Here is a 67,376-nt window from a genome sequence, read left to right on the forward strand (position 1 = left end):
GACGATGATACATTGCAGCTTACTATAACCAGCAGTACAGCAGCAATTCAGAGTTCATTTGTCAAAAGGAACCAATTACTGAACCTTGTATAACTGGGGTAGCCAACTCGGGTCCTCGGGAGCTACCAACAGTTAATGTTTTCCAGATCTCCTCACAGAATCACAAGTGAAGTAATTAGCTCCACCTGTGGATCATTTAAAATGTGTTAGTGAGTAATGAGTGCACCTGTGCAGCAGCTAGGTTGTCTGGAAAATGTGAACTGTTGGTAGCTCTCGAGGACTGGAGTTGGCTACCGCTGCTGTATAACATGAAGGTCTGAGGATGTTGCTTTTTCTCATACAGGTGTCTGAATACCAGCTGTGCCTGACTGAAATTACAGAGCTTTAGGTGGGAACCTCATGTGCTGGAGTGTGAACCAACTGTACATCCTTAATATTTGCATAGGATGGGTGTTCCTAACAGACATCTTGTAGGACTCTTGAAGAATATTTGGGCAGGCCAACCAAGGACTCTAAGTTCTATATCGGAAAATGAGGTGCCTGGGATTGCCAAAAGCTGATTATCTGCCAATTTGGCAATATTTTGTGCAATATAAACTAAAAGTTGGACAATATTAGACCTCTGTCAAAATTGCTGCCACAAATTTATGTGATGAATCTCTTCTGTTCCTGATGTTATACATATTTGCTTTTAATGTGTGTGATAGTGATGAATGAAAGAAAAAGAGCTTAGTTTGCGCTAGATAGGACAGCAACAGCTCTATAGTACCTCCCTATTAGTGAATGGGAAGAATATTGCAATTCAGTGTGTATATCTCCAGTATCTGCGTACCATTAACTCAGGCACTGGAGGTATACACACTGAATTGCAATATTCTGGTTTTTCTTCCAATATTTGAGATTGCATAGCATTTACATTTTACTAATTCTGCTGGATTTAATCATATTTCCATAAATTTGAAACAAACCAATTAAAAGGGACCTACTAAACAGCCAAAAATCCAAAACCCAATAATTGATCGTTTGGAGTCTATGCCCCTGATGAAGTCTTTATGACGAAATGCGTTGGGTTTTCTAGTTTCTATCTATCATGAATTGACAGAATAATGGATGTGGTGATGTTTTATTTTAGGTTTTAATACATTTTTTAACTGTAAAAATTGTCCCACTGAGAAATTGTTTGTATGATATTGCTGGAGTTAAGTCTAGAGCACGCGCTCTAACTTTCCATAGCTTAATAAATGTATTAACTTATAACTTTATCATTTCCTTATTGGTCAATTTTGTTTCCCCTTTAACAAAGCTTAGGTTTATAATAAAATCTTGATAAATCGCATACAGGCACTGTTCAAAAGAGAGCAGAAACTTTACATGCAAGGTGTAGCTAGACTATTAGAGTTTGGGCTTCATACACTTACAATATCTCTACATGTTTGATCTTCTGAATTTCCTGTGTAGTAGGATTACTACCACTGCTGCTTCTTCTCTTCCTATTGCTGTGATCTTTCTCCTGATGACGGCTACTGCTGCTGCCTCTTGGACTCCGGGCATCATCATCATCATCATCTCTCCTGTGATGCCTGTGCCTCTCCTGAGATTTCTCTGGTCTCTCTCTACGAGACATCCCTGTATCTTCTAAGATACTGCTCACATCACTGTGACAGAGTAAACAAGATTAGGACAATTTTGTAACAATCATTGTTTTGCTGACCGGTTCCCCTTCCACCTTCTAATACCCCTTTTACACTGAGGCAAAAAACCCAGTGTAAAAGGTGTAGCTAAAAAACCCAGGCCCCCCCACGAATCATACCCTGGTCCTGACCTTGGTGAAACACAGGGAGGATCCGGGTGGAGACAGTGTATATGGGTATGCCGGGTCATCGGACCGGCTCCCATTTACAGCAATGGGGAAGCCCAACCTCTGGACCACATCGCCCTGGAGGTTGCGCGGGGGACAGACAGCAGAGTAAGCAGGTGAATGGATGCCTGTGTGTGGCATCCATTCACCTCATGAACGGGGGCTAGGGGGTGAACGGAGGCTAGGGGTAGCCCAGCAGCTTACCTTGTTGCTGGGCTTGCCCCCAGCATGGCGTCCCTTAGTCTCCAAGCGCCACCCTCGTTTACACTATGGGTCGGCACCGCAGTGTAAACTAAGCAAATCCTGGATCCGACTTGGCTTGGAACTATGTTCCAAATACCAGGTCAAATCCGTGAGTTTGGTGTAAAAGAGGTATAACTTATACCGTCCATGACAACCCCATGTAAACAGACCCTCACTGCTCAAGTCGTGCTGTTATGAATGTATGTTAACAATAAACATTCTTAACATAAACTTTTGGAATAGGTTTCATTTTATGAATACAATAAAAAGACTTCTGAGGCATAAAAGTAGAAAAACATTTCTATGACTTGGAGGAGGTTTCATCATTAAATTCTAAATTATGTATACACTTGGAAAGTATATTTATATGCATTTCAGATACATATAATGTTTTTATTATTTAAGTGTAATAGTGGTATTGATGTTGCAATATTAGGGAGCTTACTTTGCAATAGGGATGTGTCTACCATTTGGCATAAAGTTTAAAATTATATGAAAAAAAATCTATAAAGTATCAAAATGGTGTCCACGTAGCTGCTATTTATAGTTTCCTTGGACATTCTGGCAGATTAATCCATTATTTGCACGTTTGTTTTGTTTTTTTAGTAAAACATTTCGGTATCATAAATGACAATTTCAGTGGGTCCATTGTGAAACGTATGGCTTTCATTTGGGGGTGCAGCTTCTAACTAATGGGTGGAAGTTTTGTGAGGGGAGGTCCGCTAGGCAATATGTAGCAATAACTGTAGAGTGCATCTTGGTTAATATACTGTATAAGCTGGTTTTGTATTTATTGCTATTGTGCTTTAAAGCCAACTGTCAAAATTGATAGTCAACATCTCTGAAAATTCGCATTTGTACTAAATACAGGTGCAGCCACATAAATCTATAAACAAATTGTGCCATTTAGCGCAAGACAGACTATGGGCCAGATGCACTAAGCTTCAAAAGTGATAAAATGGAGAGTGATAAACAGCCAGCCAATCAGCTCCTACCTGCCATGTCACAGGCTGTGTTTGCAAAATGTCAGACAGGAGCTGATTGGTTGGTTGTTTATCACTCTCCATTTGATCACTTTTGAAGCTTAGTGCATCTGGCCCTATGCGACTTAAAAGTGCCATCACACTAATCCTAAATACCTAAAGCAGTGGTTCCCAAATTGTTTGCAGTGGCTCCCTAGGGTGCCTCGGGAAACTTGCAGGGGTGCTACGGGATGGTGGTCCAGGAAAAATTCAAATTATTTATGATCAATTATTGATGGACAAAACCAGTGCTGGTGGCTGCCAGTCATAAAATATGTGTACAATAAGAAGCAAATCCTGCCCTTTAACACATAACTGAACCTAAGAAGCACATATAAACACAATCGGTACTTGTTTAGTTTCACGGCGGCAGCACGTGCCGCTCTAGCTATGAATCTTTGTCAGCTTGTCAAACTGCCTTACTTCTCTAAGCTACATTATCAGCGTAGCGCCTGTTTGAAACCTGGCAGCTCGCCAGCTGCCTTACATCTGTAATCTATGTTATCAGCGTCCTACACTGATTACGCAGTAGCCCAGCCCTGCAACTACTAAACTCCTGTCAAGCCTAGTGAGCGCCGCTGGCACCTGCATGATATCCTCTCTTCTGTGGAGAGGGGATCATGCGGGCGCCGGCAGAGAGGTGCTCCATCTGTGTGATACGTAGGAGTGTCTCAGACGCTCCAGCAATGAGATACTGCCTCTGACCTCTGAGTAGCTATTGCTCAGATGTATGATATGGCAGGTGTGAATGTGTTCCTGAAACACCCCCAGTATCCACGGCAGCGAGAAGCGTGGCGAGCGGATGCGTTAAACGTCCTCCAGACCATTTCATACCCCCACCATCCACGTCGGCGTGGAGTTGAATTTATATAGTGTGGCGAGCGTAGCGAGCCACCGAGCCCAAAGCGTGGAGCGGACGCGGATAACTTCACATGTATTCCGCGTCCGCTCGCCACACTATATAAAATCAACTCCAAGCCGACGTGGATGGTGGTGCTCCATGTTACAAACTGGCAAATGCCTCCATTTGATACCCCCACTATCAACGCCATCCCGAAGCGTGGCGAGCACACGTGGTACGCGTCCTCCTGACCTTTTCATACCCCCACCAACCACGTTGGTGTGGAGTTTATTTTATATAGTGTGGCGAGTGCAGCAAGCAGATGTGGAATACATGTGAAATTATCTGCGTCCGCTCACTGCGCTCGCCACACTATATAAAATCAACACCACTCCAACGTGGATGGTGGGGGTATGAAAAGATCGGGAGGACGCGTAACGTGTCCACTCGCCACGCTTCCGGCTGCCGTGGATAGTGGGGGTGTTTCAGGAACACATTCACACCTGCCGCCGTGAAACTAAACATGTATCACAAAAATTAACTTAATTATAAATATTTTTTTGGGGGGGGGGCCTAGGGGTGCCGTGGAAAAATTTTGATACTCTAGGGTGCCGTGATTCAAAAAAGATTGGGAACCCCTGACCTAGAGGGAGCTGTATAAGTGGTTGTAAATGACAAATGCATTTGCATGCCTTTCCTGGGCGCACCCACGAAAATGCTGGGTGCACCAATGGAAATGATGGGCAACCTCGTGTTAGCATGTGGGGCACTTCACTTCCGGGGATGGGCGGCTGTCCTAACTGGACACCAGGTGCCCGTCCAGTTTTCGGAGCAGGATGCTGCAAGTCTAAAGCTGTGTACACACGGGGGCGATATTAGCACATATCACTGGCAATATGGTCGCTGAGCGTCCATATTGCCAGTGATTTCATGTGCTGTGGGAGATAAATTGCTAGGAGCGCGCTCCCGCTGCCAGCCCTTCATGGTCGCAAGAGCCTGCTCCTCCGATTATGACTAAAAATTGCTGGTCGCTGGTGCACAATGCAATGTGCACCAGTGACCAGCAATTTCTAGTCAAAATGAGGTAGAGATAGAATGAGACAGAATAGCTTGCAATTTTCAGCCAAAATTGCTGGTCGCTGATGAAAACAGTACACTGAGCAATATATTGCTTAGAGATATTGCAAGTATACTGAGCAATATATTGCTGAGCTATTTTAAGTCAAAATCGTCCAGCGACCATAACGCACCGTGTGTACACAGCTTTAGACAGCAGAGCCTGACATAGATTTGCGAATGATTTTGGGCCCACATACTGGGCTGTGAATGGATATATATGCAAATCATCCGTTCGCAGTGCTGCGCATATATTTGCTAAGCAGCAGGGGGCGTGCATTCGTTCGCCCAGCGGGCAGAGTTACAAAGCTCACTAAGTGGCGAACTCTCGCTGTTTAGCAAACCAACCAGAATGACCTCCTAAGAGACAACGCATTAGTAATAGGCTGATTTGCTGTAGGTTTTAGAGGGGATTGTCGCAAGAGGGAGTTTTTACTCCAGCATAGATGTTAACGTATCTTGTCAGTGAGTGATCATGGGCCTTATTCAGATTGCATCGGTACTGCGCGCATTCGCACGCAGTACCGATGTTGTGCGTCTGCGCATGCGCAGGCGTGTTTCTGCGCATGTGCAGGCGCATGGTGCTCTGCACACACGGCGACCTTTCGGGTCGCCGGGTGCACGCACCCATGGCAGCGAGGGGGGGGCGGAGATGGGCGGGGAGCGCCGGGCTGCCCCATTACCATATGGGAACGACCAGCGTTCCATGGGCGTTTCCATGAGAACGCTGGGCGTTCTCATGGTAATGAGGCAGTGACGCGGGTGTGTGGGCCGAGTAGCTGACATCACCGGATGTCAGCTGCCCGCCCAGATCACGCCAGCGTGCACGCATATATACGCAACTGAAAAGTCACTTATATATGCGTGCACGCTAAACATCATTCGATGGTCGGTGACCATCGAATGATGTGGGCGGACACCCCAGCAAAGAGAATGGATGTTTATGCAAAATATCCATTCGCTGCTGTGCGGTTGAAGCCGCACTTTGCTGGGGCGGCGGGGGGGGCGTGCGTTCGCCGGGCGGGGTTTGGTGGACTCGCAAGGCTGCGAATTCGCAGCCTTGCGAATCAACCTGAATAACCCCCCATGTCACTATAACACATCTCTCAAGTTAAATATTATAGAGTAAGACTACTCTCGGTCAGGTGCAACATTAGACTCGTTGGGGCAGATTTATTAAGCCTTAACAAGAGATAAATGCAAGGGTGATAAAGAGAGATAAACGTCCAGCCAATCACCTGCTAACTACCATGTTACAGGCTGTGTTTGAAAAAAGTCAGTAAGGAGCTGATTGGCTGGATGTTTATCTCTCTTTATCACCCTTGCATTTATCTCTTGTTCAGGCTGAATACATGTGCCCCACTGATAGTTGCAGTTTTACTGTTATAGATACATAATGGGAAAAAATATTTTTATGAAAGCTTCATAATTTGTTTTAAAACATTGATTTTTTTATTTATTTACTGGTTAATATAATTGCAGTCAACATCACATTTTATTAGAATCAGCTAGAATAGTAGGAAAATTTCTGTAATTAAACTTCCAGAGTCAACAGTACGAATAGTGAACACTAGCCCCTGAATATTAAGAACTGTAATTGGAAACATAAAAACATTCATTCCAAAATAATAATAAAAAAACATTTTGCAATGACCTCAACGCTGACTAGGTACGTGAGAGCTCCATCCACGTCCCATCACATCAGTGAACCATGGGCATGCACTACAGCTACCAGGACGTCTTCATGTAGGCGGCTGTAATGCTTAGTGGCCGCACACCATCACCGCTCACTACACACACCTCTCTGTGCGGATGTTGTGATCTCCAACAATACACGTCCCCAATACAGTTTCATGAACAAGGAACCAAATAGAACTCTACGGCCACTACAGATGTGTCCCTTAGCCTACTAAAGCATAACTATTGTAGCGGCCATTTTCTCGAAGCCAATAAAGCAATATGACCTCTGGAATTTGGCGACATTAAAATGGCTGCAGTCATTTAGACAAGTCGGAAACTCGCTCTCGTAGAACCAGAGCGAGACCCAAAGTGCGAGGGTGATACAGAAGGACGGAAGTCATACATCCGCGCACTGAGCACATACAGCGCCCTCACCTGGTTGGAAAGTAAATGCGTACTTGGCTGCAATGTAATCATTTTGCAGAGCACTCCTCCTGTCCAGCTTTATTGTACATCGCGTCCCCTCCCCAAATGCTGAGAGATGCTCAATAACCTAGTGCCAGAGGCGTTTATAGCAAAAGGAAAATTAGTAGAAAAATTAACCATCAGTGACAGAATTAACACTGCATACCTCCCAACATGACCCTCTCCAGGAGGGACACAATGCTCTGTTCCTGGACTTCCCCCTGAATATATGATTGCCATCACCTGTGTTGAACCTGGTTAATTGATAAGAAAGGTGTTTCACCACAGGTGATGGCAATCATACTTTCAAGGGAAGTTCAGAAACAAAGCATTCTGTCCCTCCTGGAGAGGGTAATGTTGGGAGGTATGACACTGAGGTTGACGGGTTGGGATCATTTGGTCTACAGCAGGCATTCCCAACCACGGTCCTCAAGGCACAACAACAATGCAGGTTTTGTAGATATCCAGGCTTGAGCACAGGTGACTTAATTAGTATCTGAGGGATTCTGATTAAACCATCTGTGCTGAAGCCTGGATATCACTAAAACCTGCACTGTTGGTGTGCCTTGAGGACCGTGGTTGGGAATGCCTGGTTTACAGCATGATGGACGACAGTCATTAGGTCGACATGGGAAAAGGTCGACAGGTGTCTAGGTCGACATGGGGAAAGGTTGACATGGTTCTAGGTCGAAAGGTCATTAGTTCGACAGGTCATTAGTTCGACAATGTCTAGGTCGACAGTCAAAAGGTCGACATGGGGTTTTTCACTGTATTTTTACCTGCAAGTCAACACAGTCGAGATGGACACAGTTTTAAATGCACCGCATCCCCTCGCTGCTCTCGCTATGAGTCGGGCACACTATTTTATTCTCCCACCACGCCCTAGTGGATGGTAGGGCATGAAATACCGCCTGTCGGCACATGTCGACCTAGACACTGTCGAACTAACGACCCGTCGAACTAATGACCTTTCGACCTAGAACCCTGTCAACCTTTTCCCATGTCGACCTAATGACTGTTGACCATCAAGCTGTAGACCAAATGACCGCATCCCAAGGTTGACAATGTAGGCTTTTACTTTTTTTAGCCACTAATCAACTACACCTTATAAAGGGGTATGACCTGGATCGAAGTGCGGTGTGAAAGGGCCTTTTAAATTACCCAGGTCCAGCAACCAAGCATTCCGACCTGGATTAAAAGAAGGGCTAATCCTGGGTCAAACCTGGGTTGCTGTACAGTGTGAACAGGTAACCCGAGTCTAGCGTCCCACGTCCTGTTCACACTATAGCAGGGTTACCTACCTGACCCTCTCCTTCAGTGAGAAAATGCTCTGTTCCTGGGCTTCCCTGGTAATGTATGATTGCCATCACCTTTCTTATCAATCACCTAGCTCCCCACAGGTGCTGGTAATCATAGATTACCAGCGAAGAGAGGGTCAGGTAGGCAACTAAGCACTATAGCAGGGCTGGGCAACACCGGCCCTCCAGATGTTGATGAACTACACATCCCAGCATGCCTTGCATCAGTTTCAGCATGGCCACATAGCAAAGCTAATGTAAAGCATCATGGGATGTGTAGTTTATCAACATCTGGAGGGCCGGTGTTGCCCAGCCCTGCACTATAGTCATAGTTGCCTACCCTCCTGCATTCTGCAGGAGACTCCCTGAAATAGCAGCAATCTACCTTATTTCACCTAGCCCACATTACACTCAAGGGCATAAGTACCATCGGTGTGAGGGGTGCAGCTGCTATGGGGCCCAGAGCTGCAGGGGTCCCATCTTTGGTGTTTAAGTCGCTTCTTGGCCTTTTGGCTAAGATCAAGAGTAGTATCTGTTCTTATCAGTGGGTATGGACTGGCCTCTGGCAGAGAATAGAGAAAGGCTGGACTGAGTAGCTGCTCTGATGGGCGGAGGGTGTGGGACCCCTCTTTTTTGCCTGGGAGTGGTGAAAAGTCTGGCTGAGTACCTTCACCTCTGCCTTTGGTAGGAGGTGTTGTTTCCGTAAATCCACTGGTAAGAGGGGGGGAGAAACACTGGGCCTAGTAGTTTGACTCTCTTGACGGGGTTTGTAGCCCCCGAAGGATGAGTCAGCGAAAGGCTCAGTCTAGTATCCATTCCCAGGGAGCGGAGAAAAACTGAGACCGAGTAGATTGGCCCAGGTTGGCTAAGCCACCAGCCTGGGCACAGCGAAAAGCTCAGCCTAGTATCTTAACCCTGGGAGCGGAGAAACACTGGAACTGAGTAGATTGCTGAAAGTAGAAAGCCCAGTGGAGTACCCATTCCCATGCCAGGGGCTGGAAAGTGCCTGCTGTTGAGACGGAGAAACACTTGGTCGGACGCTGACTGGCTGGCTGCTTGGAGTCCGAGGCTGCACTGTGCCCCCGGGGAAACTCGGGGGTGCCGAACATGCACGGGTGATCCCAAAATCACCATGCACTAGTAAGCACTAGCACTGCGCACTTCCCTCTAGGTTAGCGCTGCACGTCCTTACCTCGTCCTTTTGGATGGGGTAGGACAATTTTTCACACCCCCACCCTGGCCTTCTGGCTAGGGTCCTTTATTATTTATTTCTCTTCCCCTCTCACGTTCGTCACTTTTCACGTTCCTTGTTTTTTATAGTTTTGTCACGTTTTTTTGGGTAGTGTGGTCGACCCTTTCGGGCCATCCATTTCCCCAATGTGCCGAAGCTCTCGCCTTTTGGGGAGAGCTTCGTGCCCCCCGAGGACGACCCCAAGCCGCAAGGCGGAGGGAAGTCTACTGAGGGTCTCTCCAAACCTTCGGGTGCGGAGGACCCACCGTCCTAACCCTTCCGGGGGTTGAGGAATGAGGGTCTCTCTAAGCTTCAGCGAAGAGGACCCACCGTTCCCTATTTTCCCCTCTTCGGCCTTATGGTTGAGAGGGGTTAGGGGAAAAACGGGGCCCTGTCTCCTAGGAGACGGACCCATTCGATCGCACGGCCCCCTTTGCACGTGTTTAGGCACAGCACTGGTGGTGGGGAGCACACCTCGGGCTCCTGAGTTTTTTCAAACTCATCTTTGGTGTTTAAGTAATATGTTTCACATATAGTTATCACCATCAATTGCTAAATAGGGGGCCATTACAAATGTTTGCTATAGAGCCTATGAATATCTAGTTACACCTCTGATTACACTGTTACATTGTTGGGGGGAAAAGGAATGAGAGATAGATACATTTACATTGAATCATCTGCACCATTTCCTAGCACTTTAGCAAGTATAGTAGCTTTTACTAACTGCTTTGGGGCTCATCTACATTTGGATATAAGTCATTTAAAAAGATTCCTCTCAGATGTAGTGCACCCACGCTTCTAGATGCCACATTCACAATCTCTCCATATATGGAACTAGACATGCCCATATAAGGAACTAGACACACCCTTTTGGTGTAGCATGTCACACACCCTCAATGGGGCGCTGTGCAAAATTCTACTACCGAAGAAACTATGGGGGTTATTCTAGTTCACTCTTTCTGACAAAATCTTCTTAGATGGACAAAACCATGTGCACTGCAGGTGGGGCAGATGTTACTTGTGCAGAGAGAATTCGATTTGGGTGGGGTTTTACTTCAAAGTGAGATCTATATTGCAGTGTAAAAATAAAGCAGCCAGTATTTACCCTGCACAGAAACAAAATAACTAACCCAAATCAAATTATCTCTGCACATTTTACATCTCCCCCCCCCCCCTTGCAGTGCACATTGTTTTGTCCATCTAAGAAGGAATTTGTCAGAAAGAGTGAACTAGAAAAAAACCCTATGTATTGTGCCAGCGCTGGCTGAAATAAGTTTGCAAGACGGTTATAAAATAAATATAAGTTTTAATAACTACACATGACAAAAAAACATTTATAGCAGAAAGTGAATGACCCCTTCTTTCAGGGGGAGGTAATTTATAGTTTATTTAAAATATTATATATTTATTAATTACCTCCCCCTGAAAGAAGGGGTCATTCACTTTCTGCTCCTGAAGAAGCCGGAGTACATCCGGGGAAACGCGTTGAGCCAAAATTACCCCCAACTGGCACCACCACCCACTGTTTTATTGCTACATTGAGCCACAACTCCGACTGGACATTTTCATTTTGGGACATGGCATCTGTTCCTAATCCAGCCTGCAGAGTTACCAAGGTATGAAAACCCAGAAATTCCTGGCAATTGTCTGAAAGACATTTATGAGGACATTAAGGAGTCGCTGTTTCTAAAAAAACGCAAGATTGCACATCTTTCTCCTTCAAATCCTCCAAGGCTCTACACACCCAGCATCTACCTCAATACAGTGTGGATTGGTAATATATAATATATCCAGTGGGAACTTGAATGTACTTGCTTTATGCCTGACAAAGTCATCAGTCAGCTTCTAAATTGCAATATTTTATGCACACCATAGTACTTTTTAAATAAATGTTTTTTGTCATGTGTAGTTATTAAAACTTATATTTATTTTTATAACCGTCTTGCAAACTTATTTCAGCCAGCGCTGGCACAATACATACTTTCTTTCTTAGCATATACTAGGGAGTGACTACCCCTGTGCCAGCTGCTGCTAATTGCGCAACACACAAAACCATATATACTTTTCTTTCTAAAATTCTACTACCAACTATAATCACCCTAAAACTAGTTTTCAAAAGTAGGCAAGTATGACTATAGTGAGGTTGTGCACCCGCCACTTTTCATGTTTTGGGTCTGGGTACTCTTTACCTAGCACGGCGCCCATCGCGGGCATCGCGGCCATCGCATGCACTAAAAAACAGGTGTGACGCGATGCCCGCGATTTCCCATAGGGAACAATGTTAAAAGTGTCAATGGACGCGATTTTAGTGTTCAATGCCTCAATGCCCGCGATTTTTCCATAGGAAACAATGTTAAATGGGCCACAGAGCCCAAATAGTCCCCCTGAAGTCTGAAATGGCCCCCACAATTGTTAACGCCACCCCACGATCAACGTGAACCCTGAAGCGTGGCAAGCGCAGCGAGCCCGCGAGGGGCGGCGGTACGCGTTCTCTGACCTTTTCATTCCCCCACTATCCACGTCGGCGTGGAGTTGAGAATAGAATAGTGTGGCGAGCGCAGCGAGCCACCGACCCGAAGCGTGGCGAGCGGACGCGGATACCTTCACAGGTAAACGCGTCTCTTCGCGGGCTTCACTGCGCTCGCCACACTATTCTATTCTCAACTTTACGCCAACGTGGATAGTGGGGGTATGAAAAGGTCTGAGGACGCGTACCGCCGCCCCTCGCGGGCTCGCTACGCTCGCCACGCTTCGGGTTCACGTTGATCATGGGGTGGCGTTAACAATTGTGGGGGCCATTTCAGACTTCAGCGGGACTATTAGGGCTCTGTGGCCCATTTAACATTGTTTCCTATGGACAAATCGCGGGCATTGAGGCATTGAACACAAAAATCGCGTCCATTGACACTTTTAACATTGATCCCTATGGGAAATCGCGGGCATCGCGTCGCACCCGTTTTTTTAGTGCATGCGATGGCCGCGATGCCCGCAATTTTTTACCCCCGATGACCGCGATGCCAATCGCGGGCGCCGTGCTAGGTAAAGAGTACCTGGGTCTGTATCTCCTGCCTTGTTTTGGATCTGGATCTGTTCCAAAATACCACCCTTCCGGGTTTCGTGTTTTGGATCTGGATTTTTTTTTTTTTAAACCATAAAAAAACACCATTTTTTTTATTTTTTTTGTTCCTATGCTATTAACCTCAAAAGCATTAATTTCCATTAATTTCTTGTCTATTCTAAACACCTCACAATATTGTTTTTAGGCCAATAGGTTGCTCCGAGGAAGCTGGATTATTATGCCAAGTGACACAAGTGGGTTGCACAAACACTGGACTGATATGGCACACTTAGTAACACCCCTGGACTGACATGACACACTTAGCATCACCCTTAGGGCCGCATTTATCAAGTAATATTTGCGGCTAAATCCCCGAAAACACCCGTTTTCGGGGGTTGACCGCAAATACAAAGTATCCCCCAAATGTATTAATGGGGGACCGCAGCAGGAATCTCTGATCCCTGCTGCGATCCCCCCTGCAGCGCCGCCGGCCGCATCCCCCATAGGTTTCTATGGGGGATGCGAAGCTGCCCGATGTATCAACATCGGCCAGCCCGGCTTGGCACCCCTGGGCTATCGCCATTCTGAAATGGCGATAGCCCATTGTAGCCTATGGCTACACATCGCACTGCCCGGGCGGCAGTGCAGTCAGCGGGGTCGCACAGGGGGGGTCAGCGCATAACCGCCCATGCGCAGACCCCCCGGCTACCGGGTCAGGGCTTCGCAGGGACGGGCTCCTTTCGAAGCCCTGTCCCTGCGCCCTTACATTAATAAATCCCAGCGGTATTGCACGATACCGCAATGCGATGTCCGGCAATGTCATCACGCCGGCATCGCTATGTAATGTTAAATGCGCCAGTTAGACTGTTACAGCACACATAACATCACCCTTGGACTGATATTGCACATGTAGCATCACCCCTGGACTGATACTGCACACATAGCATCACCCTTGGACTGATACTCCACATGTAGCATCACCCCTGGACTGATACTGCACACATAGCATCACCCTTGGACTGATACTGCACATGTAGCATCACCACTGGACTGATACGGCACACATAGCATCACCCTTGGACTTGTACTGCACATGTAGCATCACCCCTGTACTGATATGGCACATTAACAGCACCCTTGGACTAATACCACACATAGCATCACCCTCAGACTCAGAGGCGGAACTAGCGAGTAGTGGGCCCAAGTGCAAAAAATATTCTTTGGGCCCCCCGCCCCACTCAAAATGGGAACAGTGTGCGCCAAAGACGGCTGCAGTGTGTGTGTGTGTGTGTGTGTGTGCGCATAAGATTAGGGCTACAGGCTGTTGGATGTGTGTGCATGGTTAGGTTTACAAGCTGTGGCATGTGTGTGTATGGTTAGGGTTATAGGCTATGGGTTTTGTGTATGGTTAGGGATATGGTCTGTGGGGTGTGTGTGTGTGGTTAGGGTTATAGGCTGTGGGGTGTGTGTATGGTTAGGGATATAGTCTGTGGGGGGTGTGTGTATGGTTAGGGTTACAAGCTGTGGGATGTGTGTGCATGGTTAGGGTTATAGGCTATGGGGTGTGTGTATGGTTAGGGTTATAGGCTGTGTGTGTGTGTGTGTGTGTGTGTGTGTGTGTGTGTGTATGTAAGATTAGGGCTACAGGCTGTGGGATGTGTGTGCATGGTTAGGGTTACAAGCTGTGGGATGTGTGTGTGTGGTTAGGCCGGTTTCACACACTCCAGCTCCTGCCGGACTGTGAAATCCTGCACGGCCAGGAAGCCGTGCCGCACACGGGGGGGGTCAGCGCATAACCGCCCATGCGCAGACCCCCCGGCTACCGGGTCAGGGCTTCGCAGGGACGGGCTCCTTTTGGAGCCCTGTCCCTGCGCCCTTACATTAATAAATCCCAGCGGTATTGCACGATACCGCAATGCGATGTCCGGCAATGTCATCACGCCGGCATCGCTATGTAATGTTAAATGCGCCAGTTAGACTGTTACAGCACACATAACATCACCCTTGGACTGATACTGCACATGTAGCATCACCCCTGGACTGATACTGCACACATAGCATCACCCTTGGACTGATACTGCACATGTAGCATCACCACTGGACTTATACGGCACACATAGCATCACCCTGGGACTGATACTGCACATGTAGCATCACCCCTGTACTGATATGGCACATTATCAGCACCCTTGGACTAATACCACACATAGCATCACCCTCAGACTCAGAGGCGGAACTAGCGAGTAGTGGGCCCAAGTGCAAAAAATATTCTTTGGGCCCCCCGCCCCACTCAAAATGGGAACAGTGTGCGCCAAAGACGGCTGCAGTGTGTGTGTGTGTGTGTGTGTGTGTGTGTGTGTGCGCATAAGATTAGGGCTACAGGCTGTGGGATGTGTGTGCATGGTTAGGTTTACAAGCTGTGGCATGTGTGTGTATGGTTAGGGTTATAGGCTATGGGTTTTGTGTATGGTTAGGGATATAGTCTGTGGGGTGTGTGTGTATGGTTAGGGTTATAGGCTGTGGGGTGTGTGTATGGTTAGGGATATAGTCTGTGGGGGGTGTGTGTATGGTTAGGGTTACAAGCTGTGGGATGTGTGTGCATGGTTAGGGTTATAGGCTATGGGGTGTGTGTATGGTTAGGGTTATAGGCTGTGTGTGTGTGTGAGATTAGGGCTACAGGCTGTGGGATGTGTGCGCATGGTTAGGGTTACAAGCTGTGGGATGTGTGTGTATGGTTAGGCCGGTATCACACACTCCGGCTCCTGCCGGACTGTGAAATCCCGCACGGCCAGGGAGCCGTGCCGCACACATTAGTTGTGAATGGACACTATTGTGTCCATTCACACGTGACGGCCACTGCCCGGCTGCACGGCTGCAGCCGGATCCCGCCACTGGAAGGGACGGCTGCCGGGCTGTGGCCATCCCCTCCATGATAAACTACTGTGTGCGGCACGGCTTCCTGGCCGTGCGGGATTTCACCGACCGGCAGGAGCCAGAGTGTGTGAAACCGGCCTATGGGTTATAGGCTGTGGGATGTGTGTGTATGGTTAGGTTATAGGCTATGGGGTGTGTGTATGGTTAGGGTTATAGGCTGCGGGGCGTGTGTATGGTTAGGGTTATAGGCTGTGGGGTGTGTGTGTATGGTTAGGGTTATAGGCTACGTGTGTGTGTGTTTGTATGTGGTTAGGGTTATAGGCTGCGGTGTGTATGTATGGTTAGTGTTATAATCTGGGTGTGTGTGTATGGTTAGGGTTATAGGCTGCGGGGTTTGTGTATGGTTAGGGGTGTAGCCTGCGTGGTGTGTGTGTGGTTAGGGTTATAGGCTGCGGTGTGTGTGTATGGTTAGGGTTATAGGCTGCGGTGTGTGCGTATGGTTAGGGTTATAGGCTGTGGGGTGTGTGTGTGTATGGTTAGGGTTATAGGCTGCAGGGGGTGTGGTTAGGGTTATAGGCTAAGTGGTGTGTATGTGTGGTTAGGGTTATAGGCTAAGTGGTGTGTATGTGTGGTTAGGGTTATAGGCTGTGGGGTGTGTGTGTATGGTTAGGGTTATAGACTGCAGTGTGTATGGTTAGCGTTATAGGCTGCAGTGTGTGTGGTTAGGGTTATAGGCTGCAGAGTGTCTGCCTGCGTGGTTAGTGAAATAGACTGCTACGGGCGGGAGAGTATGGGTAGGTTTAGGCTGTGGGGAGGGGGATAAGTGGGGTTAGGCTGCAGGTGGGTGGTGAATGGTTGGGCTGTGGAGGGGCTGTATATATAGGGTTAAGTCTATGGGGAATGTATAGTTAGGGCTAGGTTACTGGGGTGTGTATAACTAACGTTACGCTGAGGGTGGGGTGTGTTACAGTTGGGCAACAGGGGAAGGGGGGTGTATATTTAGTTAGGCTGGGAGGGTTAGGGTTTGTGCCCCTATTACATTTTTTATTAATTTCTTCGGCACCCTCAGCCGCCCCCCCCCCCCCCCCCCTTTAAATATAACAATGTTTTTTGCCACCAGCTTCTGTTTTATTTTAACAAGTGTATGCAGCGCGCGGGCCCCATCCCCGCTCCTTTATAATTCCTAATGTTTCAGCATAGCATAATGCGCTCCCCCCCCTCTCCTCCAAGTAACTTACCCCTGGCACGGCAGCGCTGCTGTCTGTGACACTCACGCTCCGCCACTCCTCCTGGAGCCCTCCGTGCTCAGCCTCAGAGCAGACAGGAATTCACTTCCTGTCAGGCTCCAAGACTGAGAGCAGCAACAGGCAGCCTTGCGATTGGCTACCTGTTGGAAGGAGGACGGTCACCGCTGGACACAGAATGGATGCCGGGCGCTGCTGCCTTTGCTTCGGCATCCTTCCATGTCTGCCCCACATGTGCACGCACCTGCTGCCCTGCCATGTACCCACTGCCACCCGCGCGCGGCCATGCACAATATCAAAAAACTCCATGGAACTCTGTCATGCCGGGCAGGCGGCAGCACCGGGCCCCTTTAACCCCTTGGGCCCCGGTGCACTGCCCCGTCTGCACCGGCGGTAGTTCCGCCCCTGCTCAGACTGATATGGCGTACTTGGCTCACCACAGGAATTATATGGCAGACTGGGCTCACCCCAGGAATTGCTTGGCACATATAGCGACACCCTTGACCTGATACAGCATACATGGCGGCACACATGACAGCAATCGTGTAGTAAAAAAAAAGAGAAAAAGTTTTAATAAAAAGGGCAGCTCCCCAGGAACTATATGGCTGATTTAGCAGCACCCCATAAATTATATGACACATTTGGCTCACCCCAAAAATTATACAGCACACTTGGCTCACCCCTGGACTGATACGACACCTTGCAGTAAGAAAAAAAAGAAAAAAAATTTTTTTTTTTCTTTTAATTAAAAAAAGGCAGCTCCTAAGGACTGATACGGCAGACTTATCAGCACCGACATAAATTATACAGCATACTCGGTTCATCCCTGGACTGATACAGCACCCCTGGTTTTACTTTTAATAAAAAAAGGGGGGGGGGGCAGCTCCCCTCGACTGAGGCAGAGACTGACAGAGGGCATCAGACACATTCCCCAAGTGGTCACACTGCAAAACTCATATGCTGCTCTTGCAGGGTTGGAATGTATGACCAACATAGGCAATAAAGAACAGGAAGATATGAGGACTTCTACCTCTTCTAACTGTAGGACCAGGAAAAATTCACCTCCAAAAAGGACTGCACTTCTTTTGGGAGATTCCATAATTAGAGGAGTTAATCTGGGAAATGATACTAAAGTAGAGAAACAAGTAAGGTGCTTACCTGGAGCCACAGCTCCAAGAGATAAAGAACGCATGCTAAGAATTGTAAAGGCAGCAAGAAAAGATGGGGAGGTGGATGTCATCGTCCACCTTGGCACAAATGACCTGGTTAATGCTGAAGTCATGGCCGTAAAAGATGAATTTAGAAAGTTAGGAACTGCTCTAAAACAGGTGGCAACCACTGTAACTTTTTCAGAAGTATTGCCAGTACACCAAGGGGAAGATAGAACTCTGAGAATTAGAAACTTCAATGTTTGGCTAAGGAATTGGTGCAACGAGGAGAGATTTGGATATTTAGGTCAAAGTCAAGCTACCTGGCAAGACAGAGCTTTATATAAAAGTGATGGCCTGCACCCATCTTCAAGGGGAACGAGAATATTAAGTGAGAAGTTTGGAAGCTACATAAGCAACTATTTAAACTAGCAGAGGGGGGCAGTGAACCAAATAAGAATGAAGAAATCTGCTCCCCCAACCTAGAGGTATTGTCTCTGCAGGCAAATGGAATAGGAAGCCTATCCACTGCAACAGAAGATAATGCCGATCAAAACCGAATAGATATAGGCAGAAAGATGAACATAGCTAGCAGCAGGAGAAGCACAAACACAACTTTAAGAGCTATGTGTGCAAATGCTAGGAGCTTAGGAAATAAAATCCCAGAACTAATTGCAATAATGACAAGGGATGAACTGGATATTGTGGCTATTACAGAGACATGGTGCAATGAAAATCATGACTGGGACATAGCTATACCAGGATATACTTTATTTAGGAAGGACAGAATGGGAAAAATTGGAGGAGGGGTTGCAATATATGTGAAAAAATATAAAAAGACTACCTTAATACAAAGTATTGAAGAAAAAACGGAGGCCCTTTGGGTGACCATAGAAACAGGGGAGAAGGCGATTCTTCGTATAGGGGTGATCTACAGACCACCAGGTCAGGAAGAGGAACTAGACAAGAGCCTATTGCAGGACATCAACAAAATGGCATTAAAAGGAGAGGTGATAATCATGGGAGACTTTAATCTACCTGATGTAAACTGGGAGCTGCCTGTTGCAAGTTCCACCAGAAGTAGGGACATGCTGAATTCCTTGCAAGGAGCATCCCTCCAGCAATTGGTGAGGGAGCCCACTCGTAAGGACGCAATATTAGACTTAATACTTACAAATGGTGACAGAATATCTGACATAAATGTGGGTGAAAATCTGGGATCCAGTGACCATCAAGCAGTATGGTTCAAAATAAAGACAGAGACTGACTCATCGCACACAAAAACAAAGGTGTTAGATTTTAGGAAGGCTGATTTTGTAGAGATGGAAACTCTGTAAGGGATTCTTTGGCAGAGTGGAAGAACTTGGAAGGAGTGCAGGATAAGTGGGAAAAATTAAAAAGTGCAATTCTAAAAGCAACAGAACTTTGTGTCAAAAGAGTTAGGAAAAACACAAGAAAAAGAAAGCCATTGTGGTTTGCAAAAGAAGTAGCAAGTATTGTGAAAGCAAAAAAGTTGGCCTTTAAGAAATTTAAGCAGACGCAGAAGAATGAGGACAAAGAGGTGTATCTTGTTAGACAGAAGGAGGCTAAGAAGGTAATCAGATGTGCAAAAGCACAGGCTGAAGAGAAAATGGCCCAGTCAGTGGGTAAAGGGGGGAAAACTTTTTTTAGGTATATAAGTGAAAGGAGAAAAACAAAAAGTGGAATAATTAGACTGAAGACAGAGAGTGGAAGTTTTCTTGAGGGGGACAATGTAATAGCAGATAATATTAATAATTATTTCTGCTCAGTATTCACTGCTGAAAGAGAGGGGAAGGGGCCACAGTTAAGTTGCAAGTATAGTCAGAAAACTGAGGGAGAGACAGGTACATTTACAGAGGAGAAAGTCCTCACAGAACTCTCAAAACTGAAAGTGGATAAATCAATGGGGCCAGATGGGATACATCCAAGGATACTAAAAGAGCTTAAAGGGGAGCTGTTAAAACCAATAACAGAATTATTCAACCAGTCACTAGCTACTGGAGTAATCCCAGAGGACTGGAAAACAGCGAATGTAGTCCCACTGCACAAAAGTGGAAGCAAGGAATAGGTAAGCAACTATCGACCAGTGAGCCTTACATCAGTAGTAGGGAAATTGATGGAAACACTCTTAAAACAAAGAGTTGTAGAATATCTCAAAACCAGCAATTTACAGGATCCAAAACAGCATGGGTTTACTGGGGGAAGATCATGTCAAACAAATCTTATTGACTTTTTTGACTGGGTGCCTAAAGTAATAGATCAAGGTGGGGCTGTAGATGTAGCTTATCTAGACTTTAGTAAAGCTTTTGACACTGTCCCACATCGCAGACTGTTAAATAAACTTGAAAGCTTGGGATTGGATTCTAAGATAGTTGAATGGATAAGAGCGTGGTTGCAGGACAGAAAACAGAGAGTTGTAGTAAACGGAGTACAATCAAAGGAGGGAAAGGTTACAAGTGGAGTACCCCAGGGATCTGTACTTGGACCGGTGCTTTTTAATATCTTTATTGGTGATATTGCAAATGGAATTGAGGGTAAAATGTGCCTTTTTGCAGATGACACAAAGGTATGCAACAGGGTAGACACACCAGGAGGGGTAAAACAAATGATTGAGGATCTAGGCAGATTAGAGAAATGGTCAAGAGAATGGCAACTACAGTTTAATGCCAAAAAATGCAAAATCATGCACTTGGGTCTCAGAAATCCAAAGACTCAATATAGTATAAATGGCACTATAATGGAAACTACTGAGGAAGAGAGGGATCTAGGTGTCACTATTTCAGGGGACTTAAAAGCAGGTAGGCAATGTAACAAAGCAATGAAGAAGGCAAGTCAGATGCTTGGTTGCATAGGGAGAGGTATCAGCAGTAGAAAGAAAGAAGTAATAATGCCACTGTATAGGTCATTGGTACGACCTCACCTAGAGTATTGTGTTCAGTTCTGGAGGCCATATCTCCAGAAGGATATAAATACATTAGAGACTGTACAAAGAAGAGCAACTAAAATGGTGCATGGCCTACATCACAAAACGTACCAGGAAAGACTAAAAGATCTTAATATGTATACTTTAGAGCAGAGAAGGGAAAGGGGGGACATGATAGAAACTTTCAAATATATCAAGGGCTTTAACAAGGTACAGGTGGGAGACATTCTTCACAGGAAGAGGAGCAACAGAACACGAGGACATGCACTGAAACTAGAGGGAGGAAGATTCAGGGGAAATGCGAGGAAGAATTTTTTCACAGAAAGAGTAGTAGATAAGTGGAATAGCCTCCCAACAGAGGTGGTAGACGCAAATACAGTAGTACAATTTAAACATGCTTGGGTTAAGCATATTGATATCCTTACAAAAAAAATAAGGATCAAATATGGTTTGAGGTAACATGTTTAAAAAAAGGGGCAGACTAGATGGGCCAAGTGGTTCTTATCTGCCGTCAAATTCTATGTTTCTATGTTTCTATGACACCGGGCAACACAGCTGGATTGATACGGGACAATGGGCAGCACAGATGGACTGATATGGCACTCTTAACACCCCTTGCTGTAAAAAAAAAAAAAAAAATTATTTTCTTTAAAAAAAAAAAAAGTGTAGCACCCCAGGACTAATATGGCAGATTTAGCAGAGTAAATGATATGGCACACTTGCTCACTCCTGGACACCTTTTTTATTTTAAAGTAAAAAAAAAAGGGGGGGGGGGCAGCTGGGCAGCTCCCGTGGACTAATATGGGTCAGTAGGCAACACAGGGCAGCCCTGTAATAAAAAATTAAATTACTTTTTTTTTTTAGAGAGCGCCTAAGTTGTCCGACACAGCAGTCCCATATAACAACCCCCCTTAGTAGTTGTACCCTAAGTAGTTTTCCACTTAGTATAGTTTCCCTCTCAGTTAAGTTAGGCAACTCCTATTAGTTCCACCATTAGTTTGTCCCCCATTAGTTATATTGTCTCTCTGCAGCCCCCATAGCTTTCCCCTCTCTGCAGACAGCACAGACACACCTATGCTGTATGCAATTGCTTGTATGAAATTATAAAAGGCATACCTCCCAAGTTTTGGGAAACATGATGCGGGACACCCACACGGGGGAGCCGCAGGCTGCACTGAAAAGGGGCGTGGCATATACAAAGGAGGGGCATGGCATATGCAAACGATGCCACACCCCCTGTTCGTCCTCTGCAATGCTGAATAGATGTATATTCCTTTCGGCTGGGGGGAATCCCAACTGCCCCCGTGCTGCGGGACACTGCCAGGTAGGGGGGCGATACTGTCCCAAAAAAACCAGGATCCTTTTAGTGCCCATGTTTATTTCAGCTCCTCAAGGGTGTGTTTATGTTGCACTCTCCAGTGCTTCACCCTATTGGACCAGCTTCTTTCCTAGGCTTGTAGCTGCTGCTAGAATAATATAGTAATGTTTCATTTGACATTTTGCACTGCTTAAATGGGTTTCTAAGATTAAAATACATGTGTCACAAGGTGTTAGAAATACATTAAATGGGCTGCTCGTTTAAAATAATGATGATAAAAAGCATAAATATGCTGCTAATTTGGAGCTGAGGTGTCACAAGATGGTTTTATATAGCATAAATGTGCAAGGCCACAGCCCATTTAAATATGGGGGCGTGGCCCTTTGGGAGCAGCTCTTTGACTTACCATCACATATTTTCAGGCTCATTGCATGGATTGGGGCGGGGCTTTCCTGACATGCTAAGGTGGTAACATTGCCATGAAAAAATCGTGAAAATTCATGTCGACCTTTATACATGTCAGTCAATTCAATATCAACATTTTTCTTGTTTCGACCATCTACCATCCTGCATGTTTATAGTTAATTATTTTTGGTACTTGTGTAGTTTCACGGGGGCAGTTACGTAGTCAGCGTAGTGTCCCTGTCAGAATCAGCGTAGTGCTCCCACAGCCAGCGTAGTTAGCATCCCTATTAATATCAGCGTTGTGTTTCCACAGCCAGCATAGTCAGTTTGTGTCTGCGACTGTGTGTACGTTCGCTCCTAACCTGAGCTTAAGCAGTAAGCGTAGTCAGTCAGCATTACGCAGTTAGCATAGTCAGTCAGCGTTGTCAGCGCTTATTACATTGTGTGGGAACCATTGACCATTTTAACCTGCCTGACCTGACAGGTGTGAATGTGTTCCTGAAACACCCCCACTATCCACGCCAGCCCGAAGAGTGGCGAGCGCAGCGACCTGTTCATTCCCCCACTATCCACGTCGGCTAGAGTTGACTCAATCAAAAAAGTGAGAGGAACTACCGAGCCCAAAGCGCGGCGAGCCCCGCAAGGGGACGCATAAAACAAGCCTGAAGCGTAGTGAGCCCAGCGACGGGACGCTTATTACTTGATGTGTATTCCGCGTCCCCTCGCCGCGCTTCGGGCATAAAATAATGAATTTCCCCAAGATATCCTACAATGATAATGGCTACGGCTGCTGCAAGATGGATAACGTATCAGAAAGCATGGCACCTGGCAGGTGCACAGGTGCACTCATTATTCAGACACATTTTTCCACAGGTGGAGATAATTATTTCACCTGTGATTCTGTGTGGAGGCCTGGAAAATGTGCACTGTTGGGGGTACTTGAGGACCAGAGTTGGGAACCACTGCCATAGAATAAACATATGTGAGTGCTTCAACAACATTTAAGTGATTCAAACAAGCTTCAGGGTGTCACCATATGTGCATTCTCAGACTATACCCGGCAAATAGACAGGTGTTCTTCAGGCACTAATAAGTAAATATTTCTTTACTGTAACTATATTGGATGGACAGTGTTGTGAAATTAAAGGCCTTTGATAAAGCTGCTATTTAAGCAGGGAAACGCATCAGGAGTTTGCCATTGACCTGAGGAGTACCTTTGGGGACCAACCTAGGATCCAATATACACAAGGAGGACGATACTGCTTCACAAGGTGGACTTTCTCTGTTAGAGGAACTGCAATATACCGAACAGGCTGTTCGCCTAATCTTCACAAGGAGCGCATTGGACTGCATGTATCCAAGTATAACTTTCTATCTATCTTGTGGCGACCAGCGTGGTAATTATAATAACCTCCGGAGATATCCCTTATTTCCTCCATCTATAAATTGGCAAATATGGCTACAACATATGTCCCCAGACCTATCACATATTTATGTGACAACTCAATACCTCAGGCCGATCTAATCAAATTCTTTTGTGCCTTTTAATTATTGTGTGATTATTTTATGTATTTTATTACTGTGTATTAAAATTGTTTAATTTTAAAACTGTCTAGCGCTGCTTTTTATGCTCATGTGGTATTCCCATTAGCATATTTTACATATTAGAAAACTAACATGTGTAATATAGTAGTAAGAGATATCTTGTATGAATAGATCCACAAGCAGTACATCCCGCCAACAGAGGAACCATCCGAGGCAAACATCTGGCGAGCCCTGCTACTTGGAGGGTGTACAGCATGGGTCTTCAAATTGTGGCCCTCCAGATGTTGTGAAACTACAAATCCCAGCATGCCTTGCCACAGTTTTAACACTCTCTTATAGCAAAACTGTGGCAAGGCATGCTGGGATTTGTAGTTTCACAACATCTGGAGGGCCACAGTTTGAAGACCCATGGTGTACAACCACGATACAGTATACAGAGGGGATTGTCACACTTGATCTGAAATCCACTGGGACATGACTTGAGTTCTGACTGAGGTTTAAATCTTGGAGGTTAGATGAAGTTCCTCTTCATGCATGGACTGCTATATCTGCTTGGAGTACTTGTATACTAACCAGAGTGTTTGATACAGCAAGAACCCATGGAAAGGGATAATCTGCCAGTAGCAGAAGATTACCAAGAACAGGAGTTGGAGACACTCAGGACTGGGTTAGAACTGGTTACAACTAAGCCAGGCAAGCAGCGCAGCCACCGACAGAGGATCTGGCATTGCGGTATGACATGGATGGAAGTACAAGTTAAGTATAGTGCAGGGTTGCCGACTTTCACAGTCTCCTCTCCGGGAGAAGCCCGGAGAGGAGACAGTCAGCATCACCTCTGGGGGTGGGGCCTGATGGAGACATCATCAGTCCCTGCCCCCAGTACTGCAAATCCAGCAATATGCGGGTCTCCGGTGAGGGTGCGGGGCTAAATATGCACAATTAGCATATTTAGCCCCGCCCCTTCCACCGAAAAAGCCACGAATCGCGGCAATTTCAAGCTTCTACAACCAGGTATGTTAGGGGCGGAAGGGGGTCTGCCGGAATCCGGGAGGGTGGCCCACCTTTCCGGGGGGCCGGGAGGGGGACCCGATTTTCGGGATCCTCCCGGCCATTCCGGGAGGGTTGGCAACCCTGGTATAGTGATCAGCAAAGTAATACATAGCCTTCACCATCTTAGAGGCTTACAGAAAAGTACAATAATAATAACAACAACATATAGGGCCTTATTTTGGTTCATTCTTTCTGACAAAATCCTTCTTAGATTGACAAAACCATGTGCACTGCAGGGGGGCAGATGTAACATGTGCAGAGAGAATTAGATTTGGCTGAGTAATTTTGTTTCTGTGCAGGGAAAATACTGACTGCTTTATTTTTACACTGCAATATAGATCTCACTTTGAAGTAAAACCCCACCCAAATCTAACTCTCTCTGCACAAGTAACACCTGCCCCACCTGCAGTGCACATGGTTTTGCCCATCTAAGAAGGATTTTGCCAGAAAGAATGAACCAAAATAAGGCCCATAGTATGAGTGGGACCAAAGTACAAATTCCAAGCATAACTCAATGATTCCCGATGACTTGCTCAAGATGCAGGCTTTAAGATGGCAGGCAAGTCTGACTTGTACCACATTTATGGGGATACGGTCGGTTGGTCGACCTAATGATGAACGACACCACTGGGTCGACATACTGCAAGTTCAATATGGGTCTAGGTCGACATGGCACAAGATTGATAGGTCGTTGGGACAACACAAGCATTAGGTCAACATGGTCTAGGTCGACAGTCAAAAGGTCAATATGGGGTTTTTCACAGTTTTTTGAGCCGACATGTGCCGACAGGCGGTATTTCATGCCCTACCATCCACTAGGGTGTGGTGGGAGAATAAAATAGTGTTTTGAGCGCAGTGAGGCACTGTGTCTGAATCATGGAAAGTGCAGCGAGCCACGCGAAGGGACGCGGTGCACTTAATCCTGTGTTCATGTTGACTGTGTTGACATTCTGTAAAAAAACAGTATAAAAACCCCATGTTGACCTTTTGACTGTCGACCTAGACCATGTCGACCTAATGCTTGTGATGACCTAATGACCTGTTGACCTTGCCCCATGTCGATCTAGACCCATGTCGACTTTGCAGTATGTCAACCTAGTGGTGTCGACCTAATGACCAACCATCTTTAGGTCATCCATATGATCCATACCCCATTTATGTATCTTGGTATACTTAAGAGTTCAGATGCTTTCGAGTCTAGTTGTCACCCATAGTGTGGGTACACATAAGATGATACCTTGTCTGTTGCAAGCTTCGGACCAACACATTATCCACATTGTCTTGTGTGCACACTCCATTGCGCACTCCATCTTGACATTGGCCTGTCAAATGTTATGTTTGCATGTCAGATGTGGGGGGATGCGGTCATCTATTAGAATGAACTTAGGTCTACAGTCATTAGGTCGACCCCACTAGGTCGACTGGCAGGAAGGTCGACCTGACTTAAGGTCGACATGGGCCAAGGTCGACATGACTTAAGGTCGAATTTGCATAAAGGTCGACATGAGGAAGGTCGACTGGTCATAAGGTCGACATGGGTTTTTCACTGTTTTTTGAGCCGACATGTGCCGACAGGCGGTATTTCATGCCCTACCATCCACTAGGGCGTGGTGGGAGAATAAAATAGTGTGCCGAGCGCAGCGAGGCACCGTGCCCGAAGCATTGCGAGCGAAGCGAGCGATGCGAGGGTCCGATTCTCATTGCCAACTGTGTCCATGTCGACTGTGTCGACATTCGGATAAAAAAACAGTGAAAAACCCATGTCGACCTTATGACCAGTCGACCTTCCTCATGTCGACCTTTATGCAAATTCGACCTTAAGTCATGTCGACCTTGGCCCATGTCGACCTTAAGTCAGGTCGACCTTCCTGCCAGTCGACCTAGTGGGGTCGACCTAATGACTGTAGACCTAAGTTCATTCTGACAGATGTCCCGATTCCGATGTGGGGACCCGACTGTTGAACCCCTGCTCCTAAATACAGCCACTGAACGATATAATGAGCAGTTCCAAGTGTCTAGCAACACTCCACAGTGCCATGTAATCCAGATGGTGAACCACTACTATAGAAGTTTATGCACAATGCACATTCTATTAAAATCCTGTATATCATTTAAGAAACCTTTAATTACATATTGAATTATCTGTTTAATTAGAATTTCTACAGTTTTCATTTTTTTTTATACTTCTCACTATACGACATGACTGTTCCAGAAGAATGTTAAATACACAGTCAATGATCAACTAAAATACAATAACACTTTCCTCCAGGCACTCCAGCTTCCTCCCACAATCCAAAAATATACTGGTAGGTCAATTAGCTCTCAAAGAGAACGAATACTAGTGTGTATGTGAGGGGGTGTACTTGATGAAGGGAATAAAAACTGAAATCTCCACTGAGGAAGGGATGGGAATGGTGTAATATTCTCTGCAAAGCTCCATTGAATATGTGTGCACATTGGGTTTATTTCAGACCTGCTCTCAGGATAAATGTTTTCAGTACTGAAACCATTATGGGTTCATTCCATCATGTAAACAAGCCCCAAACTGGTCAACCATGGCCTGGAATTCTTCAGAAATTGAGGAATCCTCCAATAAAAGGGGTCCCCACTCTAAACCTACACCTAAATGTCCTTCGGGCCTGGGGTGAAATCCCAGGGCTCTTCCCCACATCCCTGATGGTAATGTATGCATGGTGTAAAAATAGAATGATATTCTTCTTGAATGTCAAGTATACCTGCCCTGAAATGTCGGCACTTACAGAACCACATGTGCCAGCATACCTGGACAGTAAGGACCCACTGGCACCTGTAGTCCCACTGTCAAGAAAAAAAAAAGACTACAATCATGTCAAAATCCCGGGATCCCAACGATGACTGCCTAGTCTATTTCTGCTTTCGATTCTGATGCCGTGGGGGTGCGTATCGGGACAGAATCTGCTTCAAATGCAGCTAATCCAGTGTTATTTTTTTATTCATTTTGCCCTATATAGTCCAAATCAAATAAAAAATGACACTGAATCACACTGTGTGTACACAACTTTATGTATAGACTTACTTTTTAGAGCGAAGGCTAAAGAAATGATTTGACGGTGAGCGACCATCGAATGATTTCTCCTCCTTGTGGCCGCATGTGGGCAGATTGGTTAGAGTACACATCCCCCGGCTTGCTAGTGCAGGGATTCGCACAGCAGGGGGGGTGTTCGGAGGGGCAGTGTTTACCTGCTCCCCGGCCAGCAATATATGCAGCCTAGCAAGCAGGTCTGAATCAGGCTCTTTATTACTTGGTTTTACTCTTTTGTTTTGGGGTGTCACACCCTGCACCTAGATATAGTGCTAGGCACCCCCTAGCTTTGATGTTGACTTGGGGGGGGGGGGGTTTACACATAAATTTGTGCAAATATATATAGCCAATATCTCTAAATTCTATTATCATTCCGACCGCTTTACTACTGGTAATACAATACAGGGTAGATTTATTATAGCGCTATAACAGTTCCTGCTTCACCTCATTAGCGAGGCAAAGCAGGAGGGGACACCGACAAGATGTATCAATATCTTGCCGGCTGAAGCGGGGGAGCGCTAACTCCCCCCTCCGGGAGACAGCGCCGTCTCTCTCCTCCCCCCCCCCCCCCGGCTGACTGTGCGGGATCTAGCTACTCTCGCGAGATCCCCAGCGCAGCTCAGAGCCAGCAGCAGGGACAGCGCTGTCCCTGCTGTGGGCATAGGGCATCGCCGCCTGCAGCTGTCAAAGTTGATAGCTGCAGACGGCGGAACCGTTCATAAATTAGGCAGAAGGCAGGCACGCACTACGAAATATCATAGCTGCGCTTTGCCTCCTGCCCCACAGCGCCGCACGCTAGACACCCGCTCGGCGGGTGTCGTAGATCAGGGGAAGCGATATCCCCTGCCACAACGCACAGGGATAGCGCATATTCCCCTGATCGACCAGTCATAAATCTACCCCACAGTGAGCTGAGGGAAACCATGGATTTCTTACTTACTCAGTATTACCCCTCCATTTCATGCATCTGAATGGTATTACTAAACTAATTGAGCATCTATCACTAATATATATATATATATATATATATACGTGCTGTAGCTCTGGCACTCAGTCGACACACATAGTTACTGTTTCTGTTGCCTTCCTCCGATACAGGACTCCACAAAATATGGCTCCCACACACAACCAACTGGTGGACGGCGGCACTCAGAAATAACGACACGTACACATGCCAATAACTGCCAACGTTTCAATGTTGGAACATTTTCGTCAGGGCAATAATACAAATAAAACACTCACCATTTATGTGCTCAACTGAACCAGACCCCCAGCATCCGCGCGCGCCGTGCAGCAGCGTGGCCACGCCGGCACGCGTCGATGACGTCACCCCCTGTGCGCCCGTCACCATAGTTACATAACAATGCTGTAAGAAACGAACAGAATGCATAAAAATATCGCAATAAAATTACAACTTATGCAGCATAGTGGTACAATAATGATAAATCATGCGGTATTAGAGTACCAGTAATCACAGAAAGCAATTCAAGCCCAATGTCTCATTCAAACCAAACGGACTCAGTGAATGAAGCATATAAATCCACCGTGATTCTTTTTGCAGCAGCAATTTAGATCTATTACCTCCTCGCACCAATGGAGGCACATGATCAACAATCATATGTTTAAAAGCTGTAGGCGAATGCCCCATCTGGGCATAATGCCGGGCCACCGGTTGCTCGCTGGAGCCTTTAAGCACTGCTGTTCTGATGGCAAGTCTATGTTGGGCCATCCTGACCTTAAACTGACAGTCAGTTTTGCCAACATAGAACTTACCACAGGGACACACCAAAACATAAATGACGAACTGTGAGCTACATGTGAGTCTGTGGTTAATTTTAAAAATCTTGTTGTTAAATGGGTTTTTAATGTGGTCCCCAGTCCACATATATCCACATGTAACACAGCCCGTACATTTAACACAGCCTACCTTGGGGGTTCCTAGAAAAGTACCCGGTTTGTGTTTGTTGAAATTGGTAATATCGGTGTGTACAAGCTTATCCCGCAAATTAGGACCTCTAGAGTAACTAGTGATGAGTTTTTTGTTAACTAGACCTGGAAGATCAGTATCAGCGGATACTATAGGCCAATATTTGGAAACAGCCTGTTTGGCTTGGTTACTGCAGGTGTTAAAACGATTCGGCCAAAACATTCTATTTCTAGATTTGTTTTTTGATTTTCTTTTTAAGGTCTTACTACGGGGAATTGCTAATATCCCTCTGAAAAATGGATGGAGAAACTACAAATCCAACTTGATACATACAAGAAGGACCTGATCAAGTATAAGAGGGAGAAATATGTTAAAGTCGTCGCTGACTATGAGTCTCAGAATGTCTATGGGTGGTTGACAGGTTCCACCAACTCTGGGAATTACAACACCAGACGCCGGTTCAGGCGGGGTAATTACTCAGATTCCTCTAATGAATCAGGAGCTTCTGCTAGCGAGAACGATCGACGGGGACGTGGACGTGGTCGCGGTAGACCAAAAAACCAGTTTGTCCCTTTAGGGATACGTACCAGGGCCCAACGGGCAGGCGAAGGAGACCCTGTCGGAGAGGAGGCCAGTACAAGCGTTTCCAAAGTTACCAAACCCCCAAGTCGCAGCAGGAAGTAATTTTTAACCTATCTTCAATAGCCTTAACTCAGTCGGAGTATGAGGTATTACAGAAGGGTTTAAGCTTTGTGCCTACAACCAAATTCGATCCATTTTTATGGAAAGTCGAAACTCATAAATTAAACAGACAATTAAAGATACAGGAGTTTTTCGGGACTCGTGACATTCCTGCAAAAGCAGATGCCTTGCCAACGGAACTTTACAAATTAGCGCCTAAGTCTGGGTTTGACCCTCCATCTTCAAGTGCCTCCATCAAGTCATTTGTGAGGCTGGTAGAATCTGCAGTTGATCCCAGCAATAACTCTAAGTGTTTTTCTAATCTTAATAAATCTCAGGTTGATGCATTAAAATCTCTTGGTTCCAGGAAGGACATTGTAATTCGAGCCGCTGATAAGGGCGGTTCGATTGTGGTGCAAAATGTTGCTGATTATAGACAGGAAATTGAACGGCAGTTGGGTGATGTTGATACGTACCGGCGATTGGATTCTGATCCGACTCAAATCTTTAAGGATGAATTGGATCAGTATCTCAAGTCTGCCTTCACAGCTGGTGTCATAACTGCGAGTGTGTTAAAATTGCTTACTTGTGATTTTCCCAAAAAGCCGTTACTTTACACTTTACCCAAAGTACACAAGAATTTGTCCTGTCCCCCCGGCAGACCAATAATCTCTGCCCGTGGGTCCATTTTTCAAACTGTTTCAGCATATTTAGATGTATTCCTTCAACCCGTTGTACAGCATTCTGCATACAGCTTACAGGATACCACATCGTTGCTGCTAGCTTTAAACAAATTGGGTACCATTCCAGACAAGTGTCTCCTTTGCAGCATCGATGTGTGTTCACTGTACACCTGTATCCCACACGAACAGGGAATCGCTGCTACCCGCAGATTGATTTCCACAAGTCCTTACTACAAAGGTCCTGATGTAGAATTTTTTTGCCAACTGTTAGAAATGGTACTAACAAAAAATTATTTCTATTATGATGGTAATTTTTACCTACAGGTAGCTGGCTGTGCGATGGGGTCCTCAGTGGCCCCATCGTATCGCCAATGCCTTTGCCATGGCGGTGGAGCATGATATTTTTTTAGCGGACCCCAACATTAATGCTAATGTATTTTACTACGCACGCTACATAGATGATATGGTATTGTTGTGGCAGGGGTCATCCGCATCTCTACTTGAATTGATACAAACCCACAATAGCAGCTCCAGTCCCGTAAAACTTACTTGTAATATGTCAGAAACCACCATCGATTTTTTAGATGTACGTATTACTTTAAGTGGCGGCAATTTGAATAATTCATTATACGTAAAACCCACCGACCGCAATATGCTTTTGAGTCCTACCAGCTTTCACCCGCCCTCAGTAACTAAAGGTTTACCTTATTCACAACTTTTGCGAGTTCGCAGGATTTGTAGCGATCCTGCCGATCTGGAGATCCAATTAAACAATATGATAGCCAAATTTGTTGAGAGAGGTTATGTACTCAGTGATTTGTTACTAATTAAACAACGAGTATTAGCAATTCCCCGTAGTAAGACCTTAAAAAGAAAATCAAAAAACAAATCTAGAAATAGAATGTTTTGGCCGAATCGTTTTAACACCTGCAGTAACCAAGCCAAACAGGCTGTTTCCAAATATTGGCCTATAGTATCCGCTGATACTGATCTTCCAGGTCTAGTTAACAAAAAACTCATCACTAGTTACTCTAGAGGTCCTAATTTGCGGGATAAGCTTGTACACACCGATATTATCAATTTCAACAAACACAAACCGGGTACTTTTCTAGGAACCCCCAAGGTAGGCTGTGTTAAATGTACGGGCTGTGTTACATGTGGATATATGTGGACTGGGGACCACATTAAAAACCCATTTAACAACAAGATTTTTAAAATTAACCACAGACTCACATGTAGCTCACAGTTCGTCATTTATGTTTTGGTGTGTCCCTGTGGTAAGTTCTATGTTGGCAAAAATGACTGTCAGTTTAAGGTCAGGATGGCCCAACATAGACTTGCCATCAGAACAGCAGTGCTTAAAGGCTCCAGCGAGCAACCGGTGGCCCGGCATTATGCCCAGATGGGGCATTCGCCTACAGCTTTTAAACATATGATTGTTGATCATGTGCCTCCATTGGTGCGAGGAGGTAATAGATCTAAATTGCTGCTGCAAAAAGAATCACGGTGGATTTATATGCTTCATTCACTGAGTCCGTTTGGTTTGAATGAGACATTGGGCTTGAATTGCTTTCTGTGATTACTGGTACTCTAATACCGCATGATTTATCATTATTGTACCACTATGCTGCATAAGTTGTAATTTTATTGCGATATTTTTATGCATTCTGTTCGTTTCTTACAGCATTGTTATGTAACTATGGTGACGGGCGCACAGGGGGTGACGTCATCGACGCGTGCCGGCGTGGCCACGCTGCTGCACGGCGCGCGCGGATGCTGGGGGTCTGGTTCAGTTGAGCACATAAATGGTGAGTGTTTTATTTGTATTATTGCCCTGACGAAAATGTTCCGACATTGAAACGTTGGCAGTTATTGGCATGTGTACGTGTCGTTATTTCTGAGTGCCGCCGTCCACCAGTTGGTTGTATATATATATATATAAATATATATATATATATATATATACATCCTTTATTACTCTCCAATGTTTAGTTAATAGACTCATTTGACACTTGCTGCATATGGACAGGTAACTGTAGAGAAAAGGGTAGATTTATTAGATTCTAAGACCGATATGTGGTATTGCTCATAGCAACCCATCAGATCTATAATTTTCTAGGATGCACTAGAGAAATGCTAACTAAAATCAGTACTTTCTCATCTTTGCAGCCACCTCTTATGCTACAGAAGTTACGTAGCGTATGGCGAGCCGCAAGGCTTATTTTCGGGGTCCACGCCACCCTCCTGCCGTGTCACCATCTATTAGCTTTAGTAAAGCGAGCACGAAGCGTGGCGAGCAAAGCCAGCCTGCGTGGTGACAATCGCGATTCACTTAGCGGCTAACGTAACTGGCGTAAGCGGTGGCCGCAAAGATGAGGAAGTACTCTAAAATCTGAAAGCCTTCCACTGCACCGCCCTCGCACGCTATACTGACATTTGATCCATCGGCGCTGTAGACGAGGGTCCGTGTAGTTGATGCAAGAAGAGCCTAGGACGCTACAGTCTTCTGTAGCAGCCAGGAAGAAAAAATATCCTGTGTACAACACTAGACATCTGCAGATGCTGTGGGCCTATTTTTGAGGTTTATTTGCTACTAATTGTATGCCGATTTTTAAATAAGTTAAAAATTACTTTTTTTAATTATTTAATGTAGCATATTTTAACACTTTTCATGCATATTTTAAGTTATTTTCATGCATATTTGCATGCATATTTCCAGCTTTTTATGTTGCATATAATCCTGTCTCTAGTGATAAACAACCAATCAATCAGCTTCTGCCTAACATTTTTCAAACACAGTCTGTGACATGGCAGGTAGGAGCTGATTGGCTGGCTGTTTATCACTCTCCATTTTATCACTTTTGAAGCTTGTTACGTCTGGCCCAGAGGTCTGTCTCCATACATATGTAGCAGACTCCAGTCAGTGTGATTCCTGCCCCTGCCCGAACAAGTTGTCACCAGCAGCACCTTGCATACCATGAGCCGGCCGGAGAGAGCTCCCTGCCCCGGGCACTGTCTCTCTCCCAGAGGTTACATTACAGCTGCTGACACCGCATCATACATTGGCGGCTGCATTCCTGCTCCCTGCCCGGCTCAGCGATGGTACCTCCCCCTATCCCCCCATTCATCCATCTCCTCCTCTTCTCCCCGCCCTGCTGACCCCCGGAGTAGTACTCGTAGTACCACTTGTGCCTCTCCAGTCTCCTGGCTCACGGCACTAGCACTCAGTCATGGCTGTAAGGAAGAGCTCGGGCCCGGTTGCAAAGCGTAGCGGGATGCCGGTGAGCAGCTGGCCGGTGCTGGCACTGCAGGCCGCCTTCTTGGTCAGCTTTGTGACCTGTAACGACGCCCCGCCGGTGCCCGGAGAGCCGCAGCTGCACATAGAGCGGAGCTGGGAGCCGGAGCTGTGCCGGCGCAGGGTGCAGGACGGAGACTTCGTGCGCTACCACTACCACGGCTCCTTCCCGGACGGCACGAAGTTCGACTCCAGGTACGGGGCGGAGCCAATGTGATGTACTAATATCTCTATCTGTCCTGTCACTGTGTTGTATCGTCTCCGTCCTCATCACTTTCCCTGGTCTCCCAGTCCCCAGCCCAGTGCCACTGCCACACACAGGCTGCTCTCCAGTTTGTCTTACGTAATGAGTATTGCCACCTACAGTACTGTTACTTTCTGGGAATGTAGTATACTCCAGCATGGGTAACAGTCAGGCCTGTAATATAACCCCCTACAAGCTCCAAAATGCAGAGTTTGATGTCTGGTCCGGCGGTCCGGGGGATTTGTCCTGGTCCGGTTTTTACCCATACCCGAGTGCAGCTCTAGGGCATGTAGCAGAGACTATCCCCCAGGCCGGTCACAATAATCTCAGTTTAGTGGAACTCAGTGCTGGTCGAAACTTATTTTACAGCCCATAGAAACTGCTTCTTGGCCCTTGGTTATGCATTCGCTCTCGTACAGTAAAGCTTTGTGAACTTGTCATGACCATTACTTTTTTTTTTTTTATTAAACAATGGATTATAATACTATTAATCAGGCTAAAAAGTATATTCAGCAAAACCCATTAGTTTATTTTAGAACTGAAGTGCCACAGTTGAAGTAACTTTCTTTTTGGCCCAATTAGGGGCAAGCTGAAACATGATTCCTGCAGAATGTCCACGTCCTCACATGTGCTGCACTCTCACATTGGGATGTGCTGTGTGTTCTCACATAGGGATGCTGAGAGCTGGGGGAGAGATGGCTGTGTGCACTGCACGGCCAGTCTAGCATTCCTCTGTGACAGTACTTTCCCAGGGCTGGGGTGATTATTTAAGCCCATAATGCAGATGCTTTAAGGCACTTCAGACAGTCTATTAGTATTATTATACTTTTATGTAATTGGTTAATCTGTATTTAGATTGAATCGAGAGGTTTCACCTAATAATGTGGGAAGAGGAATGCTGTAGATTACTGCCTAAGGTTACAGTATTTGTCACTGCCACCTAGTCGCACAGGGGATGGCCACCTAGTTTCACAGTGGATAACCACCTAGTCGCACAGGGGATAACCACCTGGTCGCACAGGGGATGGCCACCTAATCGCACAGGGGATGGCCACCTAATCGCACAGGGGATGGCCACCTAGTCGCACAGGGGAGGGCCACCTAGTCTCACAGTGGATAACCACCTAGTCGCACAGGGGATGGCCACCTAGTCGCACAGGGGATGGCCACCTAGTCGCACAGGGGATGGCCACCTAGTCGCACAGGGGATGGCCACCTAGTCGCACAGGGGATGGCCACCTAGTCGCACAGGGGATGGTCACCTAGTCGCACAGGGGATGGCCACCTAGTCGCACAGGGGATGGCCACCTAGTCACACAGAGGATGGCCACCTAGTCGCAGAGGGGATGGCCACCTAGTCGCAGAGGGGATGGCCACCTAGTCACACAGGAGATGGCCACCTAGTCGCACAGGGGATGGCCACCTAGTCGCACAGGGGATGGCCACTTAGTCGCACAGTGGATGGCCACCTAGTCGCACAGGGGATGGCCACTTAGTCGCACAGTGGATGGCCACCTAGTCGCACAGGGGATGGCCACTTAGTCGCACAGTGGAGGGGGACAGTGAATGATATTTTTTTTTTTGCATGGTTGCTGAAATATTAAGGCCCAAATAAGCTTCATTAACTGCTAACAGTGGTAACCTGGCCAACTGCATGTTTTTTGTTATTCAATTAAAAAAGCTTAACCCGATTTAACACAACCTTTTGGGGTAAATTTACTAAGATGGGAGTTATATTGAAGATAGGATGTTGCCCATAGCAACCAATCAGATTCTATCTATTATCTTCTAGAAAGTGCTAAATTAATAAAAATTAGAATCGGATTGGTGGCTATGGGCAACACCTCCATCTTCAATAGAACTCCCATCCCCTTTGTAACCCCTGAGCAGGTGAAACATGAGGATAAATACTTGTTTTAAGGTAAAAGGGTCAGGACTTGTTTGAGAACCTCTGGTGACCACCTAATGAGTTATAATGCACTTAAATGTTTTTGAATAATAAGCTCTATCTGTGTGGAGATTGGATATAGTCCTTGTGTTTACGTGGGTTTCCTCCGAGTGCTCCGGTTTTCTCCCACAATCCAATAAGTATACTGGAAGGTCAACACAAGCCTTAGGTCGACAATGGCAAGGTCGGCAGTCAAAATGTTGACATTCATTTTTCATGTTTTTTTTTTGTCTCGAATGTTGACATAGTCAACATGGAGGCTGTCAGTGTGTGCCACCCAGTTTAAGAAGCTAAACTAAGTATCACATTGCAAAATTTACATTGCATAATGATGCACCTGGAGATGCAGTACATGTATATTTGCTGATTGAAAAATCCTGCATCTAAGGGGGTGATTCTGGTTGACAGGCAGCTCAGCGAAGTTTGCAGTGCTGCATGTCTTTTAAATCCAGCCCCCCTCGCACGCAGGTAATACACTCTCAGGTGTCTTAGTGCGTGTGTTCTATAAGGGAACATGGCAGGCAGCTGACACCTGGTGATGTCAGGTGCCGCCGACGGCACCCGTGACACTGGGTCATTACCATGGAAACACCCAGCATTTTCATAGGAATGCCCATGAAATGCTGGGCATTCCCATGGCCACATCCCCCGGCCCGCCTCCCCACTCCCCCCACCTGCAGTGTTGTGTGCGAGCACCCTGCAAACACTTTGTTCGCCATGGCCACTCGTACACATCACATGCACAGAAATGAGCATGCGCAGTTGTAAAATATCATGCACCTGTGCAAATTGAATTCACAAGGGTGAGCATGGATATTTTGTATATACATGTATATTTTCCAAACAGGGAATACAGTTAAGGCCCATACACACTGGGCAACTTTGAGCTCAAAGCAGCTCAGTTTTGTCTTTTCAGCTCCAAAGCTGCCCAGTGTGTACATGGCAACGATGAGTGGTGAGCGCTGATGCACGCTCCCGCATCATTGCTGGCCTGGCCGCTCATCTGCTGGTATTATCAGCAGATGAGCGCCGGGATGGATGGCTTTCCATAGAGTCCTGCTATGAAAAGTCATCCACCCCTGGGAAAATTTGCTAAAACTTGCAAAAAAAATGCTCAGTATGTATGCACAGAGAATCTTTGTATGCACTGAGTGTTTTTCAGCCCTGCGATTTCCCCCATCATCAGTAAACATACACGCTGTGCAAAATTGCCCAGTGTGTATGGAACATTACAGTAGGTTTCCCAAAGAGGTGTATTGATAATCACTTTCATGTTATACCCTTTTACACCAAAAATCCCGGATCCGACCCAGCATTTAGATGAAGGATCCAAGCCGGGTCGGATCCGGGATTTACACCACCCGCAGTGTAGACGGAGGCAGCGCTTAGAGATGACATCATCTCCAAGCGTCGGGACCGTGGTCATCCCTGCCGGGACCGCTGATCTCCATGCTGGGGGCAGCCCAGCACCAAGGTAAGCTGTTGGGCTGCCCTCAGCCCCCGTGCACCCCCCCAGCCATCATCCGGGAGGTAAATGGATGCCACACACAGAAATCCATTAACCTCGTACGCTGCCGCTGCTGTCTGCAGAGTATAGCAGACAGCAGCGCAGGCTGTCTGCCCCCCCCCCCCCCAACCTGCGGACGCTGCGGTCCGCAGGTTGCACGTCCCTCATTGATGTAAATGGGAGCTGGGTCGAAAGACCCGGCGTACACATTTACACCTCCCTCTGCCCAGGTCCTAGCCATGTTGTACCCAGGTCAGGACCTGGGTAGAATTCCAGTGTAAAGGGACACGGCGTGTTCCATTTACCCCGCCGCTGACCCGGGTCTGACCTGCTGAAGGCCCGGGGTTTTGCGGCGGTGTAATAGGGGTATTATTTAGGTTGAGCCAAGCAGGGTACAATTATGCAACCTGCAAATTGTAATGTTTCTGTGTGAAAGTAGTGTGAGGTGCACATGCAAAAGTCATACCTAGTTGTAAATACCTTGAATTAAAGCTAAGCTTTCACAGTTTTTATTTTTATATCTCTTATAACTTTTTTTTTTCTGAAAACAGTTAAATAGGGTGGACATCATAATTAGTTTAGCTTTAGTTCTGTATGTATCTATTACAACGCAGCTGCATTCTTCCTGCACGTGCTGTTGCTACAATGGTGGAAAGCGATGTTTTCAGAGAGTCTTCTTTAATTCAGCTCCATCAATAATTTTCACTATAAATTGAATGAGTAATCGCAACTTTGTAGACCTTGTCTGTTGCTTATGGTGTAAACGTCTTTGTAATGATGGGTAATATTTTTTTTTAAATAGATTTACTTGAACAACCAGAACTTTATTTTTCAGTTATGACCGAGGCACAACATACAATGTGTTTGTGGGAAAAGGACAAATCATTGCAGGAATGGACAAAGCCCTGGTTGGAATGTGTATAAATGAGAGGCGATTAGTGAAGATTCCACCAAATCTTGCCTATGGGAGTGAAGGAGTGAGTAAGTAACCCACCTCTGTGTTTTGTATAGACATAAACTTCCTATTATGCCCTGACTCTGTTGAAGGTTACCATGTTAGGCTGAGCAATGCCATAATGAAACACAGAGATGGCACAAAAGTGTACAGTACCTCACTTTGTAGACCAATGCAGAAACTAAGGGCAGTTTCCAATTAACAGCAGTGATTTACCAAAGCTAATGGATTCCTTGGGGGCTATCCAATTAGTCTGATCGGTGTAACTTTTCAGCTGATAAAATGGTCTATAATTGGATAGCCCAGTAGTGACCATCGGGCTAAAATCGTGATCTTAGCATTCTTTGAGGGCCAGAAAAGTAGTGCAACTATTTGTATACCCGCCTAAATTTCAGTTTCCTACTGCAATGCTTTGGACACTGGCAAACAAACATACTACCAATATCTCATCTCTTCTCCTGCTACCAACCGTAAATGACTTTTTAACACCTTTAAGTCTCTTCTGCACACTCCCTCTCCTCCCCACTGGCTACCACTCCTCCCCCACCGGTTTCCATCAGTGCACAAGAACTTGCCTCCTACTTTAAGGACAAGATTGATAACATCCGAGATGAAATGGTATGCTCCTCCACAACCTCTAACCCACTTTCTTCCCCACATGAACCCTCTGGCACTTTTTCTTCATTTGAGCCCACAAATGAAAAGGAAGTTTCCACACTCTTCTTATCCTCCTACTCTACTACCACTTCTCTTGATCCTGTACCTGCACAAGTCATTAAGACTCTATCTCCTGTGTTTGTCCCAACCTTAACTAAAATCTCCAATCTCTCTCTTAAATCTCTCTCTTGCTAATGGTACTTTTCCTTCTTTGCTCAAACATGCAGTGATTACTGCCATTCTGAAAAAACACAGTTCTGACCCTAACTCTCTCTCTAACTACCGTCCTATCTCTCAGCTTCCATGCCTCTCCAAGCTACTTGAGAGACTTGTCTACTCTCGCCTCACACACTTTCTTAACTATCACACTCTATTAGACCCGCTTCAGTCAGGCTTTTGTTCCCAACACCACTGAGACAGCACTGACTAAAGTGGTGAATGATCTGGTAACTGCCAAATCTAAAGGCCATTACTCACTACTTATTGTTCTAGATCTTTTTGCTGCGTTTGACACTGTTGATCATACTCTTCTCATACAAACACTGCACTCCTTAGGTCTTAATGATACAGCCCTTTCCTGACTCTACCTTCTCTTCACTACCTCTGTCAGTCAGAGTTCCACAAGGCTCAGTCTAAGGTCCTCTGCTTTTCTCAATCTATACCTCATCTCTTGGCAAACTCATCAGCTCTTTCGGATGTCAGTATCATTTATATGCGGATGATACTCAAATCTATCAACCCCAAAATTGTCACCAGGGGTTTTGGGCCGAGTCTCTGAATGCCACTCTGCCATCTCATCTTGGATGTCTTCTCGCCACCTCAAACTAAATATTTCCAAAACTGAATTACTTTTTTTTTTAATACACTTTTTTATTGAGACATACACGATATTGTGTATTGTATACAAATTGCATAAATATAGCAAATTAAAACATGAACCATTAATATTTTAAGTCCAATCATCATACAAATAGTAAGAATAACAAGTATATTTTATTTTACTAATTCATGGAGACATTAATTCAGGAGGACAGGGGGATCTTGGGCAGCTACCCTAGTAAGGTACCATGTTGTTGATTTTAAGCTATCGTGTATCATTTGTCTTGTATTGAGAGGGAGAGTAGGTATGTAGGAATCCCATAATAAGAAGAATTTTTCCACATGTTTCCCTCTGTCCACAATTCCATCCACCCAATCCATCCTAAATAGGAAGTGAAGTTTAGTTAGAAATAGGGTGAATTGTGGTGGGGTGGGGTCAATCCAGCTTTGCAGAATGGTTTTTCTGCCTGCTGCACTCAAGGCTAATAGCAGTCTTTTACTTTCCTTCGTCATACGTGTATTGGGATCAAAGATGCCCAATATTTCCCATTCTGGAGTGAAGGGGACGATTGTGACTAGTTTGGCTTCTGCATAACGTTTTACAAGGAGCCAGAAATACAAAACTGAATTACTTATATTCCCACCAGCTAAGAACAGTTACCATCCTCAGATCTCCATCACTGTTGACAACTCGACAATCTACCCTACCCCACAAGCTCGTTGCCTAGGAGTCATCCTTGACTCTGAACTGTCTTTTGTTCCCCACATTCAATCTGTCTCCAAATCATGTTACATGCATTTAAAAAACATATCCAAAATACGACCCTATCTCACACAAGACACTACTAAATCTCTTATCCATGCACTCATTATCTCCTGCATTAATTATTGCTATAGTCTCCTAACTGGTCTTCCCAAGAACAGACTCTCGCCACTGCAATCCATTCTAAATGCTGCTGCTAGGCTGATCTTCCTAGCAAGACCCTCATCATCTGCTGATCCGCTCTGCCAGTCCCTCCATTGGTTACCTGCGTTTTACCGTATTCAATATAAAACCCTTCTACTCGCATATAAAGCTATTAACCATACTGCCCCAGCTTATATCTCTTTACTTATCACAAAATATCTCCCATTTCGACCACTCTGCTCTGCAGAAGATCTGCGTTTCTCTTCTGCGCGGATCACCAGCTTCCATTCACTATTACAGGACTTTCATCGGGCTGCTCCCACCCTGTGGAATGCCCTTCCACGCACAATAAGACTCTCCACTAGCCTCCAAACTTTCAAACGCTCCCTGAAAACTCACCTCTTCAGGCAAGCCTATCATATTTAAGTTCCATACGCATAACCCTCTGAGGCACTTATGTATTATATAGCTTCCCTTCTGGACCGACAAGCTATGCTATTACTGGTGCCTGTCATTGTGTTTCCCTTCTATGTCCCTATAGATTGTAAGGTTGCAGCAGGGTCCTCTTACCTCCAAGTCTGTCTGTCTGTTACCCAGTTAGTTTTATCACTGTTTACAATTGTAAAGCGCAACGAAATCTGCTGCGCTATATAAGAAACTGTAAATAAATAAAATAAATTCAGTGAGATAAAGGAACATAGATTTGCTTTCCAGTCTATGCAAAGACTTATGGTCCGTACTAGGCGATTCCTGGCACCACCGATATTATTAACTATATCGGCGGTGCTACAGGAGTCACAATATCGTGCTTACACTTCGACCGATATCAGTAACAAAAAAAGTCCATTGTCAGGCATACTATGAGCAGTATAATAATGTCAACTCATACTTTGCTCTGTCTTAGCTTTGTGACCTATTTCTTAAGGGCACTATAACCGGTTAAGGGCACAGAATAACAGTTTATTTTACTTAAACTGTAAGTGAATATTTATATTACAGTTTTAGTAGTTGTTTAGTAGTTGTTTAAATTTGTACTTATATTGCAATATTAAGGACCACATGAATTCTTACACAAAATTTAAGTAGTGGCTTTACTTGCTCTTAAATGCAAATGAATTCAGATTTTACATTTAGTATTCCTTTAACATACTTGTCATTACTAAATTAGCTATTGCTGGGATGTTAATGTTATAAATATACGGCAATTTATAATTTTGCTTCTTTGCACAGCTGGTGTCATTCCTCCAGATGCAGTTCTGCACTTTGACGTTCTATTGGTAGATATCTGGAATCCAGAAGACACCGTTCAAGTGGAGACTTATTATAAACCAGATAATTGTTCTCGCACAGTACAAGTGTCCGACTTCATTCGCTACCACTACAACGGAACCTTAATGGATGGAACACTTTTTGATTCCAGGTTTACATATTTCAAAAATCTTTTTTTTTTAATATTGATATTTTATTCAACTATTGTTGCATGTTATTTTAATATACTTCGTAACGGACCACTAAACATAACATATAAATTGAGCCAAAGCTTCCAGCTGCACAAACAAGTCTCCACCTATTACAAGTGCTCTTTGTTAAAATAAGAATTTGTACTTTTACGGATTATATATACACAACTTGTAGTTTGTATGCTAAAGCAAATTGTAACATAGCGTTGAAGTTGACTTAAAGAGTTGTGTACAATGAGATACAACTAATTAGATACGTTTCCTCTTAGAACAAAATATTGTAAAGCAAAATCATTACAATAACCTAGCATGAAATTGAAAAAAAACAGTGCTGCCCATCATTTTCTGTGGTTCATATTTCAGAATCCACCCTTATTAGTAGGAATAATATATATAAAATATGGTTTTCGAGATTCTCTGGAAATTGCACTTGAGGAAATAGTAACTATAAATATTGTGTCCTAATGGCTAGGAATAAATGAGATTGAATTGGAGGTTGAATATTATTGTGTTAGAAATCAGGTGTTAAAATCTCTGCAAATAGGATGCAGTGCAAGCAGTCACAGGTCCCTAATTTTACATGCAGCCTACATGTAGGAGTGGCATACAACTATAACTGTAATATAATTACACCTGTGCTATTTGCAATGACACACAGAAATTTAGGGATTTTTGTAGACTGCAATAGCCTGCCCATATTTTTAAAGCAGCAATCATCCTTTGAAATAATTGCTGCTTTAAAAAATATGGTCAGACTTGCTGGTACTGCTTCTTTGCCTGCATCATGCAAACTGTTACATAAGCTGTCTTTGACCATTTGCGTGCAAAATGACTTAATAAAAGCCAAAGTAGGTGTAAAAATTGCAACAAACATTTTTATTTTATTTTTATTCATCATAATAACCTATAATGTTTACTTTTATATAGGAAATATATGCTTTTTTTTCTAACAGCACATTTTATTTGAATTTATTTAACAAATGTGAGCGACGTTGGCATTCTTAGTGGATATTTTGAACATCTCTCACAGAGATGTTGGCACTCAAAGGGTTAAAAACGATGTGGTTTTCTATATGTACACTACTACTTCTTTATACTATATAATATCCGGTGTCTAATTTCTGTTTCCAATATCACTGGAAATATCTGCACTTTGTTAAATTTGTGTTGACTTGATCATGTTTTGCTTTAATAGTGTTAGGCAGGTATGTTTAAAATGCTTCAATTTATAGGTAAATTAACTATGCTCGCAAAGATTAAGATAAAGTTGTACTATATTATACTATATAAACAATGTACATTATTTTAAAACTTACCTGAGGTTGTAACATTATTTTTCTTCTTTTAGTCACAATCGTATGAAAACTTATGACACCTATGTAGGAATTGGATGGTTGATCCCTGGAATGGATACTGGTCTCCTGGGAATGTGTGTGGGGGAAAAACGTATAATCACAGTTCCGCCACGATTGGCATATGGAGAAGATGGGGATGGTAAGAACCACTAACCAGATTTCACAAGTGCAATGGCAACAAGCACAGTGAATGGATCAATTGCCAGTGAATTAAATATATATTTAAGTTTTCAAAATGTGTTTGACTATTTCATGTAGGCCAGGATTCGGCAAAGTAAAAAATGTGGTGAAACCTCCAAAAATGCAGTTTTTAGAGGTTTGGCGCCATTCCCGAAAACAACAAATTTCCAGAGAGCAAAACTTTTTAGCTTGGACTCTACAGGTAACTATAGATCAGGCATTCCCAACCACGGTCCTCAAGGGACACCAACAGTGCAGGTTTTAGTGATATCCAGAATTCAGCACAGATGGTTTAATCAGAATCACTCAGGTACTAATTAAGTCACCTGTGCTCATGCCTGGATATCACTAAAACCTGCACTGTTAGTGTGCCTTGGGGACCTGCTATAGATGGTGTTGCCTTATAGAAGCCTACAGGCTTCTCTTCGCAATGTCCCCTGGGAGTTATCCAAACTGATTCCTCCCATCGTCCCTCAAGATTTGCACATGTTTTGTCAGAAAACCGCACATGCACAGAAGGGCTCCTGGCAGGTGCGTAACTAGACTTTTGTGAGCCCCATAGCAGAATTTTGAAAGGACCCCTAGTGTACCACCCCAATGAGGGGGGGGGGGGGGTGTGGGGGGCGGAGGGTGTAATATATTGCTCAGTTTCTCCTTTACATCAGCGACCAGAGATGGTCGCTGATGTAAAAGAAACTGCCGGGGGAGCCCGGCAGTGGAAATCAGCTGGTCGCAGGAGCATGTTCCTGCAACCAGCGATCACCACAGGGGCAAAAACGGGAGCGCGCACCCGGCAATATATCGCCGGTGCACACTCCCATTGCGGGCAATATGGTCGCTCAGCGACCATATTTCCCGCGATTTTGCCCTAAATCGCCCCCGTGTGTACGCACCTTTAGAGCCAGAATAGCAGAGGGGGAGGGGTATGACAGAGTAGAAAGCATGAATGTATATATACCAAAATCCTGACTGCCAGCATTCCAAAACTTCTAAATGTAGTTTCTTTAAATATAGGAATAAAAAACATAATAATGTTGAATAGTTTATGTTCTAGTGTTTTGCATGAAGAGGGAAGGGGACACTGAGATGGAGGAGCGGGTAACAGGTGGTGGTGTTAGAAGGTAGATAGATGAAGTATATGAGCAGGAACTGGTCTGGACTGGAGGGGGTTCTATATAAGGGGCAGTGGGTTTAGTCAGATGGGGGGTCTTTGAGCAAGAGGGGCTCCTGTACTGGATGGGGGGGAGGTGGTAATAAATTTGGAGGACACTGGGCTAAATGGGAAGAGGGGCAGTGAAATTGGGGGTAGGACTGGCAATGATTAGTCTGGAAAAGGGGGGATACTATGTGGGGCACTGTACTGGTTGGGAGTTAAATAGGGGCAGTGGGCAGTTGGTGATCCGGTTGGGAAGGGGGGCAAGTGGCAGAGTGAGAGACACTGGGATGGTGGGGGTCACTGTGCTGGCAAAGGGGGATGGTTGGTTAGATTAGGGGACACTAGGCTGGGGACGGGATTGGCAGAACTGACCTGGCCCACTCACATTACAGCTCCCCACTGTCCGGCTTCTGCTTGGTGCCTTGTTGTGAAGTTCGTCAGACAGTGGTGTGTCCGCAGTCACTGCCTTCCATTGTGATGTGGCTCCGTGGGACTCATTGTGGCTAAGGCTTGCGTCTACTCAGTGATCATGCAGCAGCAGCCTGTAGTGAGCGGCTGCACTGTCATCTCTGCAGGCGGGAGGCGGGTCAATTCTCTAGCCGGGGCAGAGGTCCAGCTCCCAATCAGCACTGGCGAGTGGCGTCGGCAGTGGGGGGAGGGCGTGTCTGTCTGGGAGGTTGCTGGCAACTCCAATTCTGCAGCTCACCTCCAACAACTGTGCCAGGTCTGCCGGTCACATGTGCTGGCAGCAGGAAAGAGCTGTTGATGAAGCTTAATGATAGGACCAAGGTGCCGATCCTGGCAAGGGGAGCATGAGGCTGTGGTTTGACGCTGCCAGCAGCGCTACAGTACAGAAAATATAGAGAACCTTCAAGAGGGTGCAGGGGATTGCATCGTGGCCCCCCAAGCCGCAGGGCCCCATAGCAATTGCATCCCCTGCACCCTCTATAGTTACGCCACTGTCTCCTGGGTCATAAACCCAGAAGTATCACAAGACACCTCTTATTGGGAAAGCCGTCCTTTGCAATTGTAGCTGTAATTGTACATGCTTACAGTCTCACTAAACACTTCTATGCTTGTGATCAGTGGCAGGATGTAGCAAAGCTTGATACATCCTACTCTCAATGTTTTCCAGTTTGGTTTTCTCTTCCTTTTCACAGTAAAATTAACACTTCTGACATTTTTAAACATTCAAATAATAAAAAAAAGATTAGAATTGTTTTTAGATTTGATTTTTTAGATTTGATTCACGAAGACTACTGTTTTTGAAGTTCAAAGTTTATAATCAAAATCTTAGTAATTTAAGCTTGAACATGTTACATCTGGCTGGAAACCTGTCCTACCTTCTGATGCAGATGAAAGCAAGTCAACCATAAATGTTCATACTTTGTGTGTACAGAACTAAGTCCATATCTCTGCAGCTGGTCAGCCATGTCCGCCCGCTTAGTGTGATACCAGTCATCATCATTATGACACAGTTCCACCAACTATCGTGGTTCAAAGGAAACCTCTGAAACCAGGCATATTGATGCCTTTAGTTAACTCTGCATAGCCCACAGTTCTGTTGACGTTAACTTACTGAATATTGCCTACGGAAATTTGCCCCATTGCAGCACAGTTGTGTTCTTTCAGTCACAAGGGGAGATATGAGTAAACAGAGTTTGACTCTGCATCATACATACTAAGCTCCGGAGCATGAACAGAGTGAAAACATAAAGGTATACTCTGCAGATAGTTGTAAACTCTGCATTGGTCTCATTGCCATTGTGAGCATTGTATATATAGAGGGGGATATTCTGGTGGGTTTGCAGGAGCAAACTTCTTTAATGGGCAAAACCATGTGCACGCAGGTGGGGCTGATGTAACATGTGCAGAGAGAGTCCATCTAAGCATGATATATTCACCAATAGGTCTGTGTGACCTATTGATGGCTAGTGTCCGTTCCTTATGATACCTCACTTTTAGAACGATCCCCTGGGAGCAATGGATGGTGCAGCATTGGTGTGGCTTTATGATGATGGCAATCCTATTTTTTTAAAACCTGCATTGGTTTGAATGCATTGGTTTGAAATGGGAGGTCCACTGAAGAGGGTACACAGTACTTTTCCCAGGTATCCACAGGGGAGTAGAAATACTTGTTTCAGAGGCTGGTCTAGTCACTATGGAAGGTAATGCAGTGTCTCTAGACGGAATGGTATATAGCAGCTTTATAACAGCAATTTTTGAGATGATAGGAACCAGCGACGTGGGTCATTTTAAAAAAAAATTGAAATAACGTCTATATTTTATTCTTTATGTTCTCTTAGGTAAAGATATTCCCTCCCAGGCATCTCTCATCTTTGACGTAGTCTTATTGGATCTGCACAACCCAAAAGATGGCATCGCCATTGAAATCCAGTATGTGCCGGAAAACTGTGAGAGGAAAACTCAGGCCGGTGACTACATCCGATACCATTATAATGGAACGCTGCTGGATGGCACCTTCTTTGACTCAAGGTTTACATATTTTCTTTTCTTTATATTATTGAAAGAGTTGAATTAGGTAACTGAACTCATTTGCTGCTATTGTTTCACTGTATGAAAAAAAAACAGTTAATCATCTAGAACTTAAGCAATTCTGATAGCACAGGGTTAATATATATTCCCAATTTCTATGCATGCCAGAAATGTTGTCACCAAAATGTATTTTACATTATTATCTAGTAAACACTTATATTTTCTGCTTTGTTAATAGTGGTGCTTGCACTTCAGAGGAAAGCCAGCAGTGGGGCTAATTCTGAAAGCCCGGCAGATTTCTAAATATTCACAGTCCGGACTGTTTGGTAGTTGGCACCCCCGCACCTGGCATTGCAGCTAGGCTGTGCAGAAAGGGGGCTACCGGTATCATGCAAGCGCTCCACTTTATAACAAAGCTATGGCATAGAAGCAATATCATCTCAAAATTTTGCGATTGCATTGCGGGACGGCACCGCACATACTACGGCAGGTTTTACCAAAACTACAACTGAAGCTGAATTAGGCCCAGTGTTCTTTATTACCTGTTTCTACCTTTTAAACTATTGTTTCTCCAAAAATACAGGCTAAGTCCTTGAGATTGCACCATGGCTGCATCTCACCGGTAATTACATAAAGCCCGAAAGCATTGTTTAGGTGTTGACATTTTAAACTTTTATTGTATTGCTTTGAATAATTATCTCTCTTGCAAGAAAATAACTCTTTTGACGTAAGTAAAAACTTTTGAGCCACAAAAGACGTTTGGGGAGAAGTATGAAGCTTTGGAGAGAGATAATGTGGAGAAGTTGGCCAAAGCAGCCAATCAGCTTCTGTCATTTATCTAGCACAGTATTTTAAATGGTAGTTAGAAGCTCATTGGTTGCCTTGGGCAGCTCCTCCCCTTTACCTTTCTCCAAGGCTTGACACATCTACCATATTATACTGATAATATCACTATTTGCTAGACACAGTGCCTATGATGGTTTATATTTTTCTGTTAAGTTATATCATTAAACATTTCTTCAAAGCTAATAAAATATCTCTCTGGTTTTAGTTACTCTCGACACCACACCTATGACACATACATCGGAAAGGGTTATGTGATTGCTGGTATGGATGAAGGATTGCTGGGAGTGTGTATGGGAGAACGGCGGCAGGTGAAAATCCCACCACATCTTGCCTATGGTGAAGAGGGGACAGGTAGGTGATATATGTCCATATCCTATGACAAACTGCCTTATCTGATCGCATTTTACAACAATTTCAACTGTTCATCCTCATTGCTGTTCATCCTCTTTATGCTGCTGTACTGGCAGCAACACAGTCTAGATCTGGCATCAGTATGACAAAGAACTTTTTAGCACATGTGTTTAGTGTCATTTACCTGGGAGAAAAGCTGGCAATAACATGGTACAGTCTGTAACGAGACATGTATCTCCATTATTTAATTAAGCTTAACCCTTTAAGTGCCAAGTCAATTTGTGAATTTAGGTGTAAAAATTGCCAAGCAAACATTTGTATTCATCATAACGACCTGTAATGTGTACCTTATTTAGGAAATATAGGGCCTTATTCATGTTCCCTTGGTCCTCTGTGCATTCGCACGGAGGGCCAATGTTGTGCGCCTGCGCAGTCGCATTTCTGCGCATGTGCAGATGTAGGGTGCGTACACCCACTGCAAACTTTTGGTGGGGGCGAGGGGCGCCAGGTAGCCCCATTACTATATGGGAATGCCCAGTGTTTCATGGGTGTTCTTACGGTAATGAGGCCGTGACGCAGGGGTGGGGGGGCAGGCAGCTGACATCACCGGATGTCAGCTGCCCGCCCATATCCGTCCCAGCGTACACGCTTATGGAAGTGACTTGAAAGTCACTTTTATATGCGTGTACCTTCCACATCGGCGACCATTGAAAGACGTGGGTGTTCCCCACATTATGCAAATGCTAAACATCCATTCGCAGCCTGTGCGGACGAACCCGCGCTGTGAGGGGGGGGGGGGGGGCGGACATTCGCCGGGTGGGAAATCAACCAGAATAATCCCTGTAATCTTTTTATATTAAAATTTATATAATAAATGAGAGCAGTTTTAGCAGATATATTGAACATCTCTCACAGAGATGTTGGTACTCAAAGGGTTAAGTAACCATACATCTTTAGCTGAATTAAAATGTAAATGCCCCCATACACTACTTGTCTGAGTCTCAAATCACATTTGGTTTTCCTTGAATTCCCCATGCGATTTACGCGTCCTCCGACCTTTTCATACCCCAACTATCCACGTCGGCGGATATTCACAGGTATCGGAGTCCCCTCGCGGCCTTCAGAGGTATCCGCGTCCCCTCGCGGGGCTCGCTACGCTCGCCACGCTTCGGGCTCGGTGGCTCGCTGCGCTCATCACACTTTCTATTCTCAACTCCACGCCAACGTGGATAGTGGGGGTATGAAAAGGTCGGAGGACGCGTACCGCTGCGCTCGCCATGCTTCGGGTTCACGTTTATAGTGGGGGGGTGGCGTGGGGGTGCATTTCACATTGTAAGCACCCATTAGGGTGCTTATACAATGATTAATCGCATCGCATTGTAGGGCATTGTGTGCCATATACAATGTCATACAATTTTAAAATTGTATGGCATTGTACAATATCGCGCGATATTGCGTCGCATCGCATACCATCGTATGCCTTATGGTATGCGATGCGATGGGCGCCGCCAAACTACACAAGTACCAAATGTTGTGCCTAGGGGCGGCCTGACCCCTAAATTCGCCCCTGCCCAGAATACAGACATTTTTGATCCATCTGGTGCTAAAGCCTGCAGCTATAAGTACTGCTTCTATGGCTCAAACAGTGCATACACACGGTACACGGTTCAGTTTGATGACTATCTAGTCTAAATTGGAATAAAAGTTAACACAAATTGCACAGTGTGCATACAGCTTGTGATGCGCGATGTGGGATCGGCATTACAAGAAAAAGTAGACTCTGCAGGTAGGAAAGTTTTGTCTATATCAGGCATTCCCAACCACGGTCCTCAATTCACACTAACAGTGCAGGTTTTAGTGATATCCAGGCTTCAGCACAGATGGTTTAATCAGAATCCCTTAGATTCTAATTAAGTCACCTGTGCTCAAGCCTGGATATCCAGAAAACCTGCACTGTTGGTGTGCCTTGAGGACCATGGTTGGGAATGCCTGGTCTATAACAGAGCAAGGGGGAATTGGCGTATGCAGGGGGGGGGGGGTCAGTTGAATACTGACAGGGCGGCAGCCCTGCTCGCTGTCTCAGCTCGCCCCCCCCCCCTCCCGCATTGAATGATTCATATATAATTTATAGAGAATAGCACATGGACATATTAAACACAGAAACCAGTTAAAGACTGTATAAAGTGTTTGCACATGTAATTATTGTATGTAAAATAAAACATCTGACTTATGGAGTTAGCATGTAACACTTCATGCTCTGTGTGTAGCTTGTTTCTGTTTCAATGGTATTAGACGGTATGGCCTCAGTTTGCTTTAGTACAGTAAAGATAAATGAAATGACTTTTACTAAATGCATCAACTTCAATTTATTGGTCACTTACAATATTGTTACTCTTGTTGTCAAAGGAAAGATTCCAGGCTCTGCAGTGTTGGTGTTTGATATCCACATCATTGATTTCCACAACCCAGATGACGCTGTCAGCATTACGGCACAGTTTAAGCCAAGTAACTGCACTGTATTAAGCAAGAAGGGGGACTATCTGAAGTATCACTATAATGCAACGCTCATGGATGGCACTGCACTAGATTCAACGTAAGAACACTTTATATTATATACAAATATTATATGGACATGTCCACAAACCATTTTACTTTATTTTACTTTTTTTAAAGATTTTGTTAATTTAATATTGATACAGCAATACAGTCTAGAACTATGAAAAATAGTATTATCATCTGTAGATATGTCTAGTGTCCGGGTGTCACCGAAACGCAATTGAAACTAAATCTAGCTTTCTAAGCATTTGCTTCGAGCGGGCATACTACAAAATATTTAACCTTTGCTATAAGTAAAATTGCAGATTAGTTCATACAGTGTGAATGGACTGTAACTCTCGTGTCTATGGTAGCAGCAAGCAGTTGGAGCTGGCAGGTGTCTACAGTCCGACCTAGAGTAATTATGTAAAATGCCATTTTTTTACACACAACTTTACAATGCCCATTTTTCTTGTCCAACAGTGGGACAAAAAGTTATATGTACAGGGTAAAAGTGGAGTATCTTTGTATTGATATCAGCTGGGTCAATTCTAACTGATAATACATCTGTGACAGTAAAAGTAATTTCCCCTTATGGTAGATGAGTAGGTTACAGTTGAGTACACAACCGGGCACACTTGCTGGTATATATAGATCACTAATGCTATATTTTTTTTCCACAGGCACCAATATGGGAAAACATACAACATAGTCCTTGGATCTGGACAGGTGGTACTAGGAATGGACATAGGACTACAAGACATGTGTGTCGGAGAGAAACGCACAGTTGTTATTCCTCCACATCTGGGTTATGGAGAGGCTGGAGTAGGTGAGTAGGTGATGAAGGAATTCCGTACTCAGGAGTTATTATAGGGCAGCATCCCGTTGGCAGATATTTTGTCCTATGGACTCTCCCAAACCGTGGGGGAAGCCAAATGTGCCATGCTTACCGAAATGGTTCTAGACATTTGCACATTGCCTACACAAGGAAAGTGCCGGTTATTCCGTATTACTGAAAATTGGAAACATTGAGGGGTATCTGCTTAGGGTAATCCCTATTGGGCAGGAGTGGCTCCATAGAGAAACAGTGCTTTCAGGTATGCCCATTTATAAGGTACACCTTTTTTAAATTCTGACAGGAACTCTAACTGGTATTAGCCAAGAATTCCAGTTCCTTTTTTTTTTTTAAATGTCCATGGTAGTAGATTGGCTTGCAGTTTACAGTATTAAGAGCCGCAGGAGAGGTCAGTTAGGTTAGACAGTGGAGGTGTCATTACAGATATTAAGGAGTGTTTTCTGTCTCCCACACGGCAGAAGGGGAAGTTCCAGGCAGTGCAGTATTGGTGTTTGACATTGAGCTGCTGGAGCTGGTTCCAGGTCTGCCTGATGGTTACATGTTTATATGGAATGGAGAAGTCTCACCGAACCTCTTTGAAGAGATTGATAAAGACACAAATGGGGAGATATTTCTAAATGAGGTAGGTGTCCGATGTGCGTGGTTCTGTGCATGTTGCATATCACTTCCTTTCAATGTTTCACTCTAGTCCACACATGCTCCTCTTGTCCCAGCTGTGATAGTAAGATCCCTGGTCTCTTGCGCTAGGGAGCACTCTGGGATCTTACAAATCAACAATAATAGTAATGATAAAGTGCAGTGTTTGTACACTTTGTGAAGTATGATTGTCTTGCCCTAAGGAATGTATCAGCGGAAGCTACAGTCACTATAGCACAACTAGTCAGGGTGTATTTTCCCTTTAAAAGTAATTTTCCCATAGACCACTTTAATCAGTTACGTGCAGTAAAAGGTCAAAATGTGCTTCTGGTTTTAGGATAAACACATGTAAAATACATCTGGTATCCCTGAATCTTATCTTTATTTAACTGATCAGGTCCCTGGCTGTAGAATATTTCTGTTACCTATAACTTCAAACAAATTCTTGTCCATTTTCCTTCACTATGTTTCCTTTCCAGAATAAATTAAGCAAGCTGCAACTTGAATGATAGCATTATTTAGTTAATTTCCGTTATGTTAGGTATAACTTTATACATCTCTGGAATAGACAGGCTTTATAAGTGTAAAAGAATGACTAAAGCTGGTTAGACACTTGGCGATATATATTGGTAACGATATGGATGATATTGGTAACAATATCATGTGCATATCATCCAGTGTTTACATTCAATATTGTTAACGACGGGCACGGCCATGGGTTGTTATCGACTCCCCCCTGTACATGCAGCTCAATCTGAAAATATGTCAATCAGCAACTGCAGGTAAGGTTGGGGGGAGGGGGGGTGGGTGTGCGACTTAAGTGACCGATCTCGTGAATGACATCGGTCAGTGTGTATGCACTATATCGTTCTCCTGCGGCAATCGCTCAGTGTGTAAACATGGCTTACAGTATATCCCACTCTATTGAAGGTGGCTGAGGATTTTACCACATATTAAATGCTATGTACTAATGGACATATGCCCTCATTCAGTTTGCATTGTATATGCTAAGCAGCTCACTGCAAGTTAGCATATGGAATCCATAGCACTGTATGTGCATACCACCTCCTTCCTGCATTTGCAATCGGTATTCTCTGATATAATCACAATTCAGGTTGGTTGCAGTAGCAATCGTAGGTGCATTTTGAGGCCAAGATATCTGCATGCGATGCATCTTTTTTTCCTGAGCGCAGTCATTCTTCCAGAGGTATTCGCATAATGTATCCTGCGCATGTTTCACAATAATCTGGAAACTGCTACCCTAATCGCTTATGTCATCAGTACTGAATAAGGCCCATAGACATTATTATATTATTATACAAATTAGAAAGCTGAGAATGCAGCCATTTTAACTAATCTGACTTCACAGGTCACCTAACCTTTTTAAGTTCCCACACTGTGATGCTCTGAACAGGAATAGGGCCTAATTCATGTTTTTACATAATTGTGATTGTCTTAGCAACAAAACTGCTAATGTTAGTAAGTGATGCTGTTGCCCTGAAATGAAAAGAGATGGCCACCACAACTCATTTGTAATTGTGTACACATTTGTGACTTATACGTAAAACTAAGGAACATTGGTACTAAGGTTTGGTCTATTGCTACGCAGGCTGGATACAGCAGTAGTGACTCAGATGGGTGCCAGACGGGGTCCCGACAGTCGTGATCCCGACAGTCATTTACCCGATGTCGGGATCCAGACAGTCAAAACCCCGACACATGGGGGGGCCTGACGGCCACAGGTCCACGACCCCCATAGAGGGAGAATAGAATAGGTGGCTAGTAGTAGTAGTACGTTTATTTATAAGGCGCCACAAAGTGTCTGCAGCGCCGTACATAGCAAACAAAAAACAAATGACAAGGTAACGTACAGGGTGTGTTGATAAAATACAGCATAAATAGGGGCTAGCGTAGCAAACCACCATGCCCGCAGTGTGGCGAGCACAGTGAGCCCGCAAGGGGCTTTGTTGTGCTCACCATGCTGTCTGGGTCCGGCCAGTCGGGATAAAGACTGTCGGAACCCTATACCACACCCGACTCAGACACCATGTTTTTACGCGTATTAGCTTGCAGCCACCAGCCTATATACGACCCGAAAGCGGCCAAGACATGCCTGCAGTTTTCCAAGCACTCCCTGATAATGCCTCCAAACCTCACTTCCTGTCAATCACTTTTCCATAAAATCCTCATTGCGAGCACGTTCGCAGTGGCACCTTTGAGCATTGCTATTGCAGTCTGACGATAATTGCTCTGTTACATAATTATCGGCCATTTCATGCAAACTCTAATGAATCACTTTGTCCCTGGTACAGGGAGCAAGAGAGAGCATAGCACATACTGACATAATGGATTTACAACCTAATCCATCTGATTCTGCCGAGAACATGAACCCAAATAATGGACGTTTTATAACTGAAACTTTGTTCTTCCAGTTTTCAGACTACATTCATGCCCAGGTTGAAGCCGGGAAAGGAAAACTAGCCCCTGGTTTTGATGCTGCCAAGATTATTGAAAACATGTTCAAAAATCAGGATCGAAATGAAGATGGGAAGATCACAGAAGCAGAGTTTAAATTAAAAGACCAAGAGGATAAAGAGAGACATGATGAACTGTAGCAGTTTGATGGAGCTTGCGTCTGCATGCACTGTGAAAGCGTGGATGATATGTTTGTGGGGAAAATAAAACCGTGTGTGCTTTTATTAATGTGACAATATGGCTGCAAAAATGAACATTCCAGAGAAACTGAAAATACCAGTTGGATCTCGGGGTAGATGTATGAAACAGTGATAAGGGAGTAGAAGTGATAAAATCACCGGCCAATCAGCTCCTGCCTTTCCCTTTTTAAACACAGCCTGTAACTTAACAGTCAGGAGCTAATTGGCCAGAGATACAGTACAAGGCACTTTATCACTTCTCTGCCCCTATCAATGCTTCATACATCTACCCCCCAAAATTCTAGTTTTAAAACAAGTACTTCTGAAAATAATTCAGTATGATAGATAACAAGTCTCTTTTTTGCTGCCTAAATATACAAAGCCTTGATTGAGCTTTCTTGATATCATCCACAGTTATTTTGGGGTAGATATATAAAGCAGTGATAAGGGAGGAGAAGTGAGCCAGAGGGGAAGTGTTCCATGGCAACCAATCAACACTGAAGTAACATCTATAAGTTGGATAATATAAAATTATACAGAGCAGCTGATTGGTTGCCATGGGCCACTTCTCCTCTGGCTCTCTTCTCCTTTATCACTGCTTTATACATCTACCCCTATATTACTATACATGTGGCCCTTCTCAGGAAATCTCAAACAGTACTTTAATTATTAATATTTGTTCACTTAACTAGCCATGTGATTTACCTTTCTACAAACACTAGGCACATATGGGAGGATTAGTATGACCAGCCTTCACAAATGTTTCATGAAAAATGTTTATTTCCCAGTGACAGCTGCTGACAATCAGTATTAAGTCATGAAATATTATTTCTTGGTTTCTTCAGTGTTATCCACACAAGCATCACATCTGTTTTACGCTCACTGGTACACATCCTGCTTCTCATATAAGCTGACGCTGCACTCACTGATCAGGAAACTGCACTGCTGGTAACTGGCTTCAGATGACAGACTGAACCTACAACTTTTTCAAGGGGTGCCGGACGGGGTCCCGACAGTCAGGATCCCGACAGGCATTTACTCAACGTCGGGATGCCGACTGTCAAAACACCGATAGCCGGGTTCCCGATGGCCGTCGGCTATTTTCCCTCGTGGGGGTCCACGACCCCCATAGAGGGAGAATAGAATAGGCGGCTCGCGTAGCCACCGTGCCCATTAGCATGGCGAGCGCAGCAGGCCCGCAAGGGGCTTAATTGCGCTCACCATGCTGTCTGGGTCAGGCCAGTCAGGATCCCGACGTCTGGCTAATGACTGTCGGTATCCCCAACAGTTTTTCAATGGTCTTTTAGTATTGCTTCTTGTATTATTCTTTTCAATGATAAGTATGAAGTGGAACATGAGCCACATTGTGGTCCACATGCAACGCTGCGAAATTCGCAGCGTTACGTGTGGATGTAACAATGTAGGACGTTGAAAGTGGTAAAAAAACAATAAAAATGTACTTCAACTACAACCAATTTACAGGGAAACACATGCAACATTTATAGGGCCGCCATATCGAGTTAACCCCTTTGAGTGCCAAGAGAATTTGTCAAAATAGGTGTGAAAATTTGCAAGAAAACATTTTTATTAATCATAATGAGCTTAAATAGGAAATATAATTTTATTTTACACAATGTTTTTTTTATTTGAATTTATATAACAAATGTGAGCGACGCTGGCATTTTTTGTGGAAATTTTGGACATCACTCAGAGAGATGTTGGCACTCAAAGGGTGAATAAATACAAGAAATAAATAAAATACATGTTAGACTATATTAAAATGCTGCTGATACCTTTCACAAAGGGGCTTGATTCATGTTGACTTGCTTAGCAATGTAAATTTGCTGCTTGGCGAGCGGGAAACCAAAACATTTAACCCCATTGCGAATTCGGCTCTTTACGATCTTTGAATCAGGGCCGGCAGATGTGTCAGTTTCTGACAATGTTTACACATTATAATAGAGCGAGATCTTGCATTGAAGACTTTAGCTAGCTATTCTATCACTGTGACTTTAATACCAAGAACCAATGCTATGTGATTTCAGACCTTCAGCTGCCATTGCATCTATTGCAGAGTAGTAGTATAAGCAAAGCTGCAGTCATTGCAGTACATGATGAAATCCTGCAGTTCATGTCCCTGTTTTCTTATTTGTCACTGATTTTATATTATTTTTTAAAAAGTTGGTGCCTTGCAAGTACAATTGAACTAACTCACTGCAAGTGAGCATAAAACATATGTTTTTATTAGAGATGTGCAGGTTCTGATTTACTTTGATTTCAAAGCAGGATCCTATTGGCTATCCCAAATCACATGACAGTTGTTGACAGTTGAGAGCCAATAAGATCCTGCTTTGAAATCAGAGTAAATCAGAGCCTGCACATCTCTAATTTTTATATATATTTGATGGTACAGTTGTAAAATATTCTTGGGCATTGATTAGGACCATGTTGGTTGTTTTGTATATATTTAGAGCGCAATGCTATGATGATAGAAGTGCATTATTGTGTGATATTAAGGCCCTTATTCTGGTCGGTGCGGATATATCCGCGTGCGTTCGGCCCGCCAATGTTTTGTGTCTGCGCATGTGCAGAGGCGTCTCTGCGCATGTGTGAGCGGGGCGTACGGCCAAATCCCGCATGATATGTGAACACTCCGAACAGGGGGTGGAGAGGGGCGTGAAGGGCTATTTGGGCTCATTACCATATGCATACGCCCCGCGTTTCATGGGCGTTCCCATGCAAACGCTGGGCGTACGTATGGTAATGCGGCCGTGACGCACGTGTAGGGGGCGGACTTATGACATCGCCAGATGTCAGCTGCCCGCCCAGATCCCTGCTTTTGCACGGAAAAATGTCCGTGTGGTCTGAGGTTGCGGGAGCTGGTGGAGCACTCGGTCCTGCATTCGATGCTCTGCGACCATCGAATGATGGGGGAGGTTCCCTTAGATGGAGGAGGCATATTCCGTGAAAAATACACGTGCGGTCCGTTCGGCCAGCTTCTTACCGCGTACGGACGGAGTTGGCGATCCGTATGGAAGGCGGGGTTTCGCACGCACGGTCCTGGCCGCATAATCGGATCCAGCCGCACTGATCAGAATAAGGGCCTAATTCGGGTGATACACACCACGATCTAACAACATTTTTTGTACTTAAGTCTGCTTAATTACTGGTCCAAAGAATGTAGATACAGTAGAATACACATATGCTGACTACACATCTGATCAATAAATTGACTGACCAGTCCAACAATTTGATAAGTGTTCTGCACAAATCAGCATACATACACATGATACATACACATGATAGGACCTGGTATTGTCGTGGTGTCTTTGGCTTGTATATGGATTGGTCAACTGGTAACCCTTAATACTTTTACACATTTTAATATGTCCATTTTTTTACTTACTTGGAGTGCTAAATTTTGTTGAAACATTTGTATTTTAATGCATTTTTATTTTAATATGTACCAAGTATTTAATTTGATTATTGAAGACTATTACTAGAACGAAGCGTCATCCACATTTGCCAGTTTATGGATTATGTTAGTTACCTAAATGTTTGTATAATGTAACTATATTTTCTTTTCTTTTGAACATTCTGTCCATTGCCCGGTTGAAATATTAAGAACAGGAAGATCAATTTTGATAAATAAAGTACTGAAACTCTGCACTGGTTGTGTAAATAAAATGTTTTCAATGCTACAACATGCAGAAATCATAATATAGAACTGTATCATGTATTTACCAAGGCTATACATTCTCACAAATATCATTTATGCTATTTTGTTCAACCCATCATTGTACAGCATGGATGGGGAATATTCGGCCCTAAAGGTGTTTTCTCTTTCCTCCACTAGGCGACACTGGAGAGTTACAGTGGGGAATAGAAGGCGACCACAGGGAGCTTGGGCATTTTAGAATAATTAACAGTGACTAACTCCTCCCCTTCTACTTCCTCTCCTAGCCAGTCTTAGCATGTGCCTTACGGGAGCAGGGTGCATTCTTGCTCACTCCAGGGCTTTTTTTATTTTTAGAGACTTCTGCAATCAGCAGGAGGACAGGCAGATAGCTCCCTGTCCCTATCTGCCTGTGACGAGGGCGCTGTTGGTGGGTCCTGTCGCAGCTGCATACAGCTTGCCTCCGGTACCCGGCTGCAGGAACCACAGCTTCTGAGGTCCCGTCGCCGCTGCACGCAGCGCACCTCGGGGACCTATCAGCTATGGCAGGGGTAAGTATAAGGGATGCAGTCAGTTTGCCGGCGGTCGGGATCCCGGCGGTCGGAATCCCGACACTGGAATCCCGACCGCCGAAATCCCGAAACTTTCTCCCTCCGTGGGTGTCCACGACACCCATAGAGGGAGAATAAAATAGTGTGCCGAGCGTAGCGAGGCACCGGGCCCGCTGCGTGGCGAGCGCAGCGAGCCCGCAAGGGGGGGCGCTCCACGTCCCCCCATGTCGGGATTTCGGCGGTCGGGATTCCAGTGTCGGGATTCTGAACGCCGGGATCCCGACCGCCGGCATTTCGTATCGGATCCAAGTATAAAACTGGTCCCCTGTTAGCAGGGGATTCAGTTGGCATTATGCGGCAAGGCACTTTTTAAAGTCAGCGCCAGTAAGGAAGAGCGGAGCTGAGTCGCGCGGCATGCTGGGTACTTCCGCTTCCTCCACCTTCATAGTGAGGAGTACGTGAGGCGGCGGCCATTGAAAGCGACAGCATGAGCCCGGCTTCACTCCAGGCGGCTGAAAGTGCGGTGAGTCACAGCGGGACATAGGTCAGGGCGGCTTGGACTGCGTCCAAAAAGTCCCTTCTAGCCGGCGCAAGTTATATTTATATACAGTGCGCGAGTCTCTGCCTTATATACCTCCTCTCCTGTCCGGTGCTTAACTCTCTACTCTCTCTTGTATGATTGAGGAGTGTATGATGCCTGGTGGGGCTCCTAAAAAGTTAGCCTGCAAGAAGTGCGGCTCCAAGTTCACCCCACACGCTGAGGGCGCCATTTTTTGTCCCCCATGTGCTGCTGCTCCTGTACCGCCTCCTGTATGGGCTTCTCAATTGTCCACAGTGATCTCTCAGCTGGCAACTGAGTTATCTGCAGTTAGGCAGGACAGATATGCAGCCAGGGATCAACAGGCAGAATTAACTTCTGCTGTTGAAGGTCTTTCTAGAGCATTACATGCAGAGACCCCAGCAACCCCTCCCACCACACTGGCTCCTGCTAATAGGATTTTCCCTCAGGTCCGTCTGTTGGATGACACAGATTATGATATGCCAGATCTGGAGGAGGGTGAATTTAACGATCCTGAGGCTCCAGTGCTTCCAGACACTGACGTCCCTTCTCAGGGTTTGGAGGATCTGATAAAAGCAGTCCGCTTAACCCTCAATGTTACAGAGGAGGAGCGGCCTGCTGTGCGCCCTTCGGTTTTTGCTAAAAAGCAGAAACAAGCTGCGTTTTTTTCAGCTTGATCACCTCCAAAAAGCATGGTTGCACACTGACAAGAAATTTCAGCTGTCGCAAAGGTTTTTCACTTCCTATCCCTTTCCAAGGATGCTAGGAAGTCATGTGAAACACCCCCTGCTGTTGATGATTCGGTATCACACCTGTCCAAGAAGACAGTGCTCCCCATACCGGGAGCTTCTACTCTCGTGGATGTCTCTGACAGACGTTTAGAGAGCACCCTTAAGAATATGTATTCTGCTGCAGGTCTCTTACAAAGACCGGCCCAAGTGGGCTGTTGGGTCAACAGGGCCATGGAGGTCTGGGCGGGCCAGGTTGCCTCCTCGCTAGACCCCGCGTCAGGTGAGATGATGCTTTTGGTAGAACACATACGTGAGGCTGCAGGCTACTTAGTAGAGGCATCATTAGATGTCTGTATGCTGGCGGCTCGTGTTTCTGCTCTTTCAGTTTCAGCTCGCCGCACCCCTATGTTGAGACAGTGGCACGCGGACGCCGACTCCAAGAAGGCGGTGGAAGCGTTACCTTTTGCTGGTGAAGCACTCTTCAGTCCAGAGCTGGACAAGATGATCTCGCAAGCTACTGGGGGTAAGTAACAGTTTCTTCCTACAGCAGCCCCTCCTCCGCACAGGTCCTTCCCTGCTACAGGAGGGCAGTCCTTTCCATCCTTCCGCCCTACTCTCAAGTTTTGGGGTAGATCACGTCGAAGTGCAACCAGTTATTGGGGATTCCGAGGCAGAGGTTCAGCCAGCACACCCATCTTGGATGCAAAGGTTACCTCCAAGCCCTCGGCATGACTCTCCCAGCCCAGAGCACAGGGTGGGAGGCCGCCTGCTGTTTTACCAGCAGGTTTGATCCATTTCCTGTCAAGACACCTGGGTAAAGGACCTGGTCGCAGTAGGCTACAAGATAGACTTCTTATTGCCTCCTCTATGTTTTTTTCCCACAGGTTTGCCAGCTTCTCCAGAGAAAAGCAGGGCTCAACAGATGGCCATTCAGGGACATGGGGACATGGGGGTGGTTATCCCTGTCCCAGAGTCGGAGAGATCGAGGGGATTCTACTAAAGCCTGTTTCTGGTACCCAAGCCAGATGGCTCTGTGAGGCTCATCTTGAACTTAAAACACCTCAATCCGTTTCTGCGGTTCATCCACTTCAAGATGGAGTCTCTGCAGTCAATGATTGCAGGCCTGAAGCCTGGGGAGTTTCTCGTATCCATAGATTTAAAAGATGCATACCTGCACATCCCCATCTGGCCTCCTCATCAGACCTGCCTTCGGTTTGCCGTTCAGACTTGTCACCTGCAATTCAGAGCCCTTTGGCCTCTCATCTGCGCCCAGGGTATTTACCAAAGTCATGGCGGTCACGATGGAAATACTCAGGGCTCAAGGGGTTACCATTGTCCACAAAAATAACTTTTTTCCAATCGCACAGGTAAGAGTGTGGTTGTATATGTTGAATAACCCCAATATCTCTTAATTCACTACTTAAATGAAGATTGGATTCATGCGCATTCTATATCAATACAGAGTCTGGTTGTGGAATATTTGTTTAACACACGGTTTGTTACTGACAAGGGGAGCTGCAAGGTGACCACTTCACTGCAGTGTCTCTTTCTCAAACCCCGCTGCCCTCATAGATCGTTTTTTTGTGTGTAACCCACAAGTGACAATATAGTCTTATCAAGGCAATTTGAATTCGGTCGCTACACTGCATAAATAGCACATATAACGAGCGGATATTCGCATCAGACGCATCTATCCCAGCACGGCTACTCTGCAGACATACAGTGACAACACTGTCCATTATTAGAGAAATTGTTATAACAACAAAGGTGCAACCAATTTATTGTATACTTGAGTACAGATACACATCAGGAGATCAAATCAAGACGCATCTAAGATCCATTTCATGGGGATCCACATATTCTTAAAGATTGTGAAAAACGCACACATATATTAACTCCATAGTGACGAAAACAATCACAACAATTGATATAGAATGCACATGAATCCAATCTGCATTTAAGTAGTGAATTAAGAGATATTGGGGTTCACTAAGCAGGAAAAAATCTTTTTCCTTTTTATCTTTACCCTGTCGTCTACCCATGTATGTTATGTGTTTTATATATCGCCATTTTAAGATATAAAATTAAAAGTTAATTTTTATTGTACAATTCTTCTTCAAGTGCGCCACACTTACGACAGCCTTTTTCTTTCTTCAAAAATCGGGTTACCATTGTCCCTTACTTGGACGACCTTTTGTTGAAGGCTCCGTCCAGGGAGGTACTGCTGAACAACATCCAGCTGACGTGTCAGACACTGAAATCCCACGGATGGATGCTCAATGTCCAGAAGTCACAACTGATTCCCTCACAGAAGATTCTGTTCCTGGGGATGATCCTGGATGCGGTCCACAGACGGGTTTTCGTCACAGTGGACAAGGTCCTTTCTCTACAGGAGTCGGTTCGCCTGGTGCTGCAGCATCGGAAGGTTTAAGTCCTGCTTTGCATGAGACTGTTTGGAAAGATGGTGGCCACGTTCGAGGCAGTGCAGTACGGGCGTTTTCGATCTCGACCCTTCCATCTGTGCCTGCTCCACCAGTGGTCAGGTTCGCATCTTTTTCTTCATCAGCGAATAACCCTTTCCAATCTGGCTCGAGCATCTCTAGTGTGGTGGCTCAACTCCAGCAACCTGCAGGACGGACGGCGGTTTGCCATTCACAACTGGACGCTCCTCGCCACAGACGCCAGCCTCAAGGGTTGGGGAGCGGTCACGTTGGGGCTCCACTTCCCGGGCCTGTGTACGCCGGAGGAAGCACAGCTGTCCATCAATGTGCTGGAACTCCGCGCGGTGTACTATGCTCTCCTTCAAGCGGAGTTCATTCTCAAGAACAGGGACATCAAAGTACAGTCCGACAATGCCACGGCTGTGGCCTACATAAACAAGCAGGGAGGTACCTGCAGCCGTGCAGCTATGAAAGAGGTGAAGAGGATTCTGCTTTGGGTGCAGGAGCACGCAGGGCCGTGTCTGCCATTTTCATACCAGGCGTGGAAAATTGGGAGGCTGGTTACCTCAGCCGACAAGATGTCCATCACGGAGAGTGGTGTTTACACCCTCAGGTGTTCCAGACCTTGATTCGTCAGTGGGGATGTCGTCCGATAGACATGATGGCCTCCAGGCACAACCATCAGTTGCCACGGTACTGCACTCGGACGAGGGACCCTCAGGCGGTGGCAGTGGACACGCTCACCGCACCTTGGACGTATCAGTACCTCTACTTCTTCCCTCCGTTACCTCTCATTCCTCGGGTTCTGCAGAGAATCCGCAGGGAAACGGTAACAGTCCTGTTCATAGCTCCGGACTGGCCTCTAGACGAGCCGTGGCCTCTTCCACTCTTAGAAGACCTTCTCACCCAGGGTCCCTTCACCTGTCCAAACTTACAACATCTCCATTTGACGGAATGGCTGTTGAAAGGTCCATTCTAAGAAAGGCAGGGATCCCACCTGCAGTGATCCCCACCATGATCAGAGGCAGGATGCAAGTTACCTCCGTGCACTACTATCGCATATGGAGGGTCTATGTGGCCTGGTGTGAGACCAGGAGGGTTTCTCCTGTGAATTTTAAACTTGCCCGTTTGCTTCTGTTTTTACAAAAGGGTCTTTTCTCAGGACTCCGGCTGGGGTCCTTGAAGGTACAGGTGTCCGCTCTATCAATTTTTTTCCAAAGAAAATTGGCGCTCCTCCCTCAAGTTCAGACATTCTTCCAAGGAGTGTTGCGGCTGCAACCACCTTTCAAGCCCCCCACAGCACCGTGGGACTTGGATCTGGTCTTGACTTTTCTCCAGTCCTCCTTGTTCGAACCCATGGAGGACGTGGAATTGAAATATGTAACTTGGAAGACAGTCTTGCTTCTGGCATTCGCCTCGGCTAGAAGTTGTTGGAGCTAAGTGCTCTCTCTTGTAAGCCACCTTTCTTGCGTTTTCATCAGGATAGAGTGGAGCTATGCACTTCTAGTGTTTTTCTCCCTAAAGTGGTCTCGGCCTTCCACATTAACCAACCTATAGTGATACCGGCCTTTAGGGAGGAGTCGGAGGATGCTAGAGCGTTGGACGTGGTCCGAGCCTTACGCATATATGTATCCAGAACAGAGTCCATGCGTAAGTCAGATGCTCTTTTTGTCTTCTATGACTCTCTGCATCCTGGGTGGCCCGCCTCCAAGCAGGCCTTGGCCAGGTGGATTAGGCTGACCATCCATCAGTCCTATGTGGCTTCCACACGGGTGCCACCTCCTTCTATTTCCACTCATTCTACGCGGTCGGTGGGTACCTCCTGGGCGGCTGCCCGTGGAGTTTCCATTCACGAGTTATGTCGAGCAGCTACTTGGTCTGGCCGCCAGATCTTTGTCCGCTTTTACAAGTTTTACACTTTTGCGGCGACTGCTTCGCAGTTTGGTCGTTCTGTGTTAGGGGGTTCTCAGCGTTATCCCACCCATGTTGGGAGCTCTGGAACGTCCCCACTGTAACTCTCCAGTGTCACCTAGTGGAGGAAAGAGAAAAGGGGATTTTGTACTTACTGTTAAATCCTATTCTCAGACTCCATAGGTGACACTGGACGTCCACCCGACACTGTCTCATTTTTCTTGCTGGTTCAGGTTTGATCAGTTACCAGAGGTACAAAGAGACCTTTGAGCTTAGTTTTACGTCTAAGTTTTTCTCAGCAATTATGGGTTTGTTTCATTCTGTTATGAATGCTGTTTTTCAACCTATGTTTCACTTTATATGAGTGTGCGTGTGACTTTTGTGATGTTATGTTTAACCTCCTCTTGGAAGTGTGTTTTCTTTCTTCCAGCTCCCTCCGGGCACATACCTAGACTGCCTAGGAGATGAAGTAGAAGGGCAGGAGTTAGTCACTGTTAATTATTCCCGGTGGTCGCCTACTATTCCCCACTGTAAGTCTCCAGTGTCACCTATGGAGTCTGAGAAAAGGATTTAACAGTAAGTACAAAATCCCCTTTTTGAACTACACATCCCAGCATGCCCTGCAACAGTTTTAGAATGGCCAAATAGTAAAACTGTAGCAAGGCTTGCTGGGATGTCTAGTTCAACAACAGCTGGAGGGCCAAAGGTTCCCCACCACTGTTGTACAGTGTTCTCAAATATTTTATAAATTGTAATATTGCTTTTTAAAATATATTTTGGTAGTAGTCAGGGATTGACGAGGGGTCATATACAATAGTTTTTTACACAATTTTAGTTCTCTTAATAGTTGTCCATGGTGGGGCTCTGGCAAAAAAAAAAAAAAGTGACGTGAATAGACATAAACACCCTGTGATTAGCTTATCTGATCATGAGACACCCGCTTCTGCCAAGACAATGA

At 45.2% G+C, this 67,376-nt stretch overlaps 2 protein-coding genes and 1 pseudogene across 2 annotated transcripts in view; 2 read left to right on the plus strand and 1 right to left on the minus strand.

The window, feature by feature from the left end:
• The window catches only part of RP9 (RP9 pre-mRNA splicing factor), a 19,015-nt gene extending 12,057 nt beyond the window's left edge, over nt 1–6,958 (minus strand). Inside the window, exons 1-2 of the mRNA XM_083188447.1 lie at nt 6,735–6,958; nt 1,419–1,655 (exon numbers count right to left, since the gene is read on the minus strand). Coding sequence (XP_083044573.1) covers nt 1,419–1,624 — 206 coding nt within the window. The 5' untranslated portion in view covers nt 1,625–1,655; nt 6,735–6,958. The remainder of the gene's footprint in view (nt 1–1,418; nt 1,656–6,734) is intronic.
• A 2,058-nt stretch (nt 6,959–9,016) lies between these two features.
• LOC146006110 (U2 spliceosomal RNA) lies at nt 9,017–9,236 on the plus strand (annotated as a pseudogene).
• A 25,424-nt stretch (nt 9,237–34,660) lies between these two features.
• On the plus strand, nt 34,661–60,218 carry FKBP9 (FKBP prolyl isomerase 9). The gene is made up of 10 exons (XM_083188448.1): nt 34,661–35,182; nt 39,522–39,667; nt 43,255–43,444; nt 44,833–44,978; nt 48,482–48,671; nt 49,723–49,868; nt 52,275–52,461; nt 53,087–53,232; nt 53,718–53,881; nt 56,328–60,218. The coding sequence occupies exons 1-10, from the start codon at nt 34,923–34,925 to the stop codon at nt 56,508–56,510; spliced, it is 1,758 nt and encodes a 585-aa protein (XP_083044574.1). The 5' UTR covers nt 34,661–34,922; the 3' UTR covers nt 56,511–60,218.
• Nucleotides 60,219–67,376: the final 7,158 nt, after the last annotated feature.

Source organism: Crinia signifera, chromosome 5 (assembly GCF_055691185.1).
Source record: "Crinia signifera chromosome 5, ASM5569118v1, whole genome shotgun sequence".
In the NCBI taxonomy this organism is placed as follows: Eukaryota; Metazoa; Chordata; class Amphibia; order Anura; family Myobatrachidae; genus Crinia; species Crinia signifera.

What these genes read in the sequence shown, in the direction of transcription:
- FKBP9 (XM_083188448.1), top strand. Translation starts at nt 34,923, where the DNA reads ATGGCTGTAAGGAAGAGCTCGGGCCCGGTTGCAAAGCGTAGCGGGATG. An exon ending in ATATGGAGAAGATGGGGATG is followed by an intron (nt 44,979 to 48,481) that starts GTAAGAACCACT and finishes ATGTTCTCTTAG; the next exon opens with GTAAAGATATTCCCTCCCAG. An exon ending in GGCACTGCACTAGATTCAAC is followed by an intron (nt 52,462 to 53,086) that starts GTAAGAACACTT and finishes TTTTTTCCACAG; the next exon opens with GCACCAATATGGGAAAACAT.